This window comes from Aegilops tauschii, chromosome 7 (assembly GCF_002575655.3).
Source record: "Aegilops tauschii subsp. strangulata cultivar AL8/78 chromosome 7, Aet v6.0, whole genome shotgun sequence".
NCBI lineage: Eukaryota > Viridiplantae > Streptophyta > Magnoliopsida > Poales > Poaceae > Aegilops > Aegilops tauschii.
Window position 1 is genome coordinate 299,976,091 of NC_053041.3, and position 72,089 is coordinate 300,048,179.

The following is a 72,089-nucleotide window of genomic DNA, read 5'->3' on the forward strand; positions in this document are numbered from 1 at the left end:
CCCCCTTCCGCGCATCGATCAAATCATCGACTCCACCGCCGAGCGCGACTTGCTATGTTTCCTGGATGCGTTCTCTAGATACCACCAAATCAAGATGGCGGTGGAGGATGTGGAGAAGACGGCCTTCCTGTCACCATGCGGGGTGTACTGCTACACCTGCATGCCCTTCGGCCTGCGCAACGCGGGCGTGACCTTTCAGCGGCTGATGCACATCGCCTTGGGGCGGCAGCTCGGCAGGAACACAGAGGCCTACGTTGATGACATAGTGGTCAAATATCGTGAGGTGAGGACATTGATTCAAGACTTGGAAGAGACCTTTGAGAGCTTGCGCTGGGTGAACTTGAGGCTTAACCCGGAGAAGTGCGTGTTTGGCGTCCCCTCCGGCAAGCTACTAGGGTTCCTCGTATCCCACAGAGGGATCGAGGCGAACCCGGAGAAGATCAAGGCCATCGAAGACATGAGCCCACCACAGACCCTCAAGGAGATACAAAAGCTAGCAGGGCGGGTGACCACGTTAGGGTGTTTCATCTCCAAGCTAGGCGAGCGTGCCTTACCCTTCTTTAAGCTCATGAAGAAGAAGGGCCCCTTCGAGTGGACCCCGGAGGCCGACCGGGCCTTCCAAGACCTCAAGAAATACCTCACCAGCCCCCCGGTGATGGTGGCACCGCGACCTCTAGAGCCTCTGGTACTCTACCTTGCCGCCACCCCGTACTCTGCCAGTGTGGCGCTGGTGGCGGTCCGGGAGGAGCGCCAAGACAAGGGTGTGCCGCGCCAAGCCGGAGCTGATGCAGCGCAGGGTCAGGAAGGCTTAGCAGAGCCATCAGCGGCTGAAGGCCAAGCTCAGCAGGGCAGCATCGCAGAAGCTCCTGAGGACGGTTAGACCTCAAGAAACCCTCCACCTCAGGATATGTCACAATCTCCGCAGGACCTGAGCCTCGCTAGTGTGCCAGCCCTCGTCGAGCACCCGTTGTACTTCGTCAGCACCGTACCGCGGGACGCGAGGGCGCGCTACCCCATGGCGCAAAAGCTCCTGCTCGCACTCTTGGTGGCCTCGCGCAAGCTGCGACACTACTTCCAGGGCCACCCCATCAAGGTCGTCTCATCTTACCCATTGGAGAGGGTACTCAGGAGCCCGAACTCAGCCGGAAGGGTCGCTGAATGGAACATTGAGCTGCAAGCATTCCAGTTGGAGTTCAGCACTACCAGTGTCATCAAGGGAGCCGCGCTTGCTGATTTTGTGGCAGAATGGACCGATGCCCCCGCTCTTGAGGAAGGAGAAGACCGGTCCACCTTCCCAGGAAGTGAGGCACCAGACAGCTGGGTCATGTATTTCGATGGCGCCTTCGCGCACCAGGGTGCGGGGGCTGGAGCAGTGCTCATCTCGCCCACTCAGGACAAGCTTTACTACGCCGTGCAACTCTGCTTCCAGCACGACGAGAAGGTCTCAAACAATATCGCAGAATACGAAGGCCTCATAGCTGGCCTAAAGGCCGCAGCGGCTCTGGGGGTGAGGCGCCTTACCGTCAAGGGTGACTCGCAGCTCCTGTCAACTTCTCCAACAAAGTGTACGAGCCAAAGGACGAGCACATGGAGGCCTACCTTGCGGAAGTGCGCAAGATGGAAAAGAAGTTCTCGGGCCTGGAGCTGCAGCACGTGCCCTGGGGCACCAACAAGGAAGCCGACAACATCGCCAAGAGAGCATCCAAGCGGCAACCGCAAGAGCCCGGCGTCTTCGAAGAGCGGCTCTTTAGGCCATCAGCTACACCACCTCTTTCAAGCACGACCCAGCCGTGGGAGGAGTTCCCACAGCCCCCGGCCGCCGGAGCCCCAGCCTGCGGCCCGACCTCAAGAGCTCGGCTGCTCTTGGCGCTCGAGCCCTAGGAGAAGTGCTGGACCAGGGAATTCAAGGTGTACCTGATGCACGGGACGCTGCCAGAGAAGGAAGAAGACGCGGAGCGCGTGGCCCGACAGGCCACGGCGTACTGCATTCAAGACGGCGAGTTGTACAGGAAACGGCCGAACGACGTCACGCTACGTTGCGTCTCCAGCGACCAAGGGAGGGAGCTGCTGATTGACATACACGGCGGGGACTGTGGACATCACTCATCGTCAAGGACCCTCGTCGGCAAGGCCTTCTGCAGCGGATTCTATTGGCCTACAACACTCAACGATGCAGCCGAGCTGGTGAAGTCCTGCGAAGCTTGCCAATTCCATGCCAAGCAAATCCACCAGCCCGCTCAGGGCCTCCAAACCATCCCGCTCACGTGGCCATTTGCGGTCTGGGGGCTGGACATCTTGGGCCCATTCCCACGAGCGCCAGGGGCTACCGCTATCTCTACATCGCCATCGACAAGTTCACCAAGTGGGCGGAAGTGGAAGTCGTCCGTACCATTCCAGCCGGCTCTGCTGTCAAGTTCATCAAGGGCCTCGTGAGCCGCTTCGGGGTCCCCAACCGCATCATCACAGATAATGGCTCGCAGTTTACTAGTAACCTCTTCAAAACCTACTGTGCTAACCTTGGAACGCAGATCTGCTATGCTTCGGTGGCTCACCCCAAGAGCAATGGTCAGGACGAACGCGCCAACGCTGAGGTCCTGAGGGGTCTCAAAACCAGGACCTTCAAGAAGAAGCTGGAGGCCGGCGGCAGGGGCTGGCACGACGAACTCCAGTCCGTGCTGTGGTCCATCCGTACTACCGCTACCAAGCCAACGGGCGAGACCCCATTCTTCCTCGTCTACGGAGCCGAAGCAGTCCTCCCTCATGAGGTCAAGCATCGCTCCGCGCGGGTCCTGGCGTTCGACGAAACGCAGCAGGACGCCGTACGGGGGATGGATCTCGTACTGGGGGAGGAACGCCGACGCGAAGCCGCATTGAGGGCGGTGAGGTACCAACAAGCGCTGCGGCGGTACCACTGCCGCAACATCCGCTCTAGGACGCTCGAGGTGGGCGACCTCGTCCTGAGGCGGGTCCTCTCCAGGGAAGGGCTGCACAAGCTTTCGCCCATGTGGGAGGGCCCGTTCAGGGTCGTCCATGTATCCAGGCCGGGAGCAGCGCGCCTGGAGACGCGGGACGGGATACCCGTCCAGAATGCCTGGAACATCCAGCACCTCCGGAAATTCTATCCATGAAGCAAGGCCCAGAGCCTGAGAAGAAAGGCCCAGAGCCTGTGAAGAAGGCCCGGTGCCTCTGAAGAATCGCCGCCCGTGACACTCTCACGTAATAATGAGTGGGGCTGTACACACCCCGGAGTCTTAGGAGCGCCGGCCTCAGGCCCTGGGGCTCCCTCCCACGCCTAGTGGACAGCACTTAGCTCTGCGCTGGTGAGAAGACTTGAAGACTAGATTAGGTGCCGGACGCGGCTTTTCATTTGCTTTCCATAGCTGGCTCGCTTTTCCTTAATCGGAGTTGCTCTTGGCGTTCGTTGCTGATTTGGTTTCCTAGAATTTTACCGCTTTTTTCGGCTCTGGTTTGCTCATGTTCTCTCTCTTGCATGCCTCGCGAGGGGGCTAGGCAGGTGCCCTCACGAGCATTTCTCTTCTCTTTGCCTTCTCGCGAGCCACCCTCGTTCAAGTCTGGAAGCTGGCACATCTCTCGTAATCTGCGCCCCTCGGGTACCGCGATACAAGGTGCCAAGTCAAGGCTTGGGTGGACGGCAAACCTCTTAGTGCGCCCCTAACGATTTTTTTGCAGTTTCCGAGCAACGCAGGTACCACGTGAGGTAAAGGGCGTCCCAAACGCACCAGGTTAAGTTATCTTTGCGCAAAATAACAACACAGCATGGGAACGACACGCATAGTGCATTAACCAAAGAACCATAGTTCGATACACGCCCCTCTGGGCCCCATACTGGTTTCGTTTTCCAGTGCAGGAAAGAAAGAAAAAGCTAAGCAAAGCAGCATTGTAGCAATCCGCAGAGGCAGGCCCTTGGCGACGCCCCAAGCCTAGCCAGACCCCTCCTCGTGCTTCACAAAGGCGCGACGACGAGATGACCCGCTGCCTCCTTCGAAGCAGGCGCGGCGGCTGGTCATAGCCACCGCTGCTGGAGCTGTCACCGGAGGAAGAGCCATCGTAGCTGGAGGAGACGCGGTTGCCGCCGAGGGCAGGCTCGCCCTCGTCCTCGTCGCGACCATCGCCAAGGCCGAGCACCTCCTCACCGTCGTTCATCTCGGGGCAGCACCCGGCGCGGCGACAATCTTCCCCGAACACCCTCACATAGAGGGTCGATTCACCATCGTACCTGAAGTGGAGGGTGCACCGCCTGCCTAGGCCGCGCGCGCAGGCGATCGTCTGCCAGCCGCGGGCCAGGGCTATGTTGCCCGCGCCAGAGGTCTCGACCGCAACCCAAGAGAACCTGCTACAGCAGCCGTCCGCCTACAGCCAGAGCCCGCCCGGGCCAGAAGTCGGCAGTTCGCCGGCGAAGAAGCGTGGAAGTTGGAGCCAGTTTCCGGCCGGGCTCTCCGACCAGACAACGAACTCCAGCGATACCTCAGCCGAATGGAAGCGCGGGCGGGGAGGCCGCGCCACCATCGCGCGCCTCCCCTCATCGGCTGAACCACCATGGATGGGACGATCCCCTCCGTGTGCTGCGGCGCCTCCTCGACGGTGGGCCACGGCGGGGGTCGCGGCGGGCTTGCGCAGACGGTCGCGGCCGTGCTTGGGCGCCGGGGAACCAGGGCCCTCACGAGGGACCTTTCCTTTCTCGGCGACAGAGAACTTCTTTCCTGGTGCCATCAGTGGCACTGCGAGCAGTGGAGCAGAGAAGCAAGCAAGTGGGGAAGAGATGGGCAACGGGGGCTCCGCCCCCTCCCCATTTATAGCAAGAGAAGGCCAACCGGTGTCCCCCACGATCGCAGGTAATGATGGTTTTCCTTGCATGTCGCAGGGACTTGTCAAGTCATGCAGTTGCCGAGGCATCGCGGGGAAGCGGAGATGCCCACGTCCAATCAACCGCCATGCGTCAACTGAGGCCGCAGACTTTTGGGGCCCGCGGTGCTCCGAACTTGACCCTTGGCTTCGCCGCGAAGCCAAGCCCTAGTGCACCTTGGGCCTGGGGGCTACTATCGGCGTTCCGGGAACGGGGGTCCCCAGACTTGCCTGCCTGCGGCCCACAGCGTGGCCAGGCAGTAGGCCGTACGGCCCATATTCGTCAACAAGGCACCCAAGACCCTCGCGAGGCGGACGATGCAAGACCTCCTTTGGAGTGTCCTAGCCAGGCAGGCTCACGAGGAGCGGAGATATCAAGGCAAGGCAAACCTCATGAGGCTGTCGTGACGTGAGCCATGACGAACGGTACCAGGCGGGTGCTAGGCGGGCGCCAGTGCGCACAATGTCCTTATTTCCTCTTTGGTGCTAAGGAGGCCAGCGCAGGCAAAGAGTACCGAGGCATCAGGCAAAGGTTTCCATATTGGTGCAACGAGACCAAGACCAGGAGGACGGCAAGGCGGAGGTCATCATGGAGCCCAAGACGGCGTCACCCCAGAGCTTTTCGCAGGCGAAGACCGCTTTTGTCAGGATAGCTTGTACTAGTTGTCCCCCTTCAAATTTGCCTGCCGTTGTTGGCTCCCTTCCCGCTTGATATTTGGGAAGAGGACCAGGGCCTATATAAGTAGAGCTAGCCACCACAGTAGAGGCATCGAATCCTCACGCCACATGTTCACAAGCACATGAACACCTCAACCTCAGGAGGCCGTTCTTCCCTTGTACTGTTCATCATCAGCCCGAGAGGCAATCCACCACCACCACACTAGAGTAGGGTATTACACCACAACGGTGGCCCGAACCAGTATAAACCTCGTGTCTTCCTGTGTTGCGAGTTCGTCGAGTTCATCCGTGGGATCGTAGCGAGCTAGAGCGTAGATCGGTAGGAGGGAGAGACTTCGCGCGCACCCAAGTGTCCGAACCTTAAGGGTTTGCCGGAACCCCACATCCGACAGCAGTGGGCGGCATAAGACTTTGATTGGCGAAAAGCTGACATCCTACACAGTGCTGTACAAGGGCCTGTGCATCTGCTTGGGCCGTTGGCCAATAGAAACCTGTACGGAAAGCCTTGCTTACAAGGGCCCGAGCTGCGGCGTGATGGCTACCGAGACCAGCATGTATTTCGGCCAAGAGCTATCGTCCCTCCTCTTCGGAGATACATCTTTGAAGAACTCCAGTAGTACTTTTCTTGTAGAGTTCGCCTTCATCAACTTTGTAGGCAATAGAGCGTCGAACTATGCGACGGGCCTCATTCTGGTCATCAGGGAGCTCCTACCTATTAAGGTAGGCCAGGAAAGGTTCTGTCCATGGAGCAATGACAACCATGATTACATGGGTGGAAGGTGTCATTTCGGTGCCCGAGCACCCGATGATATCAGAATTCTGTTTCGCATCTGGGGGTATGATCGGCTCCGGACTAGTATTTCCGCTCTCGTCCTGCCATACCACGGATGGGTTGAAGAGCCTTTCCACAAAGGTGTTAGGCGGGACGGAGTCGCGTTTAGCGCCCATTCGAACAAGGATATCCGCTGCCTGATTACTGTCTCGAGCAACATGATGGAACTCGAGCCCCTCAAACCGAGCTGATATTTTGAGTACGGCGTTTCGGTATGCCGCCATCTTTGGATCTTTTGCATCGAATTGTCCATTTATTTGGGATATTGCGAGGTTCGAATCCCCACGCACCTCTAGGTGTTGTATGGCCATAGAAACAACCATTAAGAGACCATGCAGTAGTGCCTCGTATTCGGCCGCGTTGTTGGAGTCCGTATACATGATTTGTAGTACGTAGCGGACCGTGTCCCCAGTAGGGGATGTTAGGATGACACCAGCCCCCAATCGGGCTAACATTTTAGAGCCGTCGAAGTACATTACCCAGTTGGAGTATGTGCTGTACTCTTTAGGGAGTTCGGCTTCCGTCCATTCGGCGACAAAGTCGGCCAACACCTGAGATTTAATAGCTCGGCGTGGCTTGTATGTTATTTCAAATGGTAAGAGCTTGATGGCCCATTTGGCTATGCGGCCGGTGGTGTCCCGATTATTTATGATGTCATTGAGTGGTACCTTGGATGCCACCGTGATCGAACACTCTTGAAAGTAGTGCCGCAGCTTCCGGGATGCCATGAAGATCGCATACGCTATTTTTTGATAGTGTGGGTATCGGGATTTGCATGGTGTAAGGACCGTCGATACATAGTACACTGGTTTCTAGAGTGGGAATTGTGTCCCTCTTCCTCTCGTTCGACGACGAGCACGGCGCTCACCACCTGCTGGGTCGCAGATATGTAGAGCAACATAGGTTCGCCAACACTTGGTGAGGCAGGGATTGGGTTGCTTGCTAGCAAAGTTTTTATTTCTTCCAATCCGGCTGTAGCCACATCCGTCCATTCAAAGTGGTCAGTGCGTCGGAGTAGTCGATAAAGTGGCACCGCCTTTTCTCCCAATCTAGAGATAAAGCGGCTCAAGGCTGCCACGCGCCCAGCTAGTTTTTGGACCTGCTTTAGGTATGTTGGCGTTGCCAATTGTGACAGGCCTCAGATTTTGGCTGGGTTCGCTTCGATTCCTCTATTGGAAACAATGAACCCGAGTAGTTTTCCGGCTGGAACGCCGAAGACACATTTTTTTGGATTGAGCCGTATGTCATATGTTCGAAGGTTGTCGAATGTGAGGCGTAGATCGTCCACCAATGATTCGACGTGTTTAGTCTTAATGACTACATCATCTACGTATGCCTCCACTGTCTTGCCAATTTGCTTTTCTAGACATGTCTGAATCATGTGTTGGTAAGTGGCGCCAGTGTTTTTGAGTCCGAAAGGCATAGTATTGAAGCAGAAAGGCCCATACGGTGCAATGAATGCCGTTGCGGCCTGATCGGATCCCTACATCTTAATTTGATGGTATCCGGAGTATGTGTCGAGGAAACACAGTGAGTCATGTCCTGCGGTCGCGTCAATGATTTGGTCGATGCGGGGCAGCGGGAAGGGGTCTTAGGGCAAGCCTTATTGAGGTCCTTGAAATCGACACAAAGGCGCCAGGATTTATCTTTCTTCGGCACCATGACCAGGTTCGCTAGCCAGTCCAGTTGTTTGATCTCCCTGATGAACCCGGCTTCAAGCAGTTTGGCTAGCTCCTCTACCATAACTTGTCGTGTGGGTTCGGAAAATCGCCGCAGTGTTTGCTTGACTGGTTTGAACCCCTTTATTATGTTGAGGCTATGTTCGGCCAGTATGCGTGGGATTCCTGGCATATCCAAAGGATGCCAGGAAAAGATGCCCAATTTTCGAGCAGGAATGCTCGTAAGGTGACGTCGACCGTCGGATCCAGTTATGCTCCAATGGAGGATGTCTTGTTAGGATCCATTGGGTGCACTTGAAATTTGACTATTTTGTCTGCTGGCTTGAAGGAAGTGGACTTGGGCCTCTTGTCGAGGATTACATCGTCTTTGTCCACTGTGGAACGCAGAGTGGTTAGCTCCTCGGCCGCGAGGGCCTCGGATAGTGCCTCGAGGGCCAAGGATGTAGTTTTGTTTTTGGCGCGGAGTGCTATATCCAGATCACTGGTGATAGTGATAACTTCATTGGGCTCTGGCATTTTGAGCTTCATGTACTCGTAATGGGGTATGGCTTGAAAGCGTGTAAAGGCGTCTCGCCCCAACAGGGCGTGATATCCACTATTGAAAGGTGCTGCATGGAAGAGAAACTCTTCGGACCTGTAGTTCTCCGGCGTGCCGAATATTACATCAAGTTTAATTTTCCCCGAGCATCATGCTTCTCGACTGGGGATAATGCCTCGAAAGGTGGTACTGCTTTCCTCGATGCGACTCTTGTCCATTTGCATTTTATTGAGCGTGTCTTCATAGATGAGGTTTAGTCCCTCGCCGCCGTCCATGAGCACTTTGGTGAGTCGAAAGCCATCCACAATTGGGTTTAAGACCAAGGCGGCTGGTGCTCGGACTAATCGGGCCCTTGGTTCGTCGTCGGCGGTAAAAGTTATTGCCGTATCGTTCCAAGGATTTATTGCGTCTACTTGGTTAACTTCAGCGAGGCCGCGGGCGCCCTTTTGCGCCGATTATTTGAAGAAAAGGTCTCAAACACCGTAAAGACATTGAGATCGTCATCCTCCGAAGAGTGCTTCTCTAGGGTAGTGTTGGCGAGGATGGCGCCTGCCGGAGTACCCAACATGCCCGAAGGCTATGTGTTCATTCGGTATTCGGTGTCGTGCGTATCTGACAGGGCTTGTCGAGCAATTCGTCGAGGACAGTTCTATGTCCCATGAAGGGCTTGATTTTCTTGTCGATAGGATGATGATCGGGTGCCCCGTAAGGGTGCATCCTTTTTGCCCATCCGGTGGGCTGCTTAAAGGCAGGAGGTTCACACCGGGCTGTTTGGGCTTTCCATTGCGCGGTACTTCTGTACTATATGTGCCAAATCTGCAAAGTGCAGTATGCGGTGGCGGTTGAGGGCATTGAGGATCCCCTCGTCCGTACAGTTGCGGCAAAAAACTAAGACCGCGTCGTCGTCGCAACAATCTTTAATCTTGTTTTTAGCAAGGAGGAACCTGGCCCAGAAGTGATGGACCGTTTCCTGAGGTTGCTGCCATACATACATTAGGTCACATACGTCTGGAGGACCTGAATTGATTGGGGAATATTGCTTGTGGTGGGTGGGCTCTGTGAAATCCGAACCCTGACCCACTATTCGATCCGGACATTGAAGGATCTCCGAGGTCACCAGTTCAGGATCAATAAGGTCCTGAAGACTTCCGGACACAACGCCCGATCCTGTGTCCGGAGGACATGAGGTCTCTTCTCAAGGAAGGGTATTTGACTCGCAGGGCTCAGAAATCCGAACATAGCTGGTGCTTAATTCAGGGGGAGAGGCGTTCTCTGCTCATTCCTCAACGACCGCTACCAGGTGGGTGACCGGTGGGGACTTGATTTCCCTCTGATCGGGTTTAAGCCCGATCCGATCATAGTCTGTTGTGACTCCCAGGGCGGCGATGCGACCTAGTAGCTCGTTCAAGGACGAGACATCTGCTGGATCCATCTTTTCGGAGTGTTCGACACTGACATGGGGATGATGTTTGGCGATTGTGGGAGCCGCTGTTGGCTTGAGGGCTGAGCGAGCGCCCATGATAAAACCGCCGAGCTGGAGGATCTGTCCTGGAGTTAAGGCCCCTCCAGAAGTAATATTGTCATTAATGACAAGGCGAGCCATCGATCCTTTTGTTGACAACACAAAGGAACTCTCAATCAAAGCACCAATGTCGGTGTCAAAACCGACCGATCTCGGGTAGGGGGTCCCGAACTGTGCGTCTGAGGATCGAAGGTAATAGGAGACAAAGGGGACACGATGTTTGGGCCCTCTTAATGGAGGTAAAACCCTACTTCCTGCTTGATTATCTTTGATGAGTATAGGGGTTTACAAGAGTTGATCTACCTCGAGATTGTAATGGCTAAACCCTAAAAGTCTAGCCAATATGAATTCTGATGATCTCTACGGACTAAACCCTCCGGTTTATATATACACCGGAGGGGTATAGAGGCGGTTTACAAGGGAAGGAAACAATACATCTGGACTCCAATCTTGCCCTCCACGCATCCAGGAGTCCTATCCGAACACAGGGAATAATCTTCCGCTCTATCTTCACGGGCCATCAACCCGGCCCATGCTTGAATAGGCCAGACACCTGAGGACCCCCCGAATCCAGGTCTCCCTCAACAGGCACCCAGGACAGTCAAGGATGTGAGGCGTCTGACAGGGTGCGTTGCCGCACTTAGCAGATTCATCTCCAAGTCTGCCGAGCGCGCCCTATCGTTCTTCAAAATTTTGAAGAAGGCATGGCCCATGAAGTGGATCCCGGAAGCAGATGCAGCATTACAAGATTGGAAGGCCTACTTATCCTCTATGCTCACTTTGATTGCCACTAAACCATGAGAGCCGTTGCTGCTGTGCTTAGTGGCAACTAATCAAGTGGTTAGTGCAGCCCTAGTGGCACAGAGGGAAGTAGAGGAAGGAGAGAGTGAGCAAAGCTCGGTAGGGCCAGATAAGGAGCAGGACAGAGAAGAGCACGGCAGCCGGGGCAACCCCAAGGACGTGGCTGTCGGCGTCCTGGGAACGGGGGTACCCAGACTTGCCTGCCTGCGGCCCAGGGCGTGGCTCAGTCAGCGGGCTGGTACGGCCCATCTTCATCAACAACCACTCAAGACCCTCGCGAGGGGCCGAGCCTCGCGAGGCGGACGACGCCAAGACCTCCTCAGGGGCAGCTTCACTAGGCTGGCTCCCGAGGAGCAGAGATATCTATGCAAAGGGCACCTCGCGAGGTGTGGGTGACGTGAGCCATGACGATCAAGGCTAGGCGGGCGCCAGCGGGCACAGAGTACTAGTTGCGTCTTTGGTGCTAAAGGAGCAGGCATAGGCGAGGAGTCCCAAGACATCATGCAAATGTTTCCATATCGGTGCAACAAGACCAACACCAGCAGGACCGCAGGACGAAGGTCACCACGGAGCCCATGACAGCGTCACCACCAGAGCCTTTGGCAGGCGAAGACCACCTTTTGTCAGGATAACTTGTACTAGTTCTCTCCCTTCAAAGTTGGTCGTTGTGGGATCCCTTCCCGCCTAACATTTGGGAAGCGGACCAAGTCCACTATAAATAGGACTAGCCACCACCGTAGGAGGCAACTCATTTGGGGACGGATCATCCAGATCAACCTCACACACACAAGCTCACCGAGCTCAAGAACACCTCTCCGCTGGAGGCTGTTCATCCCTTGTACTTGTTCATCCCCAGCCTACAACGCAATCCACCACACCACAATGGAGTAGGGTATTACACCACAACGGTGGCCCGAACCAGTATAAACCCCCGTGTCTCTTGTTCTTTGGGTTCGGTGAGCTAGGCCTTGAGATCGTTGTGCGAGCGAGCCAGGGAGAGAGAGATCTTCATGCGCACCCTAGTGTTCGAACCTCAAGGGTTTGCCAGAACCCACAATCCGCCATTTGGCGTGCCAGCTAGGGGTGCGTTGATGCCTTTCTTCCATCGATCCACATTCCACTTCTTCACCGCGCCCATGGCCGACGCTCGTCGAGCTCATGCTGAGCATCGGGCCGCGCTTGCCGACCGCGTCGCCCAGACGGCGCCTGTTGGCAGACCTCCCTGCCATTCTCCCTCACCTGCTGCCAACGCTGCCACCGGCTCGGCCGGGAACGAGCAGCAGGCTTCATTGCTGCACCCTTCCGTGTGGCAAGATGGACACACCGCCACCCCGTCGCTGACTCCGGCCGGCTCGTCGTCCCACGCTTGTCGTTCGCCCACGGACATGCAGGCCGCGCTGCTCATGGCGCGCGAGCTCCTGCATTACCGCCCCGTCGACGACCTCTACGAGGACTGGCTGGACCGCATCGCCGAGCTCGTCAGCACCGCTGGGGGCTCTCCTGCGTCGTCCCTCTCGCTCCCTCGCCCACCTCTAGCTGCGGGCGACGTAGCCCACGGAGCGCCTCCACCACCTCCGCATCAAGACGCCACCCTCGCACCAAGACGCGCGGCCCCTCGGCGTGACCCACCGCGCCGGGCGCCCCCACAAGAAGAAGGAAGCTGCCAAGAAGTCCCCGGGCCGCAAGAAAACGATCCTGCACTCCCAGCGCCGCCATGTCAAGACCGCGCGCCGCTAGCGGCGGTGGCGCGAGGATACCAAGATCAGGCTCCGCCTCCGCGGTGGGATCCGGTGACCACAACAGGTTGTCGTGGCTTCACTCCCAAACTGCGCAGCGTCGTCTGGCCCGGCAAGTTGAAGCCAGACCTGCCTCTGTGCTACGACAGCACCCCCGAGCCCGCGGATTTCCTGCAGCTCTACGAGCTGAGCATCGAGGCGGCCAACGGCGACGAAAAAGTCATGGCGAACTGGTTTCCCATGGCCCTCAAAGATGGCGCGCGCTCATGGCTCCTGAACTTGCCCACGGGATCGATCTCCTCCTGGGGCGAGATGCGCGAGCGCTTTGTCGCCAACTTCCAGGGCACTCGCGACCGCCCGCCAGCCGCGGGCGACCTGCGGTGCATCAAGCAGCAGCTAGGAGAAACTCTGCAGAAGTACATCCAGCGCTTCAACAGCGTTCGCCTCAAGATCCCCAAGGTGACGGACGAGGCCATCATCTCCGCGTTCTCTGATGGCGTCCGCGACGTCAAGATGAAGGAGGAGCTCGCCATCCACGAGGATCTATGCACGGCCCTGGAGATGTTCAACATGGCAACCAAGTGTGCAAGAGCTGAGGAAGGATGCCTTTCCCTCCTCGAGCTCCCAGCTGCTGACCAGGAAGATAAGAAGGCCAAGGCCAAGGACGTGAAACCAGTTCTCGTGGCGGAACCAGAGACAAAGCGCGGCCGCGACCACCCCGAGTCATCCAAGGCCAGCCGCCCGTTCTGCGCCTTCCACAACGTACACAACCACAACAAAAACGAGTGTCAAGACCTCAGGGCCTTCCGCGATGGGCACTTGGGTCGATGCCCTAAGCGCGGAGATCACGGCTACGGCCGAGGAGGAGGATGAAGTGGAGGACGCTGGGATGACCGCGGGCCTCGCCAGGAGTGGCGCGACCGGCTTCGTGAGGACCGCTGGCAGGACCAGCCTCGTGAGGGCGCCTGGAGGGAGCAGCCTTGTGAGGACCGCCCTCAGGGCAATGCCGGCCTCCCTCCGCTGTCGCCGCCACCAAGGAGGAACGACGACCATCATTCGGACGAGGGGGCTGGGGGCTTCCAGGAGCCTCGTGCCATCGCCTGCATCTTGGGTGGAGCTCAAGCCCCAGCCTCCCAGCGTATCTTCAAGAAGTTTGCTCGTGAGGTGAACGCGACCCTTCCCAGGCTTGAAGCCACGCGCCTGCTCAGGTGGTCCAAGTGCGCCATCACCTCGACCTCGTCAGACCAGCTCAAGTGCGCGGCAACTGCCGGCGCCCTCCCGATGCTCTGCTCACCCATCATCAGCAACGTTCAAGTCATCAAGACCCTCGTCGACGGCGGCGTAGGGCTCATCGTCCTATCCGTCGAGACGTTCGACAACCTCCAAGTACCATACGATATGCTACAGCCTACCAAGCCTTTCTCAGGAGTGACTGACGGCTCCACCACCCCGATAGGGCAGATCCGCCTCCCTGTTACCTTCGGCCAGCGTAACAACTACCGCACCGAGCTCATTGACTTCGACGTCGCCCACATCTGCCTGCCGTACAATGCCATCCTTGGGTATCCAGCCTTGGCCAAGTTTATGGCAGTGACCCACCACGGCTACAACGTCCTCAAGATGCCAGGGCATGGCGGCATCATCTGTTGGAAATATGCCCTAGAGGCAATAATAAATGGTTATTATTATATTTCTTTGTTCATGGTAATTGTCTATTATTCATGCTATAATTGTATTGTCCGGAAATCGTGATACATGTGTGAATACATAGACCACAACCTGTCCCTAGTAAGCCTCTAGTTGACTAGCTCGTTGATCAACAGATAGTCATGGTTTCCTGACTATGGACATTGGATGTCATTGATAACGGGATCACATCATTAGGAGAATGATGTGATGGACAAGACCCAATCCTAAGCATAGCATAAAAGATCGTGTAGTTTCGTTTGCTAGAGCTTTTCCAATGTCACGTATCTTTTCCTTGGACCATGAGATCGTGCAACTCCCGGATACCGTAGGAGTGCTTTGGGTGTGCCAAACGTCACAACGTAACTGGGTGACTATAAAGGTGCATTACGGGTATCTCCGAAAGTGTCTGTTGGGTTGGCACGGATCGAGACTGGGATTTGTCACTCCGTGTGACGGAGAGGTATCTCTGGGCCCACTCGGTAATGCATCATCATAATGAGCTCAATATGACTAAGGCGTTAGTCACGGGATCATGCATTGCGGTACGAGTAAAGAGACTTGCCGGTAACGAGATTGAACAAGGTATTGGGATACCGACGATCGAATCTCGGGCAAGTAACATACCGATTGACAAAGGGAATTGCATACGGATTGATTGAATCCTCGACACCGTGGTTCATCCGATGATATCATCGTGGAACATGTGGGAGCCAACATGGGTATCCAGATCCCGCTGTTGGTTATTGACCGGAGAGGCGTCTCGGTCATGTCTGCATGTCTCCCGAACCCGTAGGGTCTACACACTTAAGGTCCGGTGACGCTAGGGTTGTAGAGATATATGTATGCGGAAACCCGAAAGTTGTTCGGAGTCCCGGATGAGATCCCGGACGTCACGAGAGGTTCCGGAATGGTCCGGAGGTAAAGATTTATATATGGGAAGTCTTATTTTGGTCGCCGGAAAAGTTTCGCGCTTTATCGGTATTGTACCGGGAGTGCCGAAAGGGGTCCGGGGGTCCACCAAGGGGGTCCACCAGCCCCGGGGGGCCACATGGGCTGTAAGGGGTGCGCCTTGGCCTATATGGGCGAAGGGCACCAGCCCCAAGAGGCCCATGCGCAAGAGATAAGAAAGAAGGGAGAGTCCTAAAGGGGGAAGGCACCTCCGAGGTGCCTTGGGAGGGGAAGGACTCCCCCCCTGGCCGCACCCTTCCTTGAAGGAAGGGGCAAGGCTGCGCCCCCCCCCCCCCTCTCCCTTGGCCCTATATATAGTGGGGGGAAGGGAGGGCAGCAAGATCTAAGCCTTGGGCGCCTCCCTCCTCCCCTGCAACACCTCTCTCTCTCTCGCAGAAGCTCGGCGAAGCCCTGCCGGAGACCCGCTACATCCACCACCACGCCGTCGTGCTGTTGGATCTCCATCAACCTCTCCTTTCCCCTTGCGGGATCAAGAAGGAGGAGACGTCGCTGCACCGTACGTGTGTTGAACGCGGAGGTGCCGTCCGTTCGGCACTCGGTCATCGGTGATTTGGATCACGGCGAGTACGACTCGGTCATCCACGTTCATTGGAACGCTTCCGCTCGCAATCTACAAGGGTATGTAGATCCACTCCTTTCCCCTCGTTGCTAGTAGACTCCATAGATGCATCTTGGTGAGCGTAGGAAAATTTTAAATTATGCTACGATTCCCAACAGTGGCATCATGAGCCAGGCCTATGCGTAGTTACTATGCACGAGTAGAACACAAAGAAGTTGTGGGCGTTGATGTTGCCAATTCTTCTTGCCGCTACTAGTCGTTTCTTGTTTCGGCGGCATTGTAGGATGAAGCGGCCCGGACCGACCTTACACGTACGCTTACGTGAGACAGGTTCCACCGATTGACATGCACTAGTTGCATAAGGTGGCTAGCGGGTGTCTGTCTCTCCTACTTTAGTCGGAACGGATTCGATGAAAAGGGTCCTTATGAAGGGTAAATAGAAATTGGCAAATCACGTTGTGGTCATACGTAGGTAAGAAAACGTTCTTGTTAGAAACCTACAAACCACGTAAAACTTGCAACAACAATTAGAGGACGCCTAACTTGTTTTTGCAGCAAGTGATATATGTGATATGATATGGCCAGAAGATGTGATGAATGATATATGTGATGTATGAGATTGATCATATTCTTGTAATAGGAATCACGACTTGCATGTCGATGAGTATGACAACCGGCAGGAGCCATAGGAGTTGTCTTTATTATTTTGCATGACCTGCGTGTCATTGAATAACACCATGTAATTTACTTTACTTTGTTGCTAAACGCGTTAGCCATACAAGTAGAAGTAATCATTGGCGTGACGACTTCATGAAGACACAATGATGGAGATCATGATGATGGAGATCATGATGATGGAGATCATGGTGTCATGCCGGTGAAGAAGATGATCATGGTGCCCCGAAGATGGAGATCAAAGGAGCATGATGATATTGGCCATATCATGTCACTATATGATTGCATGTGATGTTTATCATGTTTTTGCATCTTATTTGCTTAGAACGACGGTAGTAAGTAAGATGATCCCTTATAATAATTTCAAGAAAGTGTTCACCCTAACTGTGCACCGTTGCGAAGGTTCGTTGTTTCGAAGCACCACGTGATGATCGGGTGTGATAGATCCTAACGTTCGAATACAACGGGTGTTGACGAGCCTAGCATGTACAGACATGGCCTCGGAACACACGCAATACACTTAGGTTGACTTGACGAGCCTAGCATGTACAGACATGGCCTCGGAACACGGAGGACCGAAAGGTCGAGCATGAGTCGTATAGAAGATACGATCAACATGGAGATGTTCACCGATCTTGACTAGTCCGTCTCACGTGATGATCGGACACGGCCTAGTTGAACTCGGATCATGTTTCACTTAGATGACGAGAGGGATGTCTATCTGAGTGGGAGTTCATTAAATAATTTGATTATATGAACTTAATTATCATGAACTTAGTCTAAAATCTTTACACTATGTATTGTAGATCAAATGGCCCACGTTGTCCTCAATTTCAACGCGTTCCTAGAGAAAACCAAGCTGAAAGATGATGGCAGCAACTATACGGACTGGGTCCGGAACCTGAGGATCATCCTCATAGCAGCCAAGAAAGATTATGTCTTAGAAGCACCGCTAGGTGAAGCACCAATCCCTGAGAACCAAGACATTATGAACGCTTGGCAGCAGCGTGCTGATGATTACTCCCTCGTTCAGTGCGGCATGCTTTACAGCTTAGAACCGGGTCTCCAAAAGCGTTTTGAGAAACATGGAGCATATGAGATGTTCGAGGAGCTGAAACTGGTTTTTCAAGCTCATGCCCGGGTCGAGAGATATGATGTCTCCGACAAGTTCTTCAGCTGTAAAATGGAGGAGAACAGTTCTGTTAGTGAGCACATACTCAGAATGTCTGGGTTGCACAACCGCTTGTCTCGGCTGGGAGTTAATCTCCCGGATGACGCGGTCATTGACAGAATCCTCCAGTCGCTTCCACCAAGCTACAAGAGCTTTGTGATGAACTACAATATGCAGGGGATGGAAAAGACCATTCCCGAGGTATATTCAATGCTAAAATCAGCTGAGGTAGAGATCAGAAAAGAACATCAAGTGTTGATGGTGAATAAAACCACTAAGTTCAAGAAGGGCAAGGGTAAGAAGAACTTCAAGAAGGACGGCAAGGGAGTTGCCGCGCCCGGTAAGCCAGTTACCGGGAAGAAATCAAAGAATGGACCCAAGCCCGAGACTGAGTGCTTTTACTGCAAGGGAAGTGGTCACTGGAAGCGGAACTGCCCCAAATATTTAGCGGACAAGAAGAAGGCCGGCAACACCCAAGGTATATGTGATATACAAGTAATTGATGTGTACCTTACCAGTACTCGTAGTAGCTCCTGGGTATTTGATACCGGTGCGGTTGCTCATATTTGTAACTCAAAACAGGAACTACGGAATAAACGGAGACTGGCAAAGGACGAGGTGACGATGCGCGTCGGGAATGGTTCCAAGGTCGATGTGATCGCCGTCGGCACGCTACCTCTGCATCTACCCACGGGATTAGTTTTAAACCTCAATAATTGTTATTTAGTGCCAGCTTTGAGCATGAACATTGTATCTGGATCTCGTTTAATTCGAGATGGCTACTCATTTAAATCTGAGAATAATGGTTGTTCTATTTATTTGAGAGATATGTTTTATGGTCATGCCCCGCTGGTCAATGGTTTATTTTTGATAAATCTCGAACGTGATGTTACACATGTTCATAGTGTGAATACCAAAAGATGTAAAGTTGATAACGATAGTCCCACATACTTGTGGCACTGCCGCCTTGGTCACATTGGTGTCAAGCGCATGAAGAAGCTCCATGCAGATGGACTTTTGGAGTCTCTTGATTACGAATCATTTGACACGTGCGAACCATGCCTCATGGGTAAGATGACCAAGACTCCGTTCTCCGGAACAATGGAGCGAGCAACCAACTTATTGGAAATCATACATACCGATGTGTGTGGTCCAATGAGTGTTGAGGCTCGCGGAGGATATCGTTATGTTCTCACTCTCACTGATGATTTAAGTAGATATGGGTATGTCTACCTAATAAAACACAAGTCTGAAACCTTTGAAAAGTTCAAGGAATTTCAGAGTGAGGTTGAGAATCAACGTGACAGGAAAATAAAATTCTTACGATCAGATCGTGGTGGAGAATATTTAAGTCACGAATTTGGTACACACTTAAGGAAATGTGGAATAGTTTCACAACTCACGCCGCCTGGAACACCTCAGAGAAATGGTGTGTCCGAACGTCGTAATCGCACTCTATTGGATATGGTGCGATCTATGATGTCTCTTACCGATTTACCGCTCTCATTTTGGGGTTATGCTTTAGAGACTGCCGCATTCACTTTAAATAGGGCACCGTCTAAATCCGTTGAGACGACACCGTATGAATTATGGTTTGGGAAGAAACCTAAGCTGTCGTTTCTAAAAGTTTGGGGATGCGATGCTTATGTCAAGAAACTTCAACCTGAAAAGCTCGAACCCAAATCGGAAAAATGCGTCTTCATAGGATACCCTAAGGAAACTATTGGGTATACCTTCTACCTCAGATCCGAAGGCAAGATCTTCGTTGCCAAGAATGGGTCCTTTCTAGAGAAGGAGTTTCTCTCGAAAGAATTGAGTGGGAGGAAAGTGGAACTTGATGAGGTGATAGTCACCCCTTCCGAACCGGAAAGTAGCGCAGCGCGGGAAAATGTTCCTGTGGTGCCTACACCGACTGGGGAGGAAGTTAATGATGATGATCATGATCAAGTTACTGAACTTCGTAGGTCCACAAGGACACGTTCCGCACCAGAGTGGTACGGCAACCCTGTCCTGGAAATCATGTTGTTAGACAACGGTGAACCTTCGAACTATGAAGAAGCGATGGCGGGCCCGGATTCCGACAAATGGCTAGAAGCCATGAAATCCGAGATAGAATCCATGTATGAAAACAAAGTATGGACTTTGACTGACTTGCCCGATGAGCGGCGAGCCATAGAAAACAAATGGATCTTTAAGAAGAAGACGGACGCAGATGGTAATGTGACCATCTACAAAGCTCGACTTGTCGCTAAGGGTTATCGACAAGTTCAAGGGGTTGACTACGATGAGACTTTCTCACCCGTAGCGAAGCTGAAGTCCGTCCGAATCATGTTAGCAATTGCCGCATACTATGATTATGAGATATGGCAGATGGACGTCAAAACGGCATTCCTTAACGGCTTCCTTAAGGAAGAGTTGTATATGATGCAGCTGGAAGGTTTTGTCGATCCTAAGAATGCTAACAAAGTATGCAAGCTCCAACGCTCAATTTATGGGCTGGTGCAAGCATCTCGGAGTTGGAACATTCGCTTTGATGAGATGATCAAGGCGTTTGGGTTTACACAGACTTATGGAGAAGCCTGTGTTTACAAGAAAGTGAGTGGGAGCTCTGTAGCATTTCTCATATTATATGTGGATGACATACTATTGATGGGAAATGATATAGAGTTCTTGGAAAGTATAAAGGCCTATTTGAATGAGTGTTTTTCAATGAAGGACCTTGGAGAAGCTGCTTATATATTAGGCATCAAAATCTATAGAGATAGATCAAGACGCCTCATTGGTCTTTCACAGAGTACATACCTTGACAAGATATTGAAGAAGTTCAGTATGGATCAGTCCAAGAAGGGGTTCTTGCCTGTATTGCAAGGTGTGCAATTGAGCACGGCTCAATGCCCGACCACGGCAGAAGATATAGAACAGATGAGTGTCATCCCCTATGCCTCGGCCATAGGGTCTATTATGTATGCCATGCTGTGTACCAGACCTGATGTAAACCTTGCCGTAAGTTTGGTAGGAAGGTACCAAAGTAATCCCGGCAAGGAACACTGGACAGCGGTCAAGAATATCCTGAAGTACCTGAAGAGGACTAAGGATATGTTTCTCGTTTATGGAGGTGACGAAGAGCTCGTCGTAAAGGGCTACGTCGACGCTAGCTTCGACACAGATCTGGATGACTCGAAGTCACAGACCGGATACGTGTATATATTGAATAGAGGAGCAGTAAGCTGGTGCAGTTGCAAGCAAAGCGTCGTGCGGGATCTACATGTGAAGCGGAGTACATGGCAGCCTCGGAGGCAGCACAGGAAGCAGTCTGGATGAAGGAGTTCATTACCGACCTAGGGGTGATTCCCAATGCGTCGGGCCCAATGACTCTCTTTTGTGACAACACTGGAGCTATTGCCCTTGCGAAGGAGCCCAGGTTTCACAAGAAGACCAGACATATCAAGCGTCGCTTCAACTCCATTCGTGAAAGTGTTCAAAATGGAGACATAGATATTTGTAAAGTGCACACGGACCTGAATGTAGCAGATCTGTTGACTAAACCTCTCCCTAGGACAAAACATGATCAACACCAGGACGCAATGGGTGTTCGATTCATCACAATGTAACTAGATTATTGACTCTAGTGCAAGTGGGAGACTGTTGGAAATATGCCCTAGAGGCAATAATAAATGGTTATTATTATATTTCTTTGTTCATGGTAATTGTCTATTATTCATGCTATAATTGTATTGTCCGGAAATCGTGATACATGTGTGAATACATAGACCACAACCTGTCCCTAGTAAGCCTCTAGTTGACTAGCTCGTTGATCAACAGATAGTCATGGTTTCCTGACTATGGACATTGGATGTCATTGATAACGGGATCACATCATTAGGAGAATGATGTGATGGACAAGACCCAATCCTAAGCATAGCATAAAAGATCGTGTAGTTTCGTTTGCTAGAGCTTTTCCAATGTCAAGTATCTTTTCCTTGGACCATGAGATCGTGCAACTCCCGGATACCGTAGGAGTGCTTTGGGTGTGCCAAACGTCACAACGTAACTGGGTGACTATAAAGGTGCATTACGGGTATCTCCGAAAGTGTCTGTTGGGTTGGCACGGATCGAGACTGGGATTTGTCACTCCGTGTGACGGAGAGGTATCTCTGGGCCCACTCGGTAATGCATCATCATAATGAGCTCAATATGACTAAGGCGTTAGTCACGGGATCATGCATTGCGGTACGAGTAAAGAGACTTGCCGGTAACGAGATTGAACAAGGTATTGGGATACCGACGATCGAATCTCGGGCAAGTAACATACCGATTGACAAAGGGAATTGCATACGGATTGATTGAATCCTCGACACCGTGGTTCATCCGATGATATCATCGTGGAACATGTGGGAGCCAACATGGGTATCCAGATCCCGCTGTTGGTTATTGACCGGAGAGGCGTCTCGGTCATGTCTGCATGTCTCCCGAACCCGTAGGGTCTACACACTTAAGGTCCGGTGACGCTAGGGTTGTAGAGATATATGTATGCGGAAACCCGAAAGTTGTTCGGAGTCCCGGATGAGATCCCGGACGTCACGAGAGGTTCCGGAATGGTCCGGAGGTAAAGATTTATATATGGGAAGTCTTATTTTGGTCGCCGGAAAAGTTTCGCGCTTTATCGGTATTGTACCGGGAGTGCCGAAAGGGGTCCGGGGGTCCACCAAGGGGGTCCACCAGCCCCGGGGGGCCACATGGGCTGTAAGGGGTGCGCCTTGGCCTATATGGGCGAAGGGCACCAGCCCCAAGAGGCCCATGCGCAAGAGATAAGAAAGAAGGGAGAGTCCTAAAGGGGGAAGGCACCTCCGAGGTGCCTTGGGGGGGGACGGACTCCCCCCCTGGCCGCACCCTTCCTTGAAGGAAGGGGCAAGGCTGCGCCCCCCCCCCCTCTCCCTTGGCCCTATATATAGTGGGGGGAAGGGAGGGCAGCAAGATCTAAGCCTTGGGCGCCTCCCTCCTCCCCTGCAACACCTCTCTCTCTCTCGCAGAAGCTCGGCGAAGCCCTGCCGGAGACCCGCTACATCCACCACCACGCCGTCGTGCTGTTGGATCTCCATCAACCTCTCCTTTCCCCTTGCTGGATCAAGAAGGAGGAGACGTCGCTGCACCGTACGTGTGTTGAACGCGGAGGTGCCGTCCGTTCGGCACTCGGTCATCGGTGATTTGGATCACGGCGAGTACGACTCCGTCATCCACGTTCATTGGAACGCTTCCGCTCGCAATCTACAAGGGTATGTAGACCCACTCCTTTCCCCTCGTTGCTAGTAGACTCCATAGATGCATCTTGGTGAGCGTAGGAAAATTTTAAATTATGCTACGATTCCCAACATCATCACGGTCCCCTGTGAAGAAGAAGATGCGGTGTGCTCCCTCGAGCGCGCTTACCAAGTTGCAGCGGACGAAGACCCCGACAACGAAGGCACCCCGTACCCTCCTAAGGCCATCCCCAGGAAGAAGCAGTGGCTACTCCACCCAGGGCCTCAAGAGAGCGGCGTCTCCAGCGGCAGCACCTCAGGATCTGCGCCCGAAGGCGGGGCGGCTCCCTCCCTCGCATAGGAAGGCACACCCGGCACCCTCGTCAGGCTGGGCTCGGGGGCTCTCTTCCGGAGGGCCTCAGACCTAGCCAACGTCATGAGGGAGGCGCTCTAGCACCATGTGGAGGCGTGCTTCGCTGCACGTTTCCCTCGAGAGGGCACAAGGCGTGGAGCGCCTAGTGCTCAGGAGTTCATCACCAAGGCGATCCAGGAGCTTCAGGAGGCAAGGACCATACGCGTCGACCGCCGCCCACCACCCGGCGCAGCTCCCCATCCTGGCAAGGACGGTGGACTGCGCATCTGCGTCGATATTCTAGGGCTCAACAGGGCCGCATCTCAGGGACGTTTCTGGCCTTCGCGTATTGGACGGTGTGAGGGTCCACCTCACAGCTATGTTCGCATGCCATTTGGCCTGCCGAACACGGCTGTCATCTTCCAGCGCCGTTTGCGGAGCATTCTGGTGGCTTACGAGGCCATGCATCACACTGTGCTGGCGGAGATCGCGACAGTTCTTCAGGAGCCACCTGGGCCTAGGGAGCCTCCCGAGGCTCAGGACCCTGGCGGCTCGTCAGGAGCAACTTCTTCGGCACACATCTCTGGCTACTCCAACACCACTCTAGCTACGATATCAGGTGACTCTTTCCAGTTCATTCAGTTGGGGGCGCCCTTCGGGCAGCATTATCCCCAAGTCACATGGGCCTGTCCCTGTGATGTGTATCCTTTTGCATCTTTTAGCTTACTCTGTTGGGAGCGCCCTCGGGCTGCATCATCCCCAGGCCGCTCGGGTCCGTCCCAGTGGCATGTATCATTCTTGCATCTATCTAAGCTAACTTGCCTCATTGCTTGAGTCCTTTCATGATTATCAACTGCTTGCCTGTTACCCATCGCAGCCACCCACGCTGCCGATCGGCCCTCTGCTCATCCCGCAATGGGGGCTACTCATGCTGGCATGGCGCTTGTGCTCAGGTCCGTCCCTGCAGCGCTGGCAAACCTGAGCGGTCAAGCTCCGGCTCGCGGCACGCCCTCAGTGCCTTCATCTCCTTGCGGAACAACCAGTGGCAGACCGGCAATCGCGGTTGCAATCTGCATTCCTCCCTCGCGCTAACCTGCAGGAATCTCCAAAGGCCGACATCGGGCGGCACCACGGGCTCCTTCTTTTTTCACGCAATTCGCTTGCGCGTTAAAGGGGGGGCTCCTGAGCATTGCGACTCAGGAGCTCCTACTAGCTCTCGAGCCCTCACCCCCTGGCCTTGACCATGGCATCGCGACCTAGCATACCAGCGGTGGCTGAGCTCGCTCGAGGGCCGGGACCCGAGGACGTAGAGCACATAGAAGGGCGTGGAAGGAGGGGGAAGCTCGCGCGAGCCGGACTCAACTGAGCACGAATCTGGCGCTGCACAAGGGATCGACTCTGGACCGCTAAGATAAGTCTCGCACTCTAGCTAGCCTAGTGCTGCAACACAGGATCCCCAGCTCTTGCAGCCTTGCTATAGCGACGCCGCCTTCCTCTCCTACCTTCAGGTAGCTGCTTGCACGCTAAAGGGGACCTCTCGAGCATCGCGCCTCAGGAGCTCTCACCAGACCTCGGGCCGCTCACCTCCTGGCCTTGACCACGGCATCGTGACCTGGCATACCAGCGACGGCTGCAGCCTGCCTGGGGACTAGGACCTGTCAGCGTAGAGCACCAAGCTACCGTGAGGTTGGAAAGGGGGGACCGAGCCGAAGCAAGACACACGATCATAAATCTTCATAATAAGGACGATATTAACACAAAAGGCACTACAGATCCTTTACACGCCCCCATGGGGTTCATCTCGATTCCTTGCAGGGAACAAAAGAAGAAGGTTTCTAGGAGCTGTATCTACAAGCATCGCCTCCGACGCCATCATCAACAGTGGGTCACGGGAGGCTGATGTCAACCCCATCCAGATCAACGGCAGCGACGGGCTAACGTTGCTGCCGCGCTCCGGCCACGGCGAGAGCTCGGGGACACGTAGCTGTCGTCGCTCGTCTCCGGATTCTCGTAGGGCTCGGGAGAGTCGCTCGACTCCCAAGCACCGTCGCTGCTGTTGGAGGATCTGCCGATGAGGCCAGCGGTGGGCCCGGCGCCTGCCGCTGCGCCGCCCCGATAGCCCCCTCCAGGACAACACTCCAGGCGGCGTCCTTCCTCGTCGAAGACTTTGAAGAACATCATGGAGGCACCATCGTACTTGAAGTGGATGGCGAGGGCGCCCTCCGCGCGGCAAGCGCGGGCAACCTCGCCCCATCCGCGGGTCATGCAGATCTTACCTGGGGAGACGACCTCAACCTCCGCTCCCGTCGCCGGGGCGTCGCACTGGGCATGTTGCAGCCACAGCACGAGTGGCCCCCTCAGTGGCATCTCTTTGGTGAAGAACTACGGGAATTGGATCCAGGAGCGCGGAGGCATCGCTGCCCACACCACAAGTTCTCGCGACGAGCCCTTGGCATGAGTTCGCGGGGCAGCGGCGCGCACCGCCACGGCACGGCCACCGCGGCCACGGCACGGTCGGCGCCGGTCGCTGCCTCCTCCTCCTCCGGAGCCATCTGCCTGGGCGTACGAGGGCAGCGGATAGCCAGGGGGAGGCCGTTCGTACCAGGGCCTCGTCACCTCCGGCCTCACGATGACGTCGTGAGAGCAAGCCAGCCTCTTCTTTGGCGGCAGCGGCCCTGGCTCTTCGTGGGGGGTCTTCCCCTTCTCAGCAGCGGAGAATCTCCGTATCGGCGCCATGAGTGTCGCAGCAAGGAGGAAGAAGAAGAAACGGGCGGAACAGAGCAAGAGATGAGCGACGGGGGCTCCGCCCCCTCCTAATTTATAGCCAGAAGGAGGCAAACCGCCGGCCTCCATGATCGAAGTAATGATGGCTTTTCTTCTGCATGCGGCAGGGACTCGTCAAGTCGGGCAGTTGCCGAGGCAGCGTGGGGAAGCGAAGACGCCCACGTCCCGTCAGTTGCCACGCGTCAATCAAGGCTGCAAGCTATTGGGGCCCGCGGTGGTCCGCACTTGCCCCTTGGCTTCGCCTTGAAGCCAACTGCGAGCGCGCCGTGGGCCCGGGGGCTACTGTCAGCATCCTAGGAATGGGCGTACCCAGACTTGCCTGCCTGCGGCCCAGGGCGTGGCTCGGTCAGCGGGCTGGTACGGCCCATCTTCATCAACAACCACTCAAGACCCTCGCAAGGGGCCGAGCCTCGCGAGGCGGACGATGCCAAGACCTCCTCAGGGGCAGCCTCACTAGGCTGGCTCCCGAGGAGCGGAGATACCAATGCAAAGGGAACCTCGTGAGGTGCACGTGACGTGAGCCATGACGATCAAGGCCAGGTGGGCGCCAGCGGGCACAGAGTACCAGTTGCCTCTTTGGTGCTAAAGGGGTAGGCGCAGGCGAGGAGTCCCGAGACATCAGGCAAAGGTTTCCATATTGGTGCAACAAGACCAAGACCGGCAGGACGGAGGTCACCACCTTTTGTCAGGATAACTTGTACTAGTTGTCTCCCTTCCAAGTTTGTCGTTGTGGGATCCCTTCCCGCCTAACATTTGGGAAGAGTACCAAGGCCACTATAAATAGGACTAGCCACCACCGTAGGAGGCAACTCATCTGGGGACGGATCATCCAGATCTACCTCACACACACAAGCTCACCGAGCTCAAGAACACCTCTCCTCTGGAGGCTGTTCATCCCTTGTACTTGTTCATCCCCAGCCTACAAGGCAATCCACCACACCACACTAGAGTAGAGTATTACACCACAACGGTGGTCCGAACCAGTATAAACACCCGTGTCTCTTGTTCTTTGGGTTCGGTGAGCTAGGCCTTGAGATCGTTGTGCGAGCGAGCTAGGGAGAGAGATCTTCGTGCGCACCCCAGTTTTGGACCTCAAGGGTTTGCCAAAACCCACAATCCGACAGCGGCAAGGAAGAAAGTGGTGCAGCGCCCAGTGTAGTTTGTTAGTTCCCTGTTACAGGCGGCTAGATTGAGGTACTCTGGCATACAAATGTTGATTTTTGGCCTCATCATGGCCTCAAGGAAACTGCGCCACTACTTCCAAGCCCATGAGATCACGGTTGTCACCTGCTTTCCGTTGCAAAGGATACTCCGAAATCCTGAGGCTACCGACAGAATAGTGGAGTGGGCTTTGGAGTTATCCAGCTTTGGCCTGAAATTTGAGAGCACATCAATAATTCAGAGCAGGGCATTGGCGGAGTTTATTGCAGAATGAACGCCAACCCCTAATGAAGATGTGCTAGAAACAATTATCCCCGGCAAGGAAGCACCCCAAGAATGGATCATGAATTTCGCTAGTGCCTTCTCCCTACAAGGTGCAGGGGCTGCGTGCTTCTCGTTGCTCCCACAGGGGAGCACTTGAAGTACGTCGTCCAGATGCATTTTCCCCAGGAGGAGGCAACCAACAATACAACAAAGTATGAAGGGCTCCTTGCCGGCTCAGGATTGCCACAGAATTGGGAATCAAGAAGTTGATCATTCGAGGAGATTCACATCTTATGGTGAGACAAGTCAACAAGGATTACCAAAGTCCATTGATGGAGGCATACGTTGAGGAAGTGAGAAGATTGGAGGAGCACTTTGATGGATTGCAAAGAGAGCATGTACCCCATGCGGAAAACAGCATAGCTGATCATCTGTCAAAGTGTGATGCGCAAAAACTTCCTGTGGAACCAGGAACTTTTGTTCTCCATCTTACTCAGCCCTCCGTATCCCCGGCAACAATGGCCAGAAAGAGGAGGAAGTTGGACTCCGGTAAGCCTCTCCCGGTAGAGCCTCCCGGGGCTCCTGGTAGGGACCCTGCCGGAAACAACTCCCCATTGATTGCCGGGCTGCGGTATCCTGCCGGGCCACTGGTCCCCGCGGTCGAGGTACATGCTCCCGTAGATGAGGACGTGCCGCTAGTCCTTTTTGCCGAGCCCAAGGCTCCAACTTGGGCAAGGCACATAGTCCATTTCCTCCAAACTGGAGAACTTCCTGATGAGCAAGAGGAAGCTGACAGAGTAGCCCAGAGGGCCAGTATGTAGCATTTTGTCGATGACACTCTGTACAGAAGAAGGCCCAATGGTGTGAAATTGAAGTGCATCCGCCAGGAAGGAGGAAAGGAACTGCTGGCGGAAATACACAAAGGCATGTGCGGCTCCCACACTGGATTAAGTGCATTAGTTGGGAAAGCATTCCAGCAAGGATTATATTGGCCCATAGGCATCCAAGATGCAGTTTAGCTAGTCACCAAGTGTGAAGCCTGCTAGTTCCATTCCAAGAACATCCATCTGCCTGCACAAGCTCTTCAGACAATCCCTTTGTCATGGCCGTTTTCGGTCTGGGGGCTCGATATCCTCGGCCCTTTCCCCCGAGCTGCCGGGGGCTTTGAATTATTGTTCATTGCCATCGACAAGTTTACAAAGTGGCCATAAGTAGATGCCATGAGAAAGGTGACTGCTCAGTCAGCTATCAAGTTCTTTAAAGGATTGGTGTGCCGCTTCGGGGTCCCTGCCCGGATCATCACTGACAACGGCACCCAGTTCACGAGCCGCGCCTTCATGCAATATGTTCATGCCCTCGGAAGCAAGATCTCATTTGCCTCTATTGCTCATCCCAGAAGCAATGGACAAGTTGAGAGGGCGAACGTTGAAGTGTTGCGAGGACTCAAGACAAGAACATTTCATACGCTGCAGATGTGTGGCAGGTGATGGATCGGTAAGTTGCCGCTAGTCCTCTGGTCCCTCAGAACGACACCAAACTGGGCTACTGGGTAGACTCTCTTCTCCCTAGTCTATGGGGCAGAAACAGTTATCCCCACGGAAGTCATTTATGGGTGATACGTCCATTTTGCATCATGCTTTTATATTGATATTTATTGCATTATGGGCTGTTATTACACATTATATCACAATACTTATGCCTTTTCTCTCTTATTTTATAAGGTTTACATGAAGAGGGAGAATGCCGGCAACTGAGATTCTGGACTAGAAAAGGAGCAAATATTAGAGACCTATTCTGCACAACTCCAAAAGTCCTGAAACTTCACGAAGTATGTTTTGGAATTAAAAAAATATTGGGCGAAGAAAGAAGCAGAGGGGGGCCACCAGCCAGCCACAAGGGTGGAGGGCGCGCCCTACCCCCTGGGCACGCCATCATGTCATCCCCCTCCTCCAACAATGTGGGCAACGATGCGTGGCTAATGAAGATAGAGATGAAGAGAAGAACTCGGGAAAATCAACGAGGGTGATAAGATCAAGAAAGCCGTGGAAGATCAATTTCCTGCAGCAGAAGAACAAGACACCCTTCAACCTTACTACAATCATCTTACTCCTACTGAAATTGAAGCTTTCGAGATCATTGAAATAGTTCGTGTGCAAAACAAGTATCTCACTCGTGAAAATATTCTGTTGCAAGAGCATATCACCGCACTCAAGGGCAGTATTAGAAAATTGGAGCATCTCCTATGCTCGATGTTGGGCACTACTTCATCAACAACTCCATCATCACCACCCCTAAAGAAAGAGACATAAATACATGGGTATGGGCACTCCCATTGGCAACTACCAAGCTTGGGGGAGGTGCCCCGGTATCATATCATCATCACATATTTATCTTTATCATTTTTCTTAGTTCGATCATTTTGGTTATCTAGATCTAGTAGAATAAAGTTTTAGTATGATCTACCTTTGAGTTTTGTTTTGATCTCTATCTATGTAATCGAGTCCTTGAGTTATATATAATAAAGAGTAGTTTTGAGTTGAGAGCTTTGCTTTCGTGCTATGATCTTGAGGGAATAAAATTATTAAAAAGAAATAAAAAGATCATATATTGATCTTATGGAGAGTAATGACTTCACATATTAAGAGTATGATGAATAAAAGTTTTTGAGTGTTGACAAACATAGTTTTTGTCATTGTTGCAATTAATAGGAAGTAGTAAAGAAAGAGAGTCTTCACATATAAATATACTATCTTGGACATCTTTTCTAATGGTGAGCACTCATTAAAATATGACATGCTGAAAAGTTGTTGTTGGACAAGGAAGACAACATAATGAGTTATGTTTTCTTATATCCGAATAGAAGTTATATTGTCATGGATCATCCAACATGTTGAGCTTGCCTTTCCCTCTCATGCTAGCCAAACTCTTTGCACCAAGTAGAGATACTACTAGTGCTTCCAAACATTCCTTAACCCAGTTTTGCGACAAGAGTCCACCATACCTTCCTATGGATTGAGTAAGACCCTTCAAGTAAGTTGTCATCGGTGCAAGCAATAAAAATTGCTCTCTAAATATGCATGATCTATTAGTGTGAAGAAAATAAGCTTTATACGAACTTGTGATATGGAAGAAATTAAAGCGACGGACTGCATAATAAAGGCCTTTATCACAAGCGGCAATATAAAGTGACGTTCTTTTGCATTAATATTTTGTGCATCCAACCATAAAAGCGCATGACAACCTCTGCTTCCCTCCGCGAAGGGCCTATCTTTTACTTTTATCTCCCACCCTTATACAGAGTCATGGTGATCATCACCTTTCCTTTTAACATTTTTTCCTTTGGCAAGCACTATATGTTGGAGAGATCCAGATATATATTGCTGACATTACCCTTGAGGTAAAAGGTTGGGAGGCGAAACTATAAGCCCCTATCTTTCTCTGTGTTCGATTGAAACTTTGTACCCATAAGCATCGCGTGAGTGTTAGTAATTGTGAAAGATTAAATGATAGTTGAGTATGTGGACTTGCTGAAAAGCTCTTATATTGACTCTTTCCGATGTTATGATAAATTGCAACTGCTTCAATGACTAAGATCATAGTTTGTTAGTTTTCAATAAAGTTTCTAATTCATACTTTATCTTGTGCACGAATTGTTACTTTAGCATAAGAAATTATATGGCATTATATGTTGTTGTTCTAAAGATGATCATGATGCCCTCATGTCCGTATTTTATTTTTATCGACACCTCTATATCTAAACATGTGGACATATTTATCGATATCGGCTTTTGCTTGAGGACAAGCTAGGTCTAAGCTTGGGGGAGTTGATACGTCCATTTTGCATCATGCTTTTATATTGATATTTATTGCATTATGGGTTGTTATTACACATTATATCACAATAATTATGCCTTTTCTCTCTTATTTTATAAGGTTTACATGAAGAGGGAGAATGCCGGCAGCTGGGATTCTGGACTGGAAAAGGAGCAAATATTAGAGACCTATTCTGCACAACTCCAAAGTTCTGAAACTTCACGGAGCATGTTTTTGGAATATATAAAAAATATTGGGCGAAGAAAGAACCAAGGGGGGCCACCAGCCAGCCACAAGATTGGAGGGCGCGCCCTACCCCCTGGGCGTCCCCCCGTCCTTGTGGGCCCCCTAGCAGGCCTCCGATGCCCATCTTCTGCTATATGGTGTGTTTTGACCTGAAAAAATCAGAAGGAAGATTTCGGGACGAAGCGCCGGCGTCTCGAGGCGGAACCTGGGTAGAACCAATCTAGGGCTCTGGCGGAGCTATTCTGTCGGGGAAACATCCCTCCGGGAGGGGGAAATCATTGCCATCGTCATCACCAATGATCCTCTCATCGAGAGGGGGTCAATCTTCATCAACATCTTCACCAGCACCATCTCCTCTCAAACCCTAGTTCATCTCTCGTAGTTGCGGATGCTTGCGAGAGGGGTTAATCATAAGTGGGAGGCTTGTCCAAGGAAGGGCAGCACCCAAGCACCGGTCCACCCACATATCAAATTATCAAAGTAACGAACGCGAATCATATGAGTATGATGAAAACTAACTTGACAACAATTCCCATGTGTCCTCGGGAGCGCTTTGCATTGTATAAGAGTTCGTCTAGGCTTGTCCGTTGTTACAAAAAGGATTGGGCCACCTTGCTGCACTTTGTTTACTATTGTTACTTGTTACCCGTTACGATTTATCTTATCACAAAACTATCTGTTACCGATAATTTCAGTGCTTACAGAGAATACCTTGCTGAAAACCACTTGTCATTTCCTTCTGCTCCTCGTTGGGTTCGACACTCTTACTTATCGAAAGGACTACGATAGATCCCCTATACCTGTGGGTCATAAACGGGTCACCTCGAGTGCTTGCCTACGACGAAGTAGCGAAGAATCAACACCGGCGTGACGATGCTGTTCTTCTCGAGGAGAACCGTCTCCGGGCTGCTATGCATGCTGCAAGCTACCAGCAGGCCCTGTGTCGCTATCACAGCCGCAGGGTTCATGCCCGGCGTTTTGAGGAAGGCGACCTTGTCCTTAGGCGCATTCAGTCCGCCAAGCGTACAAACAAGCTGACGCCGAAGTGGGAAGGACCTTACCGGGTAGTTCGAGTCACTAGACCTGGCGCAGTCCGTCTGGAGACCGGAGATGGTATTCAATTGCAAAGCTCATTGAATATTGAGCATCTCCGCAAGTTCTACCCGTAAGGCACGGCTGTCGGGCCCTGCCCGGCAACCACCCTTTTGTATAGGCCTTGCCTTAGTTGCATGTAACTGATACGTCTCCAACGTATCTATACTTTTTTATTGTTCCATGCTATTATATATTATGTTTTGGCTGTTTAATGGGCTTTATTATACACTTTTATATTATTTTTGGGACTAACCAACTAACCCAAGGCCCAATGCAAATTGCAGTTTTTTTGCCTATTTGAGTGTTTCGCAGAAAAGGAATATCAAACGGAGTCCAAACGGAATGAAACCTTCGGGAGTGTGATTTTTGGAACGAACGTGATCCAGAGGACTTGGAGTGGACGTCAAGAAACGAACAAGGAGGCCATGAGGCAGGGAGGCGCGCTTGCCCCCTGGGCGCGCACCCTACCCTCGGGGGCCCCTCGTAGCTCCACCGACCTACTTCTTCCTCCTATATATACCTACGTACCCCGAAACCGACCAGGAGCACCACGAAACCCTATTTCCACCACCGCAACCTTATGTACCCATGAGATCCCATCTTGGGGCCTTTTCTGGCACTCCGCCGGAGGGGGAATCCATCATGGATGGCTTCTACATCAACACCATAGCCTCTCCGATGATGTGTGAGTAGTTTACCACAGACTTTCGGGTCCATAGTTATTAGCTAGATGGCTTCTTCTCTCTCTTTGAATCCCAATACAAAGTTCTCCTCGATCTTCTTGGAGATCTATTTGATGTAACTCTTTTTGCGGTGTGTTTGTCGAGATCCGATGAATTGTGGGTTTATGATCAAGATTATCTATGAACAATATTTTAATCTCCTCTGAATTCTTTTATGTATTGATGTAGGGTGGAACCCTAGATGGCCGATCTTTCACGAAAGGAGTGGATCCCTACGAAGAACATGATGAACACGAGGGGAAACACGAGGGGAACACGAGAGAAATCATTCAACCAACAAGAATAGATCACACATGCGCTAGATCGATGAACATAAAGGTAAGATACAAGATCCAAAATAAACAACGGATGATACAAACGGTAACCGGTTCTTCCCCGTAAGGAGGTCTTGATGGGGGCCACCCAAGAGGGGGTCTTGAATCCAAGGTGATCTTCTCCGTAGAGGGGCCGCGGTATCTCTCGTGGAGTAGATCCGTAATGGATGAGCAATGCTCTATCTCAAATAGGAGCTAAACCAATGCTAACCCTAACTAGGAGGAGGGGGAGGTCTATTTATAGTCTTAGTGCAAATGGGGGGCGAAGTGAAGTGGTACATGGGCCTCAGCCCGCAACTGGACACAGCCAGGGTCCGGTCGTCCGTGAGACCATGGTCGTCCGGAGGCCCGCGGGGGTCCGGACGTCCGTAGATGTCCGGTCGTCCGGTCTTCCTCAGATTTCCGTAGATTAGGTTCTGTCGCCAAGGCGCCGGTCGTCCGTAGGTGTCCGGTCGTCCGGGGCCTGGGAGGTGTCGGACGTCCGGGCTGGGCCGGTCGTCCGGAGCCTGTAGCTTCCGTGGCAGCCCTTCTTCTCGTCCTTCGCACATGGTGTCCTCGCCGTCTTGTCCATGGTCTTCCTCTTTGTTCCTGGTCATGCATAGCACATATATTTGAGGTAGTAGCCATGTCTCACATATGGAAGGTGATGGTTTGAAGAGGAGCGAGTTCACCTTGTGTCCAATGGTGTATAGTCGAGGTCTCATCTTATGTATCCTTGGGGCTTGGAGAGTAGTCGGAGTGTACATGGGGATGAACGTGGGATGCTCCGCATCATCTCCTCCCCCTTGGAAAAGATCCAACCTCGGATCATGATCCTCATCACCATGGAAACGGTTGTCGTGAACGGACTTGTGGTTGGACGAAGTGGAAGTCATGGCGCATTCCAAGTACTCCAAGGTGTCGCCGGAGTGGTATACATGCAAAAGGAGCAAACGCAAACAACACTCGGAAATACAATGGTTAACGCACACAAAGTGTCCATCATGTACGAATGAGTCCGTGAAGCAAGATTGTTCGTGACAAAACACATGAAGCGTAGCAAGATGATATGGAATGAGATGCAAAGCATTCATGGGAGCAAAAACATTCATTGTGCACACAAATGTGTTGTGAATAGGATCAATGCAACCACGGTGCAAAATGATGTCGTAGTAGGACGGTTTATCAATGGCATGAATATGGCTCTGGATGCTCAATATGATTATGTTATCATGCAATTGATGGTGGGCAATATGATCATGATGTAAGAATATGCCATCAAGAAAGATCACAACAAATTTGCTAAGGAAATGCACAAGCTCATATATCATGGATGACATGGGAATAGATGCAACAAGACAAGCATAATGTGAGGCAATCCATGCATAGGGTGCAAACTTGTCATGTGTATGATATGTCCAATGAGCATGACATGTGTGAGCACAATCAACAAATATGGATGTGTTGGTATACCAATGCTCGATGTCATGGTAGAAGTGGAGTTCCGAAGGTGCATCCAATAAGTCCGAGCGTTCCTCAATGTGAAGGTCCATAGAGCCAATCTCCAATGTCGCTCCTCCGTTCGCGAGATGTATCATGTATGCAACAAGAAGGAAACAACAATGAAAGAATGACCCATCCAATATGCGTATTTGAGGATGGCTCAAAGAGAAGGAGGTCACCTTCAGGACTTTCTCAAGGATGATGGAGTTGCGCATCTTGTATGCCTTCTCATAACTAAGATGTCTCGTGATGGTACCACCTTGTGAATCCTTCAAAATGAAAGAACATGACAAACACTCGGAAAAACAAATGAGGTTAGCGGAAATGCAAATCCTATCATTCGTGTGGTAAGATACCCAACAAGTGTATGCATCATGCTCATCATAAGCAAGGACAAGGGAGCATTTCATAGTATGGATGCATAAGATGCGCGAACAACCAAATACAATAGGCTCAATCAAACAAGCATGCATCACAAGCAATATGTCCAAGTCTCCACGATCAATAAGCATAGCAAGTTGGCACTCAATACAAGGTGATATGAGAGATGCAACTAATGGAGAGAAGAGACAATGATCAACACGAATCAAGTGAGAGGCATGAACATATATGTCATCCACCCAAGAAAGCGAGTAAGAGTGGAACATGGGTGATGCAACCAAGCAAGTAATCATAGTGATCAAGTCAAGCAAGCTAGTAGTGTGAAGATGAAACGTACTAGGAGGAATCATGGCAAGCATGTCATGTGTGCAAATAGTGGGCATGTATAATTCACATGGCATAGCACTAGCATGAAAGCAAGATATGAGGAAAGTAGCATCAATGTATTAGCGAGAGGCCATGTGTAAATAGCAATGGGACATCATGACTCTCCCAACACAACAAGCATCAATAGTATGAGGCACATGATAAACATGGAAATAGCAGCAAGGATCTCCACCAAGCATGCAATTACACATAAGACTAGTATAATGGTGAATCATGGGTAAATGCAAGCAAGGTCACAATTGCATGGCAAAATCATGTAAAGAGGCATAGCATGCAAAGTGAACATGATGGTATGGGAATAAGTTGACAAGTGGTAAATAGCCCATAGCCTTGTGAGAGCCAAGTAAAAGAGATGCGCGTAGTTCTTGCGCGGAGGGAATGGTGGTAAGGATAGTCCACGTGATCCCAAATCATGGGCGTTGCTCTCAAGAGCTCGTTTCGTCAACTCTTGGGATTGAGAGGTTGACGAGTATACATGAGTACCTCCACAAAAAAAGGCACCGGAAAAATTGTGTGTGCGTGGTATATGTACACATCATCCATCATGATGCATACGTGCTTGTGTTGGTTAGCACAAAATATCCAATGCTCAAATAAATGAGATGCGTGATATAGAAACATGTCATCCATCATGATAGGTTTGTTGTTATGTATAGCATAATGGAGACTCAAATTGTGTAATGCATCATGGGAAATATCTAGAGCATTGTTATGCGTGGAATGCATATGCTGCAAGCAAGTATGGGAATCATGCAAAGTATGGAATGCATAAAAATCTCCTAATATATATGAGGAAACTATGGGGGTCTCCTCATGAGCATAAAAGTACACATCACATGGAGAATATTGACAACATCCAAAACAATGCATTTTTGGAACAATGTGATCATGGCATGGTATAGTAGATGAATTGCGCAAATCATGTAAAGGAAGCATGGCAATATCATCACATGAAAAACAAAAGCGAATGACCATCATCTTGTCATCTATGCCATAAGTGCAAATTGGATTTATCTTAATGGGGCATGCATAGTTACTATGTTGAGATTGAAATGATGCAATATGGGAGATCTCACTCATAGCATATGACAAGTTCAATGGGTTGTCAAACATGACGTGACCTATAGAATTTTCACATGATATCCTATGGAGCATGGCATCACAACTAGGCAACTCAACATGCTCATCATCATATTCATCATAAATTGGTAAGTCGTGACATGAAGAAGTCGCACTAGCATGAAGCATGGATATAGGTGTATCAACATCATGCAAGCAATCATTGGTGATATAGTCCACTAGTGGGACAAGAGAAACATTGTCACCTATGTTACCTTTGGAGCGTCGCTCATGTGTTGTAGGTGACGTTGCAACTTGATGGTACCATGTGGGGGGTTCATCATCGTCCATCATGGCCATCATCATCTCCATTGGAGGTGTGGACTCGTCGGGGGTGGGCGTGTCGTCATGTAGGAGACCTAGCACCAAAGAAGAAAACACACTAGGAGTAGAGGGTAAGTCGTTAGAAATCATAGTGGCCTCACATGCCGTGTCAACTACCTCACTCACTAAGTGTTGTGGCTCACTCACTCCCGTTATGATGCTCTCACTCATATGGTTGGTGGAGTCACTCAAATGGCTCTCAACCTAACATAGGATGTGTGGCATGCTCTCATGTGTGGGGCTAGTGGTGGTCACACTCATCCTCTCATAGGAAATGCTCTCAATGTCACATATGGTGGAGTCACTCTTGTCACTCATGGTGGGGTGGCTCTCCTCACATGGCAATTGGGGCACATATGTAGGTGTCGGAGAGATGTTGGTGCAAATGTCTCCATGCTCAATAATGTTGCAATCGTAGCCGTGGATGAAGGCCGAAGATGGCACATCATCACTCTCCTCCAAGACCAAAGATAAGGTCTCATGTGCGCTCGCGTAGCTTGACTCGGAGTATGAGTCCAATATGGGCGCCGTCTTCATGTTCTTGAAGAGGTTCGTGCTCGTCGCCGTTGTCGAAGGGGATTGCCCTAGCTCGACCTTCTTGTCGCCGTCTTGTTGTTGGAGGCCCATATGATGTGGCACCTCGTAGCTCGTCTCCATGACCAAAGGGAATTTCCCATGCTCGGCCATCTTCTTTGAGGGACTTCCGAAGATGGAAGTGTCGCGCTCGCTCGTAGGTGGTTGCCTTGTTGTTGAAGATGTCGATGTAGGCAAACTCACGGGAAGTAGGCGAAGATGTCGTACGTCCAAAGGCGAAGATGCCTTGATAGCACTTGGCGAAGATGCCGAAGTGGCGGTGGTAGCCGTAGCTCCGTCTTGGTGGTGCTCGTCTCGCGGTCTTCTCTTTTGCTCATGAAGCTTGTCCTTGGCATCAAGTAGAGGTTGTTGCGACTTGTGCATTTGCGCTTGTGGAGCATCTTCATGATGATTGTGTCGTTGTCGTACTTTAGCTCGTAGTAGATGTCGTTCGTCGTCGTCATGCACATGATGCTTGGAGGTGACTTGCCCTTCATGACGATGTGGATCACGAACGTGATGGTGGTCGCCATGTAGATGTGGACGTGGACGACTTGCGCTTGCATCGCTTGGGCGCTCCGAAGATGATCGACTTGCTCGCTGTCGCCTTGAGGATGATGAAGGGGAAGAAGACTTGTAGTCGGCCACCATGTCTCGTAGTTGATCCTTTAGGTCGCCCAACTTGGTGTCGATGTAGTCCCTTTTCCTTGCTTTGGAGTGGTGTATGTCGATGGCGAGGTTGTCGAGGCGCTCTCGCAAGGTAGATTGTGCACCTTGCATTTGTCGTTGTAGTCTGAAGATGGACGCTTTGGTGATGTAGTTGTTCACGCCGTCGTTGTTGTCGTAGACCAGAGATGAAATGCCTTGCCTATCCATCACAAGACTCAAGCAAATATGAGTGGGAGAAAGAGAAAAACTATACCAAATGTACCTTGAACGATGTTGAAAATGGATCAATGATCACTCAATGTGTAACAAGGAAATAGCACAATTGGTACCAATTCTTGTCAGTTTCTCACACCTACACAAGTAAGCCTTATGGTGGAGCTCGGTGAGTATAGTGGCACAAAAATTTGATGCAAAATGTTAGCAAGAGTCAATAATGTTGAAAGATATTCACAAATTCGCAAGCGAAACAAGTAGACCAATAGAAATGAATGGCACACGGAAACACACACACGGATAGATAAAATGGGGTCGTGCAACCAAGGAATGAGCACAAAATGTGGAGTCCACAGAAAACACTCGTGTTGCACAACTCAAGAGAGACGCTAGCACGATTGCTCAATAGGCGGATACGACACTTGTGCACAACCTATGATATGCAAAATGGATAAACTTTCTATCCCAAGTATGCTATGTATGTATGGTTCCCGGTGTTTCTATCAATATGATCCAAGATGATCGGATATGAAAATCTTATATGCAATGTGGTATGATGCTATGGCACTTGCTTACAAGCTCTTTGCTCACTCTTTTTGCTTAAAAGCTTATTTTTTTGTATGGCCACTTTGCGAAATGCACAAACCAAGATAGCAAATTTGAATATGCGGGAACAATCTTGTGACACAATGGATGATATGATACCAAGATGATATGGTATGTATGCAATGGATGGTGTATCGATGATCACTAATGTGCACAAGTAACGTTGCCGGCAATACTCAAATGGCTAGTCTCGATAGGCAAGTAACGCAAAATGGGCTAGGGGTTATCAATGCAATTGCAAGGGGAATGTACAATGGTGTGGTCGAGGTTACCGTCCTTTGCGATGATGAGTGGCGGTGTTCTTGATGTAGATACCAAGATGATGGAGACTCGTCCCTAAGTAGCCGAAGCACCTTAGGAAACGGAAAAACCACAACTCAAAATCTCAAGGACCAAAGTCAAAATGGTGGTAGCGGGATGTGGTGGTAGTTTTACACTTGGCAATGCGGAAGTGGAATGATGGGTAAGCCTATGCGGAAGTGGCGGTGGTGGTTGATGAAGAATCAACCGTCCCTAAGTAGCTGAAACACCTTAGGAGACTCGAATCACAACTCAAACAACTATGAGGAACAAAATTGGTTATGTTGCGGAAGTCGGTGGTGGTGTAGCGGATGATGTGGTGGAAGCCCTGGGCAAGGATGCCAAAATTTTGAAACTTTGATGGAGTCAAATGATATTGGTGGTATTTTTGTGGGAAGGGGGATGTCAAGAGCTTCAAAACGAGCTAAAGAACGTCAAAATCGGAGTTCGGATGAATTAGTTACGGACAAAACAAAAATCAGCCGAAGTCAATATCTACATGTTACGGACGTCCGTAAAAGGACGGATGTCCGGTCGTCGGACGTCCGGGAGGGCTCAGAAATCCGTGATTTTCATTCTGTTGGCAGGTTCCGGTCATCCGGAAAGTTGCGGACGTCCGGGGGTCGGGGGTCAACGCGGGATTTGAGCTCGGGGACGCGATTTTGGGCGGAATTTTGGGATATTGGGGTTAAAATTGAGGAGATTTCGTGGATGAAAAGTGGAAAAACTTGGGGGAATGCTAGATCCACTCGAAACCAAGCAAATCCATGGATCAAAATCAACAAAACTTCACCTCACCAACAAATCACAAAAAAATTGGGGCTATTTTTGGTGGGGATTTTCGAAATTGGGGAAGAACACAACAAAATCAAGCTAGAAAAAGAGGGGTAGGGGCTCCAAATTCGTGATCAACCTTGCTCTGATCCAAGATGATGTAGGGTGGAACCCTAGATGGCCGATCTTTCACGAAAGGAGCGGATCCCTATGAAGAATGTGATGAACACGAGGGGAAACACGAGGGAAACATGAGGGGAACACGAGAGAAATCACTCAACCAACAAGAATAGATCACACATGCGCTAGATCGATGAACACAAAGGTAAGATACAAGATCCAAAATCAACAACGGACGATACAAACGGTAACCGGTTCTTCTCGGTAAGGAGGTCTTGATGGGGGCCACCGAAGAGGGGGTCTTGAATCCAAGGTGATCTTCTCTGTAGAGAGGCCGCGGTCTCTCTCGTGGAGTAGATCCATAATGGATGAGCAATACTCTATCTCACATATGAGCTAAACCAATGCTAACCGTAACTAGGAGGAGGGGGAGGTCTATTTATAGTCTTATTGCAAATGGGGGGGAGCGAAGTGAAGGGGTACATGGGCCTCAACCCGCAACTGGACACAGCTCGGGTCCGGTAGTCCATGAGACGCCGGTCGTCCGGAGGCCCGCGGGGGTCCGGACGTCCGTAGATGTCCGGTCGTCCGGTCTTCCTCGGATTTCCGTAGATTAGGTTATGTCGCCAAGGCGCCGGTCGTCCCGGGCCTGGGAGGTGTCGGACGTCCGGGCTGGGCCGGTCGTCCGGAGCCTGTAGCTTCCGTGACAGCTCTTCTTCTCGTCCTTCGCACTTGGTGTCCTCGTCGTCTTGTCCATGGTCTTCCTCTTTGTTCCTGGTCATACATAGCACATATATTTGAGGTAGTAGCCATGTCTCACTTATGGAAGGTGATGGTTCGAAGAGAAGCGAGTTCACCTTGTGTCCAATGGTGTATAGTCGAGGTCTCATCTTATGTATCCTTGGGGCTTGGAGAGTAGTCGGAGTGTACATGGGGAAGAACGTGGAATGCTCGAATAATGTATGATTGGTTATCTTTGCAAGTCTCTTTGAATTATCTGTTTGGTTTGGCCTACTAGATTGATCTTTCTTGCAATGGGAGAAATGCTTAGCTTTGGGTTCAATCATGCGGTGCACGATCCCAGTGACAGAAAGGGAGATGACACGTATTGTATTGTTGCCATCGAGGATAAAAAGATGGGGTTTATATCATATTGCTTGAGTTTATCCCTCTACATCATGTCATCTTGCTTAATGCATTACTCCGTTCTAATGAACTTAATACTCTAGATGCATGCTGGATAGCGTTCGATGTGTGGAGTAATAGTAGTAGATGCAGGCAGGAGTCGGTCTACTTGTTGCGGACGTGATGCCAATATACATGATCATGCCTAGATATTCTCATAACTATGCACTATTCTATTAATTGCTCGACAGTAATTTGTTCACCCATCGTAATACTTATGCTATCTTGAGAGAAGCCACTAGTGAAACATATGGCCCCCGGGTCTATTTTCCATCATATAAGTTTCCAATCTATTTTTATTTTGCAATCTTTACTTTTAGTCTTTATCATAAAAATACCAAAAATATTATCTTATCATCTCTATCATATCTCACTTTTGCATGTGGCCGTGAAGGGATTGACAACCCCTTTATCGCGTTGGTTGCAAGGTTCTTATTTGTTTGTGTAGATACGAGGGACTTGCGTGTGGCCTCCTACTGGATTGATACCTTGGTTCTCAAAAGCTGAGGGAAATACTTACACTACTTTGCTGCATCACCCTTTCATCTTCAAGGAAAACCAACGCATGCTCAAGAGGGCGTATTGCATGATTTGAGTCTTTGCTTATTAGTTCACCACAATCATCCTTGCTGCACACACCTTTTGGGAGAGACACACATTAATCGGAATTTATTAGAATACTCTATGTGCTTCACTTATATCTTTTGAGCTAAACAATTTTGCTCTAGTGCTTCACTTATATCTTTTAGAGCACGGTGGTGGTTTTATTTTATAGAAATTATTGATCTCTTATGCTTCACTTATATTATTTTGAGAGTCCTTTAGAACAACATGGTAATTTTCTTTGGCTATAAAATTAGTCCTAATATGATAGGCATCCCAAAGGGATATAATAAAAACTTTCATATAAGTGCATTGAATACTAAGAGAAGTTTGATACTTGATGATTGTTTTGAGATATGGAGATAGTGATATTAAAGTTGTGCTAGTAGAGTAGTTGTGAATTTGAGAAATACTTGTGTTGAAGTTTGCAAGTCCCGTAGCATGCTCGAATGGTAAACGCTGTGTAACAAATTTGAAACATGAGGTGTTCTTTGATTGTCTTCCTTATGAGTGGCGGTCGGGGACGAGCGATGGTCTTTTCCTACCAATCTATCCCCCTAGGAGCATGCGCGTAGTGCTTGGTTTTTGATGACTTGTAGATTTTTGCAATAAGTATGTGAGTTCATGTCAGGACCCCGATTCCAAGTCACATCGATCTAGCCGGTAACACCTCATATCACTTTGCGTCCTCACGCACTGTATTCCCACGGGTGTCGCCTTACCATGGCCCGGGACCGTTTGCGCCTTTTGGCTCAAGTATATGATAGTGTCGCTAGCATCCATATGACAGAGAACCCGGGCCAACATGACTAGTCGTGAACCCCAAGTGGCACTAACTTACGGGGACAGGCATACATGAATCAACATCGAGCATGTCGGTCAGCAGCGTGCGAATCCGGGCTGTAGCACTGGGCTAACAGGACTCCGGTGAACCGGGCTGTAGCAGGCTAGGCAAGGCTCCGGATGTCACTGCGTGACATTTCCCCGAAGGGACAGACACAGGAACGAAGTGAATCACATGCCGGCCAGTAAAGTGCTCCGGAGCAGTAGTGCTGGGCTAGCAGGACTCTGGTGAACCGGGCTGTAGCGGACTACTAGGGCTCATGGAAGCACAAGACTACATTTCCCCATAAGAGAGGCTACCAAGGATAAACTACTAGGTTGTCGGATCCCACACATACCAAGCATTTCAATCATACACACAATATGCTCGATATGTGTAAATACAACATGGCATCACAACAAAAGTCTACGACTCAAAGTATTTATTCATTAGGCTCTGAGGAGCCAAGTATTACAAACATGGGTCTCATGACCCTACATACAGAGCATACAAGCAACAAGCGGAAGCATAAACATGTCTGAGTACAGACAACTACAAATGAAGAAGGCTGAGAAGCCTGACTATCTACAAGATCCTCCCAAGGGTACAAGATCGTAGCTGAGGTAACAAGCTAAACGTCGAAGTCCATGCGGAACTACTAGCGAGACTGAAGTCTCTCTGCAAAACATAAAATAAGCAAACGTGAGTACAAATGTACCCAGCAAGACTTACATCAGAACTAGCTACATATGCATCGGTATCAACAAAGGGGGTGGTGGAGTTTGACTGCAGCAAGCTAGCCTTGACTCAGTGGCTATCCTAAACTATGACAGCAAGTAACTCTTTTGAGGTGGCGCACACGAGTCCACATATTCACCATATCAATACACCACTATGGATCCACTCCCGTCTCCCTACGAGAAGGCCATCCATAGCACTCACGCTTATCTTGCGCATTTTAGAGTATCCACTTTCACTTGTCTATGAACTGTACAGGCAACCCAGAAATCCTTTTCCGCGGACACGGCTATTCGAATAGATGATGTTAACCCTACAGGGGTGTACTTCTGCAGACACGCTCTCGCCACTTACCACCATGTACACGTCGTGTATCTCGGCAAACTTCAAGCGGAAGCCTGGCGAGGGAGTCGGCCACGACCTGACTAACAACACAAGTCTCTTGTCCAGGTTTATCGCCTATTCGGGTTCCATCCGCAAGGAGATCCGTCCGGGGTGTCGCTCACGGCCCCAAACGATGTGAGCAGGGTTCCCAAGCCCACCATCCGGGTGCCACTTGGTACACCGTGCCACTGTGCCTAGTCTGTCCCAAGCCCACCTGTATCGGGCGCCACTTGGTAGACTACTAACACTACCTACAAACACCAGAAACTAGTTGCAACTCCTGGACAGATACCAAGTTGAATAATAAGTCGAGACGGGTCGAGTTACCGGAACCCAATGTGTGGTAGTAACTGTTCATGGATCACAAACACAGGACTCAGTTCCTGAGGACGATTTCAATGAGACAACCCACCATGTACTCCTACATGGCCTCTCACCGCTACCTTTACCAAATCGTGTTCACACACTTAGCTATCAACAGTAGGACATGTTCACAACTTCCCAATTCATCCCCGATGAATCAGACCTGACACAACTCTAAGCAATAGCAGGCATGACAAACAAGCATGAATGAGTAGGCACATCAGGGCTCAAACAACTCCTACTCATGCTAGTGGGTTTCATCTATTTACTGTGGCAATGACAGGTCATGCGGAGGAAAGGGGTTCAACTACCGCAACATGTAACAGTTGAAGCGTTGTTGTCCTAATGCAGTAAAACAGAGTAGGAGGGAGAGAGTGGGATTGTATCAGAATGAAAGAGGGGGTTTTGCTTGCCTGGCACTTTTGAAGATGATATAGCTCTTCATCGGTGTCATCGAACTCATGGTCGGAACATACGTCTACTGAGGGGCTACAACCACCGGCAAACAAGAGGGAAAACAATCAATGCAATGCCACAATATGATGCATGAATGTGACATGGCAAAATGCTATGAGTTGAGCTAATGCAGCTAGCAACGATTTAAATGGAGTTGGTTTGAACACTAGATTCAAATTCAAACTCCACATAAGGCATTTCAAATGCCAGTAATTCAAATTGTTTCATACAGCAACTTTAAGTTGTTCAAACATGCATGAAAATGATACAGATGGATAGATTGGATTTTTCTGATCATTTTTCATATATAATTTATTTCATTCTGAGTTACCTTTGATTTTCTATGAATTTTCGAAGTTTGGGGTATTTTCTAAAATTTATAAATCATTTCTGATTTATTTTAATTCCAGAAAAAGATTTATGACGTCGGAGTGACATCAGCACCACGTCAGCAAGTCAACTGGTCGGTCCAGGTCAAACCTGACCAGCGGGGCCCGCTGGTCAGTGACCCGGTGCCAGTTTGTCTCACAGACAGGTGGGGCCAGTCAACGGTGACGTCAGCGGGTCAACTGACGTGTGGGGTCCACTGTGTTTAGGTTAAAACTTAACAGGGGTTTACCCCATGGTTAAAATAGGCGGTGGGCCCACATGTCATCGACACGTGACACTAACTAAACACGATTAACACCTAAACTAATGGCGCCACATCAGCGTCACTGGAGTTAGGCGCCGGTGACCTCAAGTTGCGGCAGAAGGTCGCCGGAGCGGCGCTACGGGCGGCAGTGGGTCAAGCCAAGGGCAGCAGTGGGTTGCCCTTGCTCGCCCGCATCCAGGGGTGGCACCTGCTGGTCACGGGGTGATCTGTAGCAGCAGCGGCGGCAAGTTGGGCGGCGGCCGGAGTTCGGCCAAGGCGGGGCTATTGCCTAGAGGCCAAACGCGACCAGGGAAGAAGGGGGAAACGACTCGGGGGTCACCGCAAGTTCGTAGGGAGGGTAAGTGGGCTCGGGGACGTCCTGTCGGCGGCGAATTCGGCAATGGCGTTCGGTGGCCGAGGAGGTGAGGAAGATGGCGATGGCGGCGACGCTGCAGGGCATCCGGGGCGCGTTCTTCGGCTTGGAGATTCACGGCGTCGAGGCGGAGCTAGTGGACACAACCACGGGGCATGGGGGCGGCGGTGGACGCGGTGCTACACGTTCACGGGACGGCGGTCGGCAGCTGCGCTCGGACACGAGCGAGGAGAGAGCAGAGGGGGGAGGCAGAGAGCGAGGGGGAAGTGAGGGGAGGCGTCGGGCGTCTCCGGGCGCGGATCAGGTCGGGAGGTGGCCGGGAACGCACACGCGCGCGCCACGGTTCCCCTCTGCCTACTGGCAGGAGGAAGAAGACGGATCTGCCCTCGGTTGGCTGGGCCGCTACAGTGCCAGAACAGGTAGGCCGGCCCAGGTAACTCTCTCTCTGGTTTAATTTAAATTGTTTCTGTTTTCTATTTATTCTGTTTTGTTTTGATTTAGTAAAATACTAAACCATTTTATAAAATCCTGGAAATAATTAGGGGTGCTGTCTGAACTATTCCAGTGACCCATAACAATTTCCAACATTTTTGGAGCACCTAAAATATATATAGCATTTAAATAGGTTCAATTCAAATATGTTTGAATTAATTCAAAGCCCAAATATGTCCTGCAAAAATGTAAACCATTTTTGGTAGATGCTTCCACCTCAACCCAGAAATGTTGAACATTTTTAAAGGGCATTTTGAGTTCAAAGAAAAAGATTTTATTTTAACCCTAGTCGAATTCATTTGGTGCTAGGGTTTAAGAATCCCCATATCATATTTAAATGAAATTTAGACATGATGACATGATGATCATGCAAGGACAAGCAAAGGCTAGGCTAGGGCTGTGACAACTCACCCCCACTAAACAAGAATCTCGCCCCGAGATTCAAGACGTGAGGTAAGAAGACATAGGGGATACAAAGCTAACTTGATCTTCATGATCCAACCTGCACTTCATAAGGACGTTGATTCGATCATCATCTTGATCTTGACATCTTTGCTTTCGAGATCTTCATCCAACACGACGACATAAATAAACTCTACAGGATTCGATCTTCTCAAGATCGAGCAACTCAAGATCAACTCATGGAGTGAGATATAAAACATCTCTTGAGCTGAGACACGAAACACACATCAGGGGTGATGGAAAGAAGCGGATGATAAAGGTTCAATTTGGTAGGCAACTATTCCACGCTTAACTAGGATGGAGCATGGTTTCGAAGTAGCGAGGAGATAATTGCCATGATCCCATAATGGGGCACCTTGGGGAAGGTGACTCGTAGAATTATTCCCTCAAGTGACAAAAAGGAATTACTTTTGATACATATATCATTGGAACTCTTCTCACCAGCCTGAGACAATTTACGAACGATCAGTTGACGGAGTTTGGCAAAACGACACACTCGGGCTAGAATGGATGATGTGAACTACCTTGTTGAAGACAACGCAAGGGATGATTTGCTTGTGCGTGTTCTCAGGAACTTGAGCATTTCCATATTCATCACTACCAACATCCGTGGCAAGGATCCTGGCAACACGACATACTACCATGATGACTAGTGATGGATGATTCGGATACAAAGGAAGATAACACCTTCTCAGACTTCCCCTTAGTGAGGCTAAGGAAACAGAATCATGATGATCGACTGAGAGACATTTAGCACTCCGCTTCTAATGTTCTCCTTGATGTGCTAGCGTAATCCATTCATAGATATGGTTTGATATCTAGAACGTCAAGTAAGAGGTCGGACTTCGGGAACACAAAAATCCATAAGGAACAACTATTGGAATAAATTCTACGAGATCCTTATGGGGAGGTGGCCAACTTTCTCAATCAAGATACTACAATAATAAGTCTTCCAGTTGGGTGTGTTGGCCACAACATCCACTTTACCGGGTTACACAGAGACCAATATTATAGTTCTTGAGGAACGTTCTAACCATCATATCTGCGTGAGATTCAGATCTGGCTGGTGTCAGGATAATCCAGACTCATTTGGTGCTAGGGTTTGAGAATCCCCATTTCATATTTAAATGAAATTTAGACATGATGACATCATGATCATGCAAGGACAAGCAAAGGCTAAGCTAGGGCTATGACAGTTCTTTATGACTAATGTTGAGTCCATGGATTATACGCACTCTCAACCTTCCATCATTGCTAGCCTCTTCGGTATCGTGCATTGCCCTTTCTCACCTTGAGAGTTGGTGCAAACTTCGCTAGTGCATCCAAACACCGTGATACGATACGCTCAATCACACATAAACCTCCTTATATCTTCCTCAAAACAGCCACCATACCTACCTATTATGGCATTTCCATAGCCATTCCGAGATATATTGCCATGCAACTTTCACCGTTCCGTTTATTATGACACGCTTCATCATTGTCATATTGCCTTGCATGATCATGTAGTTGACATCGTATTTGTGGCAAAGACACCTTGCATATTATTTCATACATGTCACTCTTGATTCATTGCCCATCCCTGTACACCGCCGGAGGCATTCATATAGAGTCATATTTTGTTCTAGTTTGATTGGTAATCATCGAGTTGTAAATAAATAGAAGTGTGATGGTCATCATTAATAGAGCATTGTCCTAAATAAAAAAAATAAGAAATGCCAAATAGAAAAAAGAGAAGGCCCAAAAAAAGAGAGAAATAAAAAGGGACAATGCTACTATCCTTTTCCACATTGTGCTTCAAAATAGCACCATGATCTTTATGATAGAGAGTCTCTTGTTTTGTCAATTTCATATACTAGTGGGAATTTTTCATTATAGAACTTGGCTTGTATATTCCAACAATGGGCTTCCTCAAATGCCCTAGGTCTTCGTGAGCAAGGAAGTTGGATGCACACCCACTTAGTTTCTTTTGTTGAGCTTTCATACATTTATAGCTCTCGTGCATCCGTTGCATGGCAATCCCTACTCCTTGCATTGACATCAATTGATGGGCATCTCCCTAGCCCATTGATTAGCCGCGTCAATGTGAGACTTTCTCCTTTTTTGTCTTCTCCACACAACCGCCATCATCATATTCTATTCCACCCATAGTGCTATGTGGCTCACGCTCATGTATTGCGTGAAAGTTGAAAAACATTTGAGATTACTAAAGTATGAAACAATTGCTTGGCTTGTCATCGGGGTTGTGCAAGATGAGAGCATTTTGTGTGACGAAAATGAAGCATGGCAAAACTATATGATTTTGTGGGGATGAGCTTTCTTTGGCTATGTTATTTTGAGAAGACATAATTGCTTTGTTAGTATGCTTGAAGTATTATTATTTTTATGTCAATATTAAACTTTTATCTTGAATCTTTGGGATCTGAACATTCATGCCACAATAAAGAAAATTACATTGAGAAAGATGCTAGGTAGCATTCCACATAAAAAATTATGTTTTTATCATTTACCTACTCGAGGACGAAAAGGAATTCAGCTTGGGGATGCTTGATACGTCTCCAACGTATCTATAATTTTTGATTGTTCCATCCTATTATATATTCTGTTTTGGATGTTTAATGGGCTTTATTATACACTTTTATATTATTTTTGGGACTAACTTACTAACCCAAGGCCCAGTGCAAATTATTGTTTTTTGCCTATTTTAGTGTTTCGCAGAAAAGGAATATCAAACGGGTTCCAAACGGAATGAAACCTTCGGGAGCATGATTTTTGGAACAAACGTGATCCAGAGGACTTGGAGTGGATGTCAAGAAATGAACGAGGAGGCCACGAGGCAGGGAGGCACGCCTGCCCCCTGGGCGCGCCCCCACCCTCGTGGGCCCCTCGTAGCTCCACCGACCTACTTCTTCCTCCTACATATACCTACGTACCCCGAAACCAACCAGGAGCACCACGAAACCCTATTTCCACTGCCGCAACCTTCTGTACCCATGAGATCCCATCTTGGGGCTTTTCCGGCGCTCCGCCGGAGGGGGAATCGATCACGGAGGGCTTCTACATCAACACCATAGCCTCTCCGATGATGTGTGAGTAGTTTACCACAGACCTTCAGGTCCATAGTTATTATCTAGATGGCTTCTTCTCTCTCTTTGAATCTCAATACAAAGTTCTCCTCGATCTTCTTGGAGATCTATTTGATGTAACTCTTTCTGTGGTGTGTTTGTCGAGATCCGATGAATTGTGGGTTTATGATCAAGATTATATATGAACAATATTTGAATCTCCTCTGAATTCTTTTATGTATGATTGGTTATCTTTGCAAGTCTCTTCGAATTATCAGTTTGGTTTGGCCTACTAGATTGATCTTTCTTCCAATGGGAGAAGTGTTTAGCTTTGGGTTCAATCATGCGGTGCTTGATCCCAGTGATAGAAAGGGAAACGACACGTATTGTATTGTTGCCATCAAGGATAAAAAGATGGGTTTTATATCATATTTCTTGAGTTTATCCCTCTACATCATGTCATCTTGCTTAATGCGTTACTCTGTTCTTATGAACTTAATACTCTAGATGCATGCTGGATAGCGGTCGATGTGTGGAGTAATAGTAGTAGATGCAGGGAGGAGTCGGTCTACTTGTTGCGGACGTGATGCCTATATACATGATCATGCCTAGATATTCTCATAACTATGCACTATTCTATCAATTGCTTGACAGTAATTTGTTCACCCATCGTAATACTTATGCTATCTTGAGAGAAGCCACTAGTGAAACCTATGGCCCCCGGGTCTATTTTCCATCATATAAGTTTCCAATCTATTTTTATTTTGCAATCTTTACTTTTAGTCTTTATCATAAAAATACCAAAAATATTATCTTATCATCTCTATCAGATCTCACTTTTGCAAGTGGCCGTGAAGGGATTGACAACCCCTTTATCGCGTTGGTTGCAAGGTTCTTATTTGTTTGTGTAGATACGAGGGACTTGCGTGTGGCCTCCTACTGGATTGATACCTTGGTTCTCAAAAACTGAGGGAAATACTTACACTACTTTGCGGCATCACCCTTTCCTCTTCAAGGGAAAGCCAACGCATGCTCAAGAGGTAGCAGTAACCCCTTGTACAAAGCCAGGCGCAGACCCTGAGCAACAGAGAAATAAATGAAGCATTGGGGGCCCCGACAAGTTGCATGCATGCATACGCATTTCATGAGCATTGCATCTGCATATAGATAAGATCGCATCTTGCATCATTTCCATCTGCATAAAACTGTAGGTTCCTGCCGTGAACTTGGCCTCTACAGGAAGCTGGAAAGATGAACAAACACTGCGATCTCTGGCAAGCCAAATAGATAAGTTCAATCTCTTGTCCATACATGTTTTCTAAGCAAAATACTTGTGCATAAGAAAACATCGCCGCTTTTTGAAACATAGTTGCTCCCATACCTTGACACGAACGTTGCTTCGGTCAGGATGGTCGCAGTGGCCTTTGATGAAAAAAGATTGGCGGGGGGTTGGTCCCTCATCGCAATTTGTGCCCGGTAGGCTTAGTCCCCGGAAGTAAAATAGAGGGTACCGGCAGGATAGCCCGCCGGGGGAAACTCGTTTATTTAAAATATAGAGGCATTCCACCTCTGCATGGACATATACATGCACGAGTCCCCAACAAGGTTTATCTTTTTCATTAATATGCTGATCAAACAAGTACAAACCTTACAGGACACAAACATGGATACAAGAGATTACATTATTTGATCCAAAATTTGGCAAGTGCCTACAGGTTTAAGATTCAAAAAAGATAAGTGCCCCGTAATCTCCTCTTTTTCATTTTCCCTCCGCCAGGTATTGCGGTGGGAAGAGGATAGGACTAAAAGAGCACCCAAGTAGGAGCCCATCCCGGTCCCACCACGACCTACCGTGTGCGGCCTGACAAGATCGGAAGTGGCAAGGCAGTAAAGGAGGGCACAAAGGGCAGCGTGGCAGTGCCTTGGTCAGCACCTCCACGACCAGCAAGAAGCCCCGGCTTGAGCACCGGTGGAGTCATCCACCGAAGCTCAGCTAGAAGACTTCTAGAGGGGAGGCGAAGGCACCAAGGGAACATCCCTCCCCGGCTATCACCCAAAGAGATTGGTGATGATGATGCCGGGGAGGGAGGGGAAGAGCGGAAAGATGAGGCGGCTGTTCACTAGTAGGAGGCGAAGGCATCCATGCCATCATACTCCGACCTGACGCCCTGCCACCCGCCTTCTCCATCTTCCCTCGTTTTCTCTCCATCACCGCCACTCCAGGGAAGCACCAAGCCCCCAGTCCGATGCCTTCCTCAGAGAAGCAACCAAGGGCCAAGACGGCCAGGGGGCTTGGGGCGCGCTGTTCCCCACCTTGGCGGGCAAGAAGGCGCACCTCCCTTCAGCATCAGCCTCGAATCCACCGGAAGGGGCAGTGCTGGGATTACCAACGATCCCCAGCCCTGCCTCCTGGGCGAACATCGAAGGCGCCAAGAACCTGGTCGCCGAGCCAACAAGCGGGAGCTTCTCAAGGCAACATGCTGCATTACCTGACGGATGACCGATCGAGGCAGAAGAGACAAGCATTTCCCCGCAATGGGGAAGCTTGATATCTCCCGCACCACGGGCGGCTCGTCCACCCCGTCTTCTCTGGGCATGGACCAGGCTCACTCCCCAAGCATCAGTACGAGCACTTGGTGTCGCCGACCTCAAGCTACCACCTAGGACCTGGCCCCAGGCTCTTCTCTTCAGCATAACTAGCTGAAAGTGGAAGATGGAGGAGAAAGGATGAAGGGATGAATAACTCCGCTCATCCCCCACCCCTCCTTTTATAGGCGGGTTGGGGAAGAGAGTTGATCCCTCAACGAGTGACCGCCGCCCTCCTCCACCAATTCAAGAGGACCGGGCCCCCTCCTTGATACTCTCCCACACCATGCGCCTCCCTTATCAACCCCGTGCAATGCATGCCGCATACGTGGCTGAGGATAAGGGTGTGGTGGGAAGAGTCAATTGGTGTTTACTCCCCTGTGTGTTAAAGTCATTCACAGGCCATTACAAGAATGGCCCCACCACGATTGGCTTTACACGATGCACGGGGAAACCAGAAACTGGTCTGGGCAGAGGTTAATGAAGAAGAAACGTGTCAGGACCCCGATTCCAAGTCACATCGATCTAGCCGGTAACACCTCATATCACTTTGCGGCCTCACGCACGGTATTCCCACGGGTGTCGCCTTACCATGGCACGGGACCGTTTGCGCCTTTTGGCTCACGTATATGATAGTGTCGCTAGCATCCATATGACAGAGAACCCGGGCGGACATGACTAGTCGTGAACCCAAAGTGGCACTAACTTATGGGGACAGGCATACATGAATCAACATCGAGCATGTCGCTCAGCAGCGTGCGAATCCGGGCTGTAGCACTGGGCTAACAGGACTCCAGTGAACCAGGCTGTAGCAGGCTAGGCCGGACTTCGGATGTCACCGCGTGACATTTCCCCGAAGGGACAGACACAGGAACAAAGTGAATCACATGCCGGCCAGTCAAGTATTCCGTAGCAGTAGTGCTCGGCTAGCAGGACTCCGGTGAACCGGGCTGTAGCGGACTACTATGGCTCATGGAAGCATAAGACTACATTTCCCCATAAGAGAGGCTACCAAGGATAAACAACTAGGTTGTCGGATCCCACACATACCAAGCATTTCAATCATACGCACAATATGCTCGATATGTGTAGATACAACATGGCATCACAACAAAACTCTACGACTCAAAGTATTTATTCATAAGACTCTGAAGTGTCAGATATTACAAACATGGGTCTCATGACCCAACATACAGAGCATACAAGCATCAAGCGGAAGCATAAACATGTCAGAGTACAGACAACTACAAATGAAAAAGGCTGAGAAGCCTAACTATCTACAAGATCCTGCCAAGGGCACAAGATCGTAGCTGAGGTATCAAGCTAAACGCCGAAGTCCACACGGAACTACTAGCGAGACTGAGGTCTCTCTGCAAAACATAAAATAGGCAAACGTGAGTACAAATGTACCCAGCAAGACTTACATCAGAACTAGCTACATATGCATCGGTATCAACAAAGGGGGTGGTGGAGTTTGACTGCAGCAAGCCAGCTTTGACTCAGTGGCTATCCTAAACTATGACTGCAAGTAACTCTTTTGAGGTGGCGCACACGAGTCCACATATTCTCCATATCAATACACCACTATGGATCCGCTCCCGTCTCCCTACGAGAACGCCATCCATTATGGCCAATATATTTGCTAGATCTTGGATTAGACATAAATATCAACTCCCCCAATTCTCATGAATTTAGGAGAGGACTAGATATGCCTTTGGATTTTATTCCTCAGAAAGGCAAGAAAAGGAATAAATCATAATTCAAAAATATTGCATGGGAATTGGCAATATTTTTGCATATCCAAGGATTAGGAGGGTCTCTAGGAACAGATGGGATGATCAATAGATCGAGGAAAATGATGGCTCCTTTGTATTCACAAAGGGCACATTCAAATTCCAAAGATTAGAACTATGGTTTGAAAGGATTTGAGAGGATGCAAAAGAGGTCTTGCCCACTGACAAAGACATGAGCAAGGTTTTGAAAGGTTGGAAAGGGCAAACATTTCTCAGAGTCATCCAGCAAACTCAGGAGAAAATTTTGAAAATGAGTGCCAGGAAGGAATAACAACTCAAAAATTGATAACCCAATTTTGGGGCTGTTACAAACCTTCCCCCGTTAAAAAGAATCTCGTCCTCGAGATTCCTAGGGTTACATCACAATTGCAAAGATAACTACTCCGGGGAAAAACCTCGGGGTTAATTTTAACCCTTTGGTCGGATTCGAACGAGTTGGGTATCGATAATTGGTACACCTAGGGAGAGATATGGGAAAAACATGGTTATATCCACGGCTAGGGGCACTCGATATCAGACTCCCGAAAAATGCTGGATGCACCCCAATGAATAGTGGTTTCACCTGCTGACACGGGGGTCCAGGTGTCGGTTTCAAAACCGGCGGATCACGGGTAGGGGGTCCCGAACTGTGCGTCTAAGGCGGAAGGTAACAGGAGGCGGGGGACACAATGTTTACCCAGGTTCGGGCCCTCTCGATGGAGGTAATACCCTACTTCCTGCTTGATTGATCTTGATGATATGAGTATTACAAGAGTTGATCTACCACGAGATCGTAGAGGCTAAACCCTAGAAGCTAGCCTATGGTATGATTGTTGTTGTCCTACGGACTCAACCCTCCGGTTTATATAGACACCGGAGGGGGCTAGGGTTACACAGAGTCGGTTACAAGGGAGGAGATCTACATATCCGTATTGCCAAGCTTGCCTTCCACGCCAAGGAGAGTCCCATCCGGACACGGGTCGAAGTCTTCAATCTTGTATCTTCATAGTCCAACAGTCCGGCCAAAGGATATAGTCCGGCTGTCCGAGGACCCCCTAATCCAGGACTCCCTTAGTAGCCCCTGAACTAGGCTTCAATGACGATGAGTTCGGCACGCAGATTTGTCTTCGGCATTGCAAGGCGGGTTCTTCCTCCGAATACTCCATAGAAGATCTTGAACACAAGGATAGTGTCCGGCTCTGCAAAACAAGTTCCACATACCACCGTAGAGATAATAATATTTCCACAAATCTAATCTGCTGACGACTTTTCATGATGTGACATCACACCACGGCCTGATCATTATTCGAACCGTTTTTCTCAGTCAGCCTGCCACTACACGCTTTGCGAGGCGATTTTATTGGCACGTCTTGTCGAAGCAGAGATCGTGTCCCCCTTATTACGTGATTCTCATCAATACGGATGTGGGTAACCCAATCGTGCCCGTTGGTATGACTCCTCGATTTTAGGCAAGTCCCAAACGGCCACGAGGAGGACGCTTGATATTCACCCTCTTTATAAAGAGGCCAAGGCATGTCCTTCTTCTTCTCATACTCGATCGAATCCTTCCCTCGCCTCGAGTTTCAACACCCAAGGCTTAGGTCAGGCGCTTCGGACCTTCAACCATGTCCGGATCCATCCTTCAAGGTCGGTGGATGCCCTCCACTGTCACAGAGGAAGACATCAAGAAGCTAAGAGAGGCTAGGTATTTGACCGCCGAAATCTCGCACATGCTACCTGCTCGAGGGCAGGTCATTCCCAGTCCCGAACCCGGCGCGAGCGTCGTATTCATCTCTCACTTCCTCCGAGGGCTAGGCCTTGTTCTAGATCCCTTTGTTAGGGGGCTCATGTTCTATTACGGGCTAGATTTCCATGACCTGGCCCCGGATTCCATCCTTCACATCTCATCGTTCATCGTCGTGTGTGAAGCCTTCCTCCGCATTACCCCACACTTCGGCTTATGGCTCAAGACCTTCAATGTGAATCCGAAGATGATTGACGGGCGACATGCAGAGTGCGGAGGTGCCGAGATAAGCAAAGGCGCCGATGTTCCATGGCCAAAGGGTTCCTTCCCGGGGGTGTCCAGTTTATGGCAACGGGAGTGGTTTTACATCACAGCCCCCCGTGGTACTAAGTGGGTGGCCGCCCCTGCCTTTCGCTCGGGCCCCCCGCCACAACTGACGTCATGGATCAACAAGGGGCTGGACTGGGGGCCAGTAAATGATGTGCCGATATTGCAGAGTCGCATCCGAGATCTCCTCGAGAGGGATATCAGCCTGGTCACGGTAATGCAAGTCATGCTAGTTCGTCGAGTCCCGCCTTGCAAACATCGACCCCTCCGTATGTGGGAGTTCAACCCGGAAGGACTGCGAGCTATTCAGCACTTCCTCGGCATGATGCTCGAAGAGATGTACAAATTGTTCTTCGGACCACAAATAAGGTGTCTGGACACCACCGAGGATGCGGGTCTGAGCTGCAATCGTCCAGATACCCAAGTAAGTAGTCCTTCGGCCGAACACGTTGTCTCTTTATTTATGACAACATCATTTTGAAAAGTCGCTCTTTGACCAGGACTGGGTGAAAAAGGCGAAGATGATCAGGTGTTCGGCCCCCCTTCCCGAAGGCTCAGCAGATCCAGTACTGGCCAGAATGCTTGAGCTGGCGTCTTATCAGGCGCCCTCAGGGGAAGATAAAGGGCGGAATAAAGAGGCTGAAAGCGGGCCTCCCTCATTATTCATCCAAACCGGGGGAATTAGCGCCTCCACGAAGGAGGATAACCGGGGAGAAGAATCTGAAATTCCCTCTCGCCAAGGAAGGAAGAGGACCACCTCTGAAGACTTGGAAACAATGGTTTCCAAACGAGGGAAGAAATCTTCGCCAGAGGGTCCTGCCCCGGAGGGTACCCCTGCCGCACAGTGCTCGCAAGGGGATCAACCCTCCACCGAGCTGTAAGTAAACAAAAAGTACTTAATAGTAAAAATATCCTACTTTACCTCCGAGGACAATAACCAAAGCATATATCTTGTAGTTTGGATCGTAGCCCTTCTCGACAGAGTTCGTCTTCGGGGGATCTTCTTCCGGAGATGATGGAGAGCGAAACACCTCCCCATGCCTCCCCGCCTCATGAGGCGGGCGACCCTGAGGTGTCGTCACGGAGGATTTCTCCTGATCCGCCAAGGCCAAAGGGTAACCCTTCGGCCCCCCGAAGTCCGGAGTATTCGGCTCCTAAGGAGAGCCACAGAAAGGGTCCAGAACCGTCCGGTGTGCGATCGGACGCACTGATGAATCTTCTGGAGGAGGCGGATGTCTCGGAAACGCATCGTGCTCTAATGGGCACGGTGTTTGAGAGGATTTCATCCGCCGAAAGCGAGTTGCATGAAGCTTTTATGAGTCTGCTGAAAGGCTTTGAGGTACGTGAAATAGTGTATGCTTTTGACGGTACCGCACACGTTAGGTGTGACCTATGCAGATAGTAGCCCCTGAGACTCTGGTTGCTGTCGAGAACGGCAGCAAACAGAGGATCATAGTCCCAGGTAATAATCAGGCCGCCTTCCTGTGCAGGTGGCTGGAGGTCCGGTGGCTAGCCGGACTGGTGAGTTTGTCGAGCTGAAGCGGCAACTTGATGCGGCAGATGCCGACATCGTGCTTGTAAACAAGCGGCTTGACGAGGCACAGGGTATGTGTTTTCTCCGGTGATCAACACATATTAAGAGGAGCATGATGCTAGTCTCTTTAATATGTTGTGACGGCAGATGGGGCTGCCACCGTGGAGACCCTTCGGGCGGAACTTGCCCGAGCCAAGGAACAAGCCAGGAAGAGTGATGCGTCCGCACTAAAGGCGGTCGAAGAGCTAAGAGACGAACAGGCTGCGCATTGCCAAAGCAAGGATAAAATAGCCAAGATGGCTGTTGAGTTGAAGGATGCCGCCGACCGTTATGAGCTTCTTGAAAAGGAAAATCGAACGCGGATGACGGACCTGGAGAAGGCCATGGTAGCGGCCAAGGACGCCCGCTCTATAATCAGAGCGGCGAAGGAAGAGCTGCGTCAAGCCGGCGATATCGCGGCTAGGAAGCCCTTTTTTGCTGCGGACGAAGTTTGGAGATCCTAAGTATGCCCCTCTTGATCAACTGTGGAGTTTTGCAGACGCATACGTGGATTTGGCAGCAAGTGCTGCTGATGCGGCCGAGTTTTTCAAAGATCAAAAAGATCGTGAAGTAGAAAAGCTGTTCTGGTCGCAGTTCAATGTTCCAGTGCATCTACTGCTGTTGAATGAGCAAATGGCCGAGTGGGCCGAGCTCCATAGGTTGTCCGGGCTTGCCATGAGGTCTGTTGTGGATCATCTGTGGCCAGAAGGGCCAAGGCCGAAAAGTTATTTTAGTTTAGTGCAACAGTTCCTTGGTGCTGTGCCGCGCATCGATGCTATGAAGAGGTCGGCGTGCATAGAGGGTGCGCGGATGGCTCTTGCCCGTGTCAAGACATACTGGGCAGAGATGGAGGCCACCGCTATTGCAACCCAGAGTTCGGCCGTGGGCCGAGTACCGGCCGAGCACTACTTTGAAGAAGTCCTTGAAGGCGCTCGTTTAATAGAGGCTCAGTGCTCGAAGAATATTATGTTCTAGTGACATGTATTCCCATTGTAAGAACAATGTTTATTAAATTATAAAGACTGCGTTTATACTTTTGCCTGAAAGTATTATGATGCCTCCTATGCGGCCGTTTATGTATATATGTATGTAACCTAAAAGTTTGCAGTCGTCGGCTTCAGCCCCCACGCATATAATGCGGGGGTGTTCGCAAAAAACGCATATTCACACTTGATCCAATGTCTTGGTCCATTAAGGAGGTGATAGCACAGCGAACGAGGCAATCGGACTATATTGCTTTAACACTTTCACTTAGCCATAGGAGTTTGACCGTGGGACTACTATATAGCCCATGGTACCTCTGCGCTCGTCTGAATACGGGGCGCGTACATACATGACCGGGAAACGGCCCTTCGTTAATGCGGAGGAATCCCGAAGATTCCGCTAAGTCATCGAGTGGTTGACGAGTCTCGTGCTTTATCGTGACAGTCAGATTTCGGCTTTCTCTACTGAGGTGCTCATCCGGATGAACCAGGGCACAATCGCAGTAGTTCTCCCGGTGCCACCTTAGCCGATAGAGCGGAACGTAAGGTAGCAAAACACGGGAGCCGGGCAAACCCAACATTTGACCAAAGACATGATTCGGAGCTGATGCATATAGGACCAAACTCGCGACGCCGAACACTCCCTAAGGTATTCGGTCTTTATAACGTATGCCGGGCTGAGCAATGCCCTTGATAATGAACCCCGAGTATCCCGGTACGTGCAATGTCCTGACGTGGCGAAATGCCAATAACGTCAGCATCCTTCTCGGTTGTACTGAGTATCCGGAGGATGTGAACAACAAGAGACAGTAAAAAAGGTTTACACAGGGTCTTAATCTAAAAAGAAACCTTTGAGCGGGTCCCTGCTGCACGTTTGCGCCTGTGTCTCCGTTGTGCCGTACCCTGGAATGGTGTAGCACGATTATCATCTGTAAAAGAGAAGAACTTAGGTGAAAGTTGTCATGCGAAAAATTGGTTATTCTCAATAAACCATTAAAATTCAAGATAAGTAAAGTTGAGCCAAACTAGCCCTGTTTACACGCGGGAAGCCCCTGGTGCCGTCTATGGAGGTATAACCATCAAACCAATCTCGGGTTTATCTAAGCTGTTATAGCTAGTAATGCGCCGGACTCGTCTAGCCGTGTCCGTGGTCTTGACGACCGATCATTTATTCTGGTTGGAGGGGTCGTTTAGTGTTCGGCTATTAAAGCCGTCGCACCTTCTTCCGCGCGTAAGGAAAGTTCAATATTTCCACTAATTGTGATGATGCCACGTGGACCAGGCATCTTAAGCTTGAGAGAAGCGTAATGCGGTACTGCATTAAAACAATCAAAAGCTGCTCTTCCGAGTAGTGCTTGATAGCCACTTCGGAATGGAGCAATGTCGAAGGTTAACTTTTTGCTTCGGAAGTTGTCGGGAGAACCGAATACAACCTCTAGTATTAGGGAGCCCGTGCAGTGGGCCTCTGGCCTGGTATTACTCCCTTGAAGGTAGTATTACTATGGCTGATTTTTGTCGGGTCTATCCCCATTTTGCGGACTATGTCCTGATATATCAGATTAAGACTACTGCCGCCGTCCATAAGGACTCGTGTGAGATGGTATCCGTTTATTATTGGGTCTAACATCAAGGCAGCCAATCCTTCATGACAGATGCTTGTCAGGTGATCCCTGCGATCAAAAGTGATCGGGCAGGCCAACCAGGGGTTGAACTTAGGGGTGACGGGCTCTACGGCGCGTGTGTCTCGGAGTGCATGTTTGCTTCTCCTCTTCGTCACGTGGATCATGTTCACTGTTTTGACCTCTGGTGGGAATTTTTTCTGTCCCCCAGTGCTTTGCTGGCGAGGCTCGTCCTCGTCTTCACTTGGTGTCTCCCTCCTGTTGTGTTCGGTGTTTAGCTTACCGGCCTGCTTGAAGACCTAGCATTCTCTGTGGGTGTGATTTGCAGGTTTATCGAGGGTGCCATGAATCTGACATAGTTTGTCTAGAATCTTGTTTAGGCTGGACGGTCCATCTCTGCTGCCTTTGAAAGGCTTTTTCCGCTGACCCGGTCGAGAGCCCCTGAATCCGGCGTTTACTGCCGTGCTATCTGGGCTATCTTCTTTATTTCGACGCTTGCTTTTACTGCGTCGTGGTTTTCCATTGCCATCCCTGACTTCGGATGTGCCTGGGTCGCTGGTGCTACTACGGGCTAGCCAGCTATCTTCGCCCACGCAAAAGCGGGTCATGAGGCTTGTCAGGGCTGCCATTGTTCTCGGTTTTTCTTGGCCGAGGTGTCTGGCGAGCCATTCGTCTCGGACGCTATGTTTGAAAGCTGCTAAGGCTTCGGCGTCCGGGCAGTCGACGATTTGGTTCTGCTTAGTGAGAAATCTGTTCCAAAGCTTTCGGGCTGACTCTCCGGGCTGTTGAATTATATGACTTATATCGTCTGCATCGGGAGGTCGGACATAGGTCCCTTGAAAATTAGCCCGAAAAGCATCCTCAAGTTCCTCCCAACTTCCAATTGAGTTTTCGGGGAGGCTTTTCAACCAGTGCCGAGCTGGCCCTTTCAGCTTGAGGGGCAAGTACTTGATGGCGTGGAGATCGTCTCCGCGAGCCATATGGATATGGAGGATAAAGTCCTCAATCCAGACCCCAGGGTCTCTGGTTCCGTCGTACGCCTCTATGTTCACTAGTTTGAATCCTTCTGGAAATTCGTGGTCCAGCACCTCGTCGGTAAAACATAGGGGGTGTGCGGCACCCCTGTATTTGGATGTGTCATGGCGTTCTGACGGTTGTAGTGTTCGGTTTTGGTTGTGCGCTGGAGCGCGTTTCCTTGATCCATGGATGGATCTGGTCGCGCCGGTCTTCTGATGCAAGTCCTCACGTGAATCGTGTGCTGACCTATGTGCGGCCTTGTTAGCCGATCTATCGCAGCCACAAGGTGGTTGATCCGACCGGTCGGCCGTCTTATTTTTCGGCTGTGTGGGCTCTAAGGCCTCATCATCAAATTCGGGCAACAGCTTGCGCTTTGGATAGCTCTTTGTGTGGTAACTACCACCATACTTTTCTTCATTGTCGAGCACTTTGTTCCATCTACTGTTGAGCGTATTCTGCGCGGCCTTAAGCCTTTGCTTCTGCTTCTTCAGACTCCTCGCGGTGGCAATAAGCCTTCTGCGGAGGTTCTCTTGTTCCAAGTGCCTTTCCGGGATGATGTGTGCATCTTCGTCCGGACTATTTTCCTCTTCGGAGGGAGGTTGATGAGCTTTATCCTCGGCGTCGCCGTGTTCGGACAGCGGATCCGTACTATGTTCTCCGTTTGCTGGTTCATCATGCTCTGCCGCTGGGTCAATGTGGTCGTCGTTTCCTCTGGAGTCGACTGGGGTGTTATTTTCTCTTGCGCTGTTATTGCTGTTTTTTGCCGAGGCGGGAATTGGAGCGGCGCCTACACCGACGCTTTGTTTGCTTCTCGAGGGAGCTATCCTTCGCTGCATCCTTCCGTTCCTCGTCATTGTTTTCTTTGGGTGTATCCACCATGTATATGTCATGTGATGAAGTGGCTGTCCAGCGCCCTGTGGGCGATGGTTCCTGTTCCTCTCCTGCATCGTCGTCCATGCCGTCGATGTCTTCGGAGTCGAAATCGAGCATACCAGTTAAATAGTCGATAGTGGCTACTAAGTGGGTGGTGGGAGGGGAGCGAATTTCTTCGTCGTCCGCATCCCATTCTAGACGGACATAGTTCAGCCAGGATTCTCTTCACAAGGAGAGGGACCTTAATGAATTTAGCACATTGCCGAAAGGCGAGTGCTCAAAGATATCCGCGGAGGTAAACTCCGTGATCGGCGCCCAATTGGTTTCGATGGGCACGGACACAAGCGGCTCGAAGTCCGTGGCCAGGGACGAATCCAATGATTAGGCAGCACGGCTCTCGTGGGAGGTGAAATCAGTATTCGGCTCTATCGCCACTGAGAGTGCGGCTTTTGTGGCGGGGTCTATCCACCCGTCCTCCGATGACGCAATTTGTGCCGGATTAAGGGCCGGAGTAGTTGCGGGCGTGATCTCCCGAACACTGTCCGACGGCATAGCTAAATCATGCTCGTCAAGATCGTGTGGTGCACCTGACATGGGCTCGAATCTGCCGAAGATCAAGTCTCCGCGGATGTTGGCAGTGTAGTTCAAGTTTCCAAATCTGACCTGATGGCCAGGGGCGTAGCTTTCGATCTGCTCCAGATGGCCAAGCGAATTGGCCCGCAGTACGAAGCCATCAAATACGAAGATCTGTCCGGGGAGGAAAACCACACCCTGGATCGCATCGTTACCGATGATCGAAGGAGCCATCAAGCCTTTTGGTGACGGCACAGTGGAACTCTCAATCAGAGCACCAATGTCCGTGTCAAAACCGGCGGATCTCGGGTAGGGGGTCCCGAACTGTGCGTCTAAGGCGGATGGTAACAGGAGGCGGGGGACACAATGTTTACCCAGGTTCGGGCCCTGTCGATGGAGGTAATACCCTACTTCCTGCTTGATTGGTCTTGATGATATGAGTATTACAAGAGTTGATCTACCACGAGATCGTAGAGGCTAAACCCTAGAAGCTAGCCTATGTTATGATTGTTGTTGTCCTACGGACTAAACCCTCCGGTTTATATAGACACCGGAGGGGGCTAGGGTTACACAGAGTTGGTTACAAGGGAGGAGATCTACATATCCGTATTGCCAAGCTTGCCTTCCACGCCAAGGAGAGTCCCATCCGGACACGGGTCGAAGTCTTCAATCTTGTATCTTCATAGTCCAACAGCCCGGCCAAAGGATATAGTATGGCTGTCCGAGGACCCCCTAATCCAGGACTCCCTCACCAGGGCCCACTGGCAGCCTCCTTCTTCTACCTCCGGCTGGCTGCTTCTCCGATGCTGCTGCTCTGCGTGCGGCTTGGCGCAGCGCGCATCTAGCCCCTAGGGCGATGAGGACCCTAGTGCCATAGTGCGCGGCGTGCACGGCGCCGGTGCAGCGAGCACTTATGTCGCGGGCTAGCACCTTGTCGGCACTGCTTGTGGATTCGCGTCCTGGATGCCGGTGATCGAGCGACGAGCGGTTTTCCTGGACCTCGCTCATCGTACACCGGAGTTGGGCTATAAAAACGGCAACGCGGCTCTCCTCCAACGCACAAACACAATGCTGCTCTACTACCTATTCAGTTTGGACGAGATCGAGCCGAGCTCCTTCGGCGAGGCTGTGTTCCTGGTGGCGCTGTGGTGGTTGCTCGCTGCGCTGCTGGGCACGCTCATTGGCTCGTCGATCATACTACTGACGATCATCAGGTACGAGCGAGCTCGAGGCAACGCACGGCCAGCTTCGGTGGCTTGAGGTGTGGAAGAAGATGGTGCACGGGGTGGTCCTCCGCCACGCTTGATTCTCCGACGTGTTGCACCGGCGGAGTAATCGCGTGCTGCGGGGGAGCGGTGGTGGCGATATGCCTACACCACGCAAGGCAGAGGTGAGGTGGCTGCGCCAGCTCAGGAATCATGCCGGGGTACGGATAAATTTCGTGGATTGCTCCACGAAATGTAGGTGTCGGGGTAGAAGCGGAGTTGAAATCTGTATCGGGGGGTTGTACTAGATCGAGTGAAATAAAGCTGGCAACGTTTCTCCGGAAATGCAATTGGGTTAATGAAAAAGAATTAGGGACGAGAAATGGCGAGATGAAAATGCCTCTTCGAGGTGCTGGGTTTGGAAAATCTAGCACACAGGGTATGCACAGATAGAGATAGGGACGTGACTTTGCGTTTTCCCCGAGTACTGCCCTAAATGTACTCGTCGGTGAACCGGGTATGTGTGTAGTATGCAATGCAGTCTAAACTAACAACATACAGGTGCAATAAACATGCATTCAAAAACACATCAAACAAATAATACTAAGGTGTTTTAATACTAGTGGGTATATGTACTCCTGGCATACATATACCTACACCAGCGCGCATTTTATTATAGACTCGGGACGAGCCAATGTTTTTTTAGTGTATGTGATCTACTGATTAAAACCTTGTTAGCACACATTGCCAACCCTGTCAAACATCTCTGTTTGACGGAGAGACAAACAAAAACAAGAACAAAAATTCAAAAGCAATCAAGCATACACAAACACATTACGGGCTACAAACAGTACAAGCATACAACAAAGCACGAACGCTCTATGCGCTAAACGAAACTACTCACTCTAGGGTACATAGTTCTATCCTAATATCGGGGATGAACCGACTGACTGACCTACTCACAGAATCATCTCACTGCGTGACTGAGGTCATGCAGAGGGCTGGCCTTGCTGGCGCTCTCCGGGAGGACGAAGACTGAGCCAATCTCCATCTTCATCGTCCGACACTACTATGGGTTGGGGTTCGTCTGCTGGAGGTGTGGCTAAAATTGATCCAAGCAAATGCTGCTGGTGGATCCGTAAAAGAGCCTTGTCGAGGGTGATGATGTTGGTGTCTAGGCCACAACACAGGCTGAGAGGGTAGCACTAGTTCGGATGGCATGGGGTGGATGGCTTGAGATGCGAATTTACGAGCCTCACGGTAAGCTTCCTTGATGACTCGTACCACATCATTGTCCATGGCTCTAAACTCGGCAAGCATCTTGGCAATCATCATCCCCTGGGCAGTGATATATTGCACCAGGCGAGCGATTGCGGGGTCATCTCCTTGGATAGCGGGAGAAGGCTGCATTCCTACTTCTGTCACAATGGGGTAAAAGCAGAAATCCCGCCTCATTGCCATATGCGGGTACCTGGTTCGGAGGTGAAGCATAGCCTCCACAGCAGCGGCCTGAATGGCTAAATCAGTGGTAGGCATGGCTCTACCCTGAAAAACCAATGGCTGGCCATCTACTGCGGGACCTAGGCTGATGTGCACTCTTGCATCAAAGCGATGCAGGTGAGGGACGGGTGCCGATTGGAACACCAGGTACTCGGGGCTAGCCTTACAGCCAAAGGCTTTGGTGAGCATCTCGGTAAGAAGGGGTGGGAAGCCAGTGTGGTTAACGACACTAGTGCGGGTGTAAAACTTGGGATCTTTGAAGGTGCTAGTCATGGCTGGGGAGCTACTAGCTAAGCTTTTCTGTAGGGACATGGTTGACTAAGGGGTGAGCGATACGGCTAGCAGAAAGGGGGCTTTTATAGGCGGCAATGAGGACATGCCCACATGGCGTGACCCCTTTCCCTTAATGGCGAAGGGTACGCGGTGCGGCCGACCAGAAAGGATAGGGTTGCTATTCAATCCACGGATAACTAGGAGGGGACAGCGGGGTAAGGACGTGTCGGTCCCGACTGCGCCACCTGTTGGTTAACAGTGGCCATGCCAGATGCCAGGGATCGGTCAAATCCCTTAGGGCCATTAGGGGTTGATGGTAGCAGTGATCTAATGCTAGGATAACCTATGCCAGCCTGGCTGCTCTGATACCATCTCCTGTGGCACCCCGATCCGCATGGAGCCGGGGCCTTCACACGTCAGCCTAGGATTACGCCTGACGCACGATAGGTCCATGATACAGCATTCCAGGTACAATAATATTCATCAAATACATGTGTATAAGATTACATCATTGATGAATACAATTTTCTGGCATAGCCCTAAGGCTATTTACATGGCAGCGGAAGTCCATATAAATGGCAGCGGAAGTCTTGGTTTGGCAGCGTCTCACTAAGGCGGGGCTCCATAACGCACAGGACTAGCAAGATTACGGCCTAGCACGACGGAACAAGCGAACGACCTACAAAACTGGCATGACACGCCAGGTCAGTACATTGAATGTACTTGCAAGACAACTAAATACATAGCATCCAAACAAAGAGATGACAAAGCAAGAACCAAGCATATGCAACAATCTACTCCAACACAACTTCTAAGCATGGCATGATATTAACTAGAATCATAAATCCAACTAGGCATGAACAACATCATAGCATCTACTATCATGGCATATCAAACTTACTTCTAACATAACAATAGCAAAGAATAGCATATCAAAACATGGCATGGCATCATGAAACTATGCCGAAAATAAACTACCAGTTACCTCCCATGAAGACATGTTCTAATAACCTTATGCCACAGTCACTTACCCTGCCACGGCTCCTCGGAGCACAATCATGACTTACCGAGACCTCGTCTAGGGGTCATATCAACACATCATCGTGACTTCTCACGATTATTTCATAGTCCAAGCCATCACATTAGTTATCACATCTTAGTTATCACATAATTTATTAGCTGATTTATCCTCCATTTCGACCAAGACCCGATAGTGTGACCTACTACGAACCTGTGCCCATGACCGAGGACGCGGCTATCGATAGATTGAATACACTCTGCAGAGGTAGCACACTTTACCCACACTACGGAACCCTGGTCTCGCACTCCCATACGTGCAGACCAAAGCGTTCCGACAAAACCGATCTACTACCATGACGCCCTCCCGGCCACTCCGACCAACACCCCTTAAGGGTTTAGTCCTGGGTGGCCCCGTACCTACCAAAGATCCAACGGCCACCGTGGTGGCAAAACGGTCCCAAACGGGGACATGAGCTCAAAACCAAACCCGGGCACACAAGGCTTATGTCCGCCTACCTGATCAGGGTAAGCGCGCCCATAACCTTCCCTCACAGGAGGCACCGGTGAGAGGCATGCCAATAGACCCAGCTAGGACCTTCCCATAAGGTAAATGTGGTTGCACTAGAGAAAGCTCGATTTGGTGGCACTATGATATCCCAGTGATGGCGGAGGAGGTTTGTTTTTAAGTCATATTATTAACTTCTCCACCATCAGCAACATTATGAGCATATTAAACAAGAATGCAACAATGAACATGTAGCAAACAAATGCATTAACAAATATCAAGCTACTCCAGTGAACAGTTATAGCATATGAAACATAACAATACTAGATACTAGCTTATTGACGATGCAACGAAATCATCATAACATCAAGACTACTGGCATGAACTAAACTAGACAGAGGTATGATATTATCAACAACAATATAACTATCATGGCAAAAGGTATCAAGAGAGGTAAGCAAGCAGCACTAGCATATATCACAACTGAAATAACGGCAGACGAAACAGACAAAAACTACTGCAACTAAGCACACACACGAGGTACCAGCAAAGTGAACATGCAAGTTCGGGGCTCATGATAAGAGGTTGGCTTGCCTGGGGGTCGAGGATTACTCCGGAAAAAGTGCGGAACGATCGCGGAAAGATTTGCCGGAAACAGTTCTCTCTCGGAGGGGGCTGTTTACAGGCAAGGGCAAAATGGTCATTTTCAGAATGTGCAACATGGTGAAAATTATTCCATCAGAACGGGCTCGACGAAACGAAGACATGGGCTTTGGAATCACCTGATTTGGAGCTACGGGTAAACAGATACGGAGGGTTGAAGCTCAGGGACCTATCGGTGAAAAAATTTCAGCGAACAGGCCCCTGGAGGAAAAACTGAATGTGCCTTTGGGATGAATACGTTTTCCGCACAGGGAAACGCATTTTGGGCCGAAGTGCCCAGGGAATACGTTTTCTGACCTAAAAAGCGTATTCACGAGGAATATGTTTCCAGAGCAGGGAAACGGCTTCGGTGGGCGGGCGCGTCCACTTATCCGACGTGGCCAGCGGGGCCACGCCTTCCTCTCGCCGACAGGCGGGTCCCGCGGGGTGGGGCCCTCCTGCCCTGGTTTCTTCTTCCTCCCGCGCGTACGCGCGCCTGGCCGAGGGAGACGCCCGCCTCGACGGCGATTGCCGACGGCTCCGGCCGCCTCAGACGACGGCCGACCTATCCACGAGCTCAGGAGCGAGAGGCGCATCCCGTGGTGGTGTCCGTTGCCGGCGAGGAGCACGAGAGAAGGAGCAGCAAGGCTCACGGCGGAGGTGGTCTTCAGACTCCGGCGAGCAGGGGCTCCGGTGGGGGAACTGGGTGGGCAAGGCTGCGGGGAGGTGCGCCGGACCTCGGGGAACGCATAGGTGGTGGTGGAACGGCGAGGGGGGCACGGCATTGCCGGGATCGAGCGAAGCCCGAAACTGCGGCCATGGCGATGGTGGGGATCGGAGAGCGACTCCGGGGACGAGTGAAGGGCTTGGGGAGGCTTGAGGACTGCGAGGGAGCTCGGGACGGGCTTAAATAGCCGCGGGGATGAGCTCTAGGGGAGGGGAGGAGGTGACACGCGGCACGGCTACGTGTCCGCGCACCGGCGACGAGCATGCGCGGCCAAAGGCCATGAGAAGCGACGGGGACACGACGAGGGGGATTCGGACGACGCGCAGAGGGGGGAGGGGACAGCAGCGAGGAAGACGACGGTGCACGGGCGTGCACTGTGCTCGGCGACGGCGATGGCTCAACGAGGAAGAAAACGAAGGGGTAAACGGGCCAAGGCGCACGGCGATGACGAGGCTGAGCTCATTGACAAGCTTGGATGAGCCAGAACCGGACGGAGTGGCGGCACTGTGGCCAACAGTGCGCAGACCACCGATTTGGCTGGCATAGCCCCGTGGTCACCACCGACAACGCATGCTCTGGTCGTCTACTTCGTGCCAAATGATGTCTATAGCGTAGTCCTTCCAACGCTCATTAAGACTAATGTGACAGAACGAGCAAAGGTGTAGTGAGCAGAGGGAAACAGGCTCGACACGGTTGCTGTTGCAAACTTGGCAACATCCTGGTAATCAGCACAAAGAGGTTAAGGGCAAAACTGGTTGTCTAGGAGGTTTAGGATAGCAAGGACTACGGTCCTGGGAAGTTGGAAGGGATTTGGGCAAGGATTTAGCATAGTTGCAGTTCAAATGCCAAATCTGACCCAGAAAGCAAATGATGAAGAAGCACTCACTAGGAGTGTTGGATTAGGTTGAAACTTGGCAAGGCTTCCTTATTTGGTCATGTGTAGATGCTGCAAAAAGATCATACCAAATGGACTTGCCAAATTGGTACTTGTTTCACAAGCATCAGATCTGACTAGAAACTTTGGAAAAATCCAGGAAAATATTGGCTACATGAAATGAGCCAAAATTTGTTGGAGATAGGTTAAATGGAGAGGAGAAGGCTTAGGAATATTTTCAGCCATAATGGAGCAAGATAAAATAGACTTGCTTCACAAACTGAAAATTTGGACAGAAACCAAGAATTGCTCCTGTGCTCCCATAGTTCAATGAAATGAACTGAATTTGGGTGGAGGCTAATGATTTGAGATACTTGAGAAAGTGGAAAAGTTTCATCCAATTTGGAAACTCTATGAAGGTACTTCCTTCACAAAGTTACATTCTGGTCAGAAAATTTGAAAAATTGCACAGGGAGCTAGGATGAATGGATTGAGGTCATCTTTGGTATTCATGAGTGATTTATCAAGGCTAATAACCCTGCCAATTTGCAGCTCAATAGGAATTAGGAATAAGGCACTTCCTTTGCAAAATTTCAGAGAAGGCAGAAACTTGCATTGGATCATGTGCCAAATTTTTGAACTGAGGAACATGAGATAAGAATGGAACTAGTGATGATATAGCAAGTACAAGCTCCACCATTTATGAGGGAATTTTCTCTGCTATAAAAATAGTAGTTCCTTTAGAAAATGGCAGAAATGCAATATTGGTATTAAATAGGAAAAGGCAATTTTCCTTATTTAATTATGGCCAATATATTTGCCAGAGCTTGGATTAGACATAAATATCAACTCCCCCAATTCTCATGAATTTAGGAGAGGACTAGATATGCCTTTGGATTTTATTCCTCAGAAAGGCAAGAAAAGGAATAAATCACATTCAAAAATATTGCATGGGACTTGGCAATATTTTTGCATATCCAAGGATTAGGAGGGTCTCTAGGAACAGATGGGATGATCAACAGATCGAGGAAAATGATGGCTCCTTTGTATTCACAAAGGGCACATTCCAATTCCAGAGATTGGAACTATGGTTTGAAAGGATTTGAGAGGATGCAAAAGAGGTCTTCCCCGCTTACAAAGGCATGAGCAAGGTTTTAAAAGGTTGGCAAGGGCAAAAAAATTCTCAGAGTCATCCAGCAAACTCAGGAGAAAATTTTGAAAATGAGTGCCAGGAAGGAATAACAGCTCAAAAATTGATAACCCAATTTTGGGGCTGTTACAACTGTCCTTCGGCCGAGGGTTCGGAAGACATGTCCGTTACCAACTCGGAAGTAGAGAGCGCCATGAATCATCGGCGCTGCAGGGCTGTCTTACGAGACCCCAAGTTCTCAGGAGAGGCATTCAATGCCTTCAGCTCGGCTGACGCATATATCCGAGCTGCTCGAGATGGGCTTAGAAAAGCCATAAAGCAACATTTGACAGATGTGCAGGTAAGTTTTTCTTGTCCAAAAAGGATAACCATATGCCCGTAGCCCCCGAGACTGAAAGCAGTTGGTACAACTGATTTAAGGATCATTGTATAACCAGGTCCTTACAGAGAAGAATGGCCTGCTAGCCCAAGAGCTGGAGAAGTGTCGGGCGCAGCTAAATGCTGCTATCGCCGAACTGGAAAACTTCAAGAAGGCGTCTTCTGGTAACATTCCCCTCCATCAAGGAACAATAATTGTGTACCAACTGTAATAATACTGTTGCTGATCACATAATAGGATTGCCCGATCAACTTGAAGAGAAGTTGAAGATCGCCCAAGAGGGAGAAAAAGAGGCGAAAAGGCTACACACTATAGGCGAGCGTGTGCTGACCCGAGTCAGAGGGGAGAAAAACAAGCTACAGCATTCCAACACTACATTGGGTGAAGAATTGAAAGATGTGCGAGCCCAGCTAGCGGATTCCGTGAAGGAGAAAAAGAAGCTACGGGGCGGCATATTCAGTATGTGTCTGAACTATTTTTAAAGTAGTTCGGAGATAAAT